General features: G+C 38.6%; 2 protein-coding genes across 9 annotated transcripts in view; one reads left to right on the forward strand and one right to left on the reverse strand.

The window, feature by feature from the left end:
- The first annotated feature begins 685 nt into the window (after positions 1 to 685).
- Positions 686 to 33,119, forward strand: SPATA7 (spermatogenesis associated 7). Of its 4 annotated transcripts, none has more exons than XM_017728975.1 (12): positions 686 to 709; positions 6,841 to 6,921; positions 7,534 to 7,626; positions 8,505 to 8,552; positions 16,677 to 16,810; positions 23,639 to 24,105; positions 25,181 to 25,247; positions 25,697 to 25,767; positions 26,680 to 26,733; positions 28,484 to 28,561; positions 29,926 to 29,983; positions 30,341 to 33,119. In XM_017728975.1, the coding sequence occupies exons 3-12, from the start codon at positions 7,590 to 7,592 to the stop codon at positions 31,031 to 31,033; spliced, it is 1,707 nt and encodes a 568-aa protein (XP_017584464.1). In that variant the 5' UTR covers positions 686 to 709; positions 6,841 to 6,921; positions 7,534 to 7,589; the 3' UTR covers positions 31,034 to 33,119. The 4 variants fall into 4 exon arrangements, with proteins under 4 accessions (XP_017584464.1, XP_017584462.1, XP_017584463.1 ...); XM_017728973.1 differs by lacking the exon at positions 686 to 709 and adding an exon at positions 1,907 to 2,002; XM_017728974.1 differs by lacking the exon at positions 686 to 709 and adding an exon at positions 2,955 to 3,172 and having other exon boundaries at positions 8,508 to 8,552.
- A 7,692-nt stretch (positions 33,120 to 40,811) lies between these two features.
- The window catches only part of PTPN21 (protein tyrosine phosphatase, non-receptor type 21), a 46,273-nt gene continuing 24,788 nt past the window's right edge, over positions 40,812 to 62,296 (reverse strand). For 4 of the 5 annotated variants that reach the window (XM_017728971.1, XM_017728970.1, XM_017728968.1 and 1 more), the window contains 11 exons: positions 61,875 to 61,954; positions 60,611 to 60,712; positions 59,999 to 60,059; positions 59,325 to 59,409; positions 55,669 to 57,134; positions 53,267 to 53,404; positions 50,689 to 50,910; positions 49,375 to 49,503; positions 48,833 to 49,067; positions 48,137 to 48,297; positions 40,812 to 47,322 (listed from right to left, as the gene is read on the reverse strand). In XM_017728971.1, coding sequence (XP_017584460.1) covers positions 47,194 to 47,322; positions 48,137 to 48,297; positions 48,833 to 49,067; positions 49,375 to 49,503; positions 50,689 to 50,910; positions 53,267 to 53,404; positions 55,669 to 57,134; positions 59,325 to 59,409; positions 59,999 to 60,059; positions 60,611 to 60,712; positions 61,875 to 61,954 — 2,808 coding nt within the window. In that variant the 3' untranslated portion in view covers positions 40,812 to 47,193. The remainder of the gene's footprint in view (positions 47,323 to 48,136; positions 48,298 to 48,832; positions 49,068 to 49,374; positions 49,504 to 50,688; positions 50,911 to 53,266; positions 53,405 to 55,668; positions 57,135 to 59,324; positions 59,410 to 59,998; positions 60,060 to 60,610; positions 60,713 to 61,874; positions 61,955 to 62,296) is intronic. The other variant, XM_008629694.2, reaches the window with a different exon arrangement.

The raw sequence follows: 62,296 nt of genomic DNA on the forward strand, positions 1-62,296 counted from the left end.
GGCAGATGCTGATGCAGCTGTAATTTCATGAGAAGTTTGGACAGGGAGAGATGGACCAGATGAGGACTTTTGCTCCAAATGGGAAAGGAGAAAACCTCAGTTCCTAGAGATGCTCCCAGAGATAGTCCTAACGATGAAGATGATGAAGACCCTTTGCTCCCAGGGAAGGAGAAGGGCCTCTGTTTTTGTTTCTGAACGGCTCAACCTTAAAATTGTGTACCCCAGTAATTCAAGAGTGGACCCTCGAAAGCAGTTGTGGGAAAAGCTGCAAGTCAGGGAAAAGACTCACATGCGAGCAGAGAACCAACCCGGGCGGCTGTCTCGTTGTGACAATGTTTTCATAGCAGGGGCAAGAGAGACTCCTCTCCCTAAATGGACTGAACAAGGTTATTATGGAAGTGGTGAACAGACTGAACATCTCAAGGGTTGTCTTTTTACATTGTCACTGGGAGAAGGGAGGAAGGTGGGGGGAGGAGAAGAGTTCTGAAGGTGTGGTATTTTTTTTTCCTTCTTTTAGGTCTGTTAATAAACTTCTTTATATTCTTTCAAGTTTGGTGCCTGCTTTGCATTTCTCCTAATTCTTATCTCACAGAAGGTAAACAGTAATGAGTATTTTGGACCAAACCACTACAAGGCTATTTCCTCTCATCCTGTCACTTGTTACCTGAGAGAAGAGTCTAACACCCACCTAATCACAGCCTCCTTTCAGGTAGTTGTAGCAAACTGACATAAATTCATTTGCTTCTGCCTGCAGTTCATATCACAAAATGTGCTACTGATACACACAGCTGTTTGTTTCTGCTTTTGGAGTATGAATAGAGCAATAGCTTGCATCCAAAACTTCCCTTGCTGAAGCTTGTAGCTAGAAAAATTTTAACAAATATTTTTAAAGAATGATTTCATCAAATATGACTCAAGGCTACTGTTTTATTTCATTAGATTTCTTAAATTTTTCAGAGGAGGGTTTGACTCTTGAAACTGAAATATAATTTTGGTTGCATGGTTTTAATTTATACAGAATACTGTAAGATTATTAATTCTAAATGTCTGAGAGACCTAACTCTTAGGCATTGAGAGTATGTGTAAAGAAGAGCTTTTGTATAATCCAGCATAGTAAGTGTATAAATAGCACCCATCTAATTAATGGCTTAGAAAGTTATGTATAGTGCATGTCAGGGGGTGTATCCTTGTCATCATATTTTGCCTCTGACACAAATGATCCCATGCAAAATTCAGATGGAACATTTGGGACTTTATTTCAAAATTAGGGTAGTGTGATGTCTTGGCTCTATTCATTGAGGTTTGCTTCAGAAACTATAATAATGACTATTCTTTCTGCTGGTGGATTCTGCTGTTTATTAACAAATCAACTGTGATTCTTTTAAAGCTGGCTTCACATGTAAGACTTTATACTTGCAGAATTGATAGGAGTTCTGTTATCAGTGAAACCAGAAAGGGGTCCAAGAGGCTTCTGTTTCACTTTCATGAACAGGAAAGAAAATACAGGTGTGATAGTGACATGCTCGTTTTGCCTCACTGTAACTTTCAAATAAAATGGAATGCTATCTGCATTCAGTAAGTGGCTAAATCTAAAGCCATGTTTGAAGGTCTCTCATGATTGCATAGGTGCTGGAGAAAAGTAGTGGACACTTGCTGTGTTTTAACCTGTTCTCCTCAAGAAGGAGTCTGCTCTCTGCTGGCCTTTTCTTCTATCTGATTCTGCATCTATTTGCCAACTTCACCTGTCTGTGAGTAACAACTAGGAGCATTAGTATTACCTAGTGGCTGGGTAGGAGAAAACCCAACAAATTAATACACATTTTTTAAAGAAACTCATTGTGTTCTGTGTTCATTCCCAGATACATAAGTAGAGGTTAAGAACTAGGCAGCCAAGGATAAGCGACCAAAGAAGCTTAAAGTAGATGGTCAACTGTAGTTCTATAGCACCTCGTCAGCCACAGCTGAGCAAGTAGGGGGTGTTTGAGGGGAGGAATGACCACAGGTAAGGAAAAGGCAGCAAACTGGGGACACTGAAAGGAGTTTAGGGGGATGGTACAAAGATGTAAGCTACAGGACTAGGAAAGCAGACCTCGTTAGTAGTATTACTAATAGAAGAATTTTTTTTGTTTTTATTAAGTATATCATGCTAATATGAAGGGAAAATAGTTAAAAGTAGAAAAATTAGTTTCTTATTTAAATAAATTAAGTTTAAATCCAATATGGACTTTCTTAACCAGGTTAATCTTTTAATGTACTCTGAGATATCAGTCTTTACTCTGTATATTTCTGTGTTATATTCATATATACAACAATTTTTGTAGCATAAAGAATTAATGGATACTCTCATTTAAAAATTCTCATAGTACCAAAAGGAGAGGAACATGTATTTAGGGTCATAATGTAATTCCTTTAAGTATGGTCTTGTCAGACATATTAGATTAGATCCTTAAAGGAGCTTCCATCACTGCTCAAAGTCATTTGGGATTTCACAGAGATTATTTAAACTGCTTTTGTTCTTTCCTCAGCATGTGTACAGCTTTAGTGCTGTAGTGTACTGTTAGTTGTGTAGAGTTAGAAGAGTGAATTCATTGGAGGAAGCCCACTGAAAAGATCATAAAACTGGTTGGTAGAATAAGGGTAGTAGTGGTAGACATCCTTGACTTGTATGAAATTCACAGCACAAACCTTCTGCATGTTGTTGCCTGAATTATCCGCTTGGACAAAGATGTTCCTTTAACTATTTCTGGTTTAGAGCATTGAGATATTAGGGAAGGAAAAAAGAAGACGGGTTAGCAGTGAAAGAAGCAAGAATACCAAGCCTTTATAAATCACTGTATTGGCTAGAGTGTTTGCAAAGGATTTGTCAGCTTAGGTCCTTATCAGGCTCAGAGGGATCAAATCCCATGCAAATGGTGTAGTTCTAGTCTGTTAGAGACAGAGGTGCTTTCTGCATTGCCAGCTGAGAGGAGGCCACTATGGAGCTGGGAATGCAAGAGTTCTGGAGCCACTGCACAAAAAGGGTTAATGTCTTGGCAGAATGATGAGCATATTCCTCTGGAACAGCTGGGGAGACCTGAGGTCTAAATCCATCTGGGGCTGAGGGTTGTTTGAACCCAGGCTAAGGTCTGGGAGCTGCCCTTTGGAAATTACAGTGTTCACATGTCTCTGCACAGTTAAGTGAAGCTTTTATGTCTTGCAGTGCTAGATTTAGATGCCTGTATCCAATATCCCACCTAAGGTCTCTGTATTTTTTATGGATTATCTTTTAAGTAGCAAGTCTTGGTGGGTAAGGGTAGCATGATAGATGTATTTATTTATTTAATTTTTCTTTGCTATGACTGAAGTACATGCTTGTTATAAAAACAGTAAGTCTAATACTTGTGTTTAAAATCTTTTCTGGGAGAGCATGGTAATGAAAGACTGGTACATATTCATGTTCCAAATCTGAAATGGCTTTGTAGAAAAGTCATTTCCATAAATTCTGCCTATCCACTAACAACCAGGAAAAAAGTAAGCCACCAATTTCTTATTATTTTAATACTGTTAAATTAGAAATTAAGATAGGATGTATTTTAAATTAAAAATATAATTTAAACAAAATATCTTTAAATTCTCTTTGGAATAATGTAGTTATTACTGACGTTAGATACCAGCTGGAAAAAATTTTAGAGAAAGCTTTTTATATTTTTTGTCTTCATTGTTGCTTAATGTCACAGAAGGAACTAAAGATCAAATAAATTTTTAGAAGTTTTAATTTTTTTGCTCTCTGTACTTTAGGAGAACACTTAGTGTGACAATCTTGATTTTATATTCAGTATGGACAGTCCGCTTACATCTATAAGGAAATTTATATTTAGATCAGATAGTTACATGTATCATATATCAAAGATATTTTTTTAGTTATCTTCCCATTGTTTGGTTTATATTCGATTAGATGTAAATTACTGAAAATCCCACCTTCTCCTTTAAAATTCTCTTCCCATATCTAAGCCTTCAATTTGTTTGTGCTGTTGTGCAAATAACTTTGAAAACACAGCCTGAATCCAAATAAATACCCATTCAAGTCAAAAGACAACCTGAAATTATAGTTGTGAAACATTTGACCATTAACACTTTCTACCTTACTTCAGTAAGGTAGAAATAGCCTGCACGTATCAAATCCTCCAGTTTCTTCTCTGACATTAGCGACATGCTTCTTCATTATAAATATTTGGCATTTTATAGAGCAGTTTGAGACTGAAGGTACGGGGAGGGTATTTTAAGTTGACCTCAGTGCAGAAGAGGTATATTTGAAGGAACATGTATGTGAAACAACCTGTAATTGGTTATTATTTGTTGCCATCTCTGTTTCAATAGTGCTAAGCATTATTTTAGCCAAATTAGTTTCTTTGACAAATTTTCTACATGTTTTGTGGAAACAGCTGGTTCAAAGAGAGAGCCTCAAATATGCTCAGTGATGAATACGTTACAGAGACATTTGAGTCACATTTTTTTAGCCTGAGATTGAGAGTGTAGGAGCAAGCACCATGGGATACCACAGGAGGACCATAGGAAAAGCTTTCATCACAAGTTCTGCTTTATCTCTTCATCACAAGACTTGCATTTAATTGAAGCTGTAAGAAAATGTAGTTTGCCAGGATAGAGCACACTTAGAATCCAACCAGATACTAAAAAATCTGTTCAGCATAAACTTTTACCCAGCAAGGAAATATTCTAAACAGCAAGAAAATGTTATTTGTTAATGATGTGAAAGTTTTCAAGGAGCCCAGGTACTAGTGGGGCTGTAACCCTGGCATTTCAAGGGTATCCTAAAATCTGATGAGTCTGTTCTATTACAACATGTTTGTATGTGTTATCTTGCGTTTAGCAGGGGTGGGGTTGCAAATCCCTCTGGACTGGGGGCTTGAAAATTTTCCTTGCTGGCACAGAAGTTAGAACATGCAGGAGAAACTGGGATTTGGGAACACAGTGCAGGGAACATAAGTGCTTGATCAAAAGCCGTGGCATCTTGACAAATGGTGTTGTGTTTGTAGTGCCTTTGGAACTTTTGTCAGTTGGGGTTTTCTGTGTGGATTTGGAGTGATTTCTGTGCTGTCTGCATGTCCATAGTCAAAATAGAGGGCAAAGAAATATTTTTAAGTTGTCCCTCCTGGTGCTTTCTGACAGTTTTTCTTGCCTATGAAATACTTGTTTTTTCCTCCCTTCTCCTTTCCCGCAAGCCGGATACAAGTTAAATGTAAAGGACAGAACCAGCAGACAGTAGTTTTTCCGGTAGAATTTCCACTGTGCCATCTGCTGGTGATGCAAAGCAAGTGACCATTTCAAAGTCTGGTCTTCTGCAGTGCTGAACAGTTGTGTCTCCAGCTGAAGACAGTAAAAGCAACAGTTTTCTGAGTGTCCCTGATGGTGTTTAACCCGGGACAAAGTCATTTAGCTTACTTGAAGAGAATCAGTTGTAGTTAGAGCAATGTCTCTCTTTGTTTTAAGGTGATCATGCTTACCTTTCTAGGATTCTGTCAGATAAGGGTGAGTTGGAGGTGGCATTGTAAGCATTTACCTAACAATACCAGAGGTGCTTCCCTCTGGAATTATAGCCTAGCTCTGAAGCACAGAAAACAGTGAAATATTTAGATTATTACAGCAACTGTGACTGAAACACTTCTGATTCTCAGATGTCTGCTGTAATTTAGATTGCAGGTATTTGCATGGGAGGTTTTATCATTAGGAGAAAATTCTATCAACTGAATTTTATACTCTAACATTCGGGTCCTCCCAAGGACTTGCATTCTTCCAACACGTGAATATTGTAAATTCAGGAAGCCACAGGTTTCGGGGTGGATCCAGCTAGACCGTGAATACCACTTGTATGTAACAGTGTATGGTAGAGAATGTAATACTTTAACAGGAAAGAAAGCCTTTATTGGCAAAGGTTTGCAGTCATTGTGGAAACATTCTGAATCTAACAAATCTCTTAAATTCTTACTGTATGTTTGGAATTTTAGTATTTTTTTTAAAAATTGTCACTGTTTTGTCCCTATGTATGTTTAAATCACAAATAGAGATAAGGAAGGATTGTACTGTGAGGGGAATGAGCCATAAAAAAACAGTTGCAGGATAGTGTTGAAAAAATCGGTAGTTTTTTTCTTTTTTTTCCTTGTCCCTTTTCAACTGCTGGTCTGGCAACTTCACAGCAAAAGAAGTGAGAGCACTGTTATTGCAAACACCACTTCTAATACTGTAAATCCACGGAAGCCTGTAATGTATAAAGGCTGGCTTTTCAAAGTACGAAAGTAATTCAAGATTGCCCTGGTATTTATGCTTTGTAAGAAAAGAGATTGAATCTATTGATCCAGATTTAGTGTCATTTCACAACAGGATAATGATTTTCATTTTCTTTTTTTTCTTATGATACTTTTTATGGCTTCCTATACTAGTCCTAGTTATTAAAAATTTAGTACAGTATGGCTTTTTTATAAGGTCTTTGGAGAAATAATGTTAAAACACTGTTAAATGAATGATTCGTTTTGCTGCAATCTCTACTAATTAAAATTTAAAACACCAGATTAACCGTCTTGTGCAACATGCAGTGCATGTTCTGATGCTCTGTTCTGCTGTTTAACTCCGTGAACCACTGAGAGCACTCTCATTGTATCTTGGTGCTTAGATTGTTATTTAACTACACATGTAATTCAGCGATAATAAAATGATTGAATAAGATTTTGAAAAAGATCGACTAGAACCATTCATGAATTCTTTGGAGAAAGACTTTATCTTGTCTGTAAAAATATGTGGGGGTATTTTTTTTCTAACTTTGGGTTTTTGTTTGATGTTTTGTTACAGCAAGTGGATACTCACCTGTTGTCATTCCCAGATGTGGACCAGCAAGTCCATTTAAAGGACACTTAAGTACTAAGAGTAATGGTAAGTAACGTGTACTTTAACCAGAAGGTCGACCTGGTTCCTTTTATGTGAATTCATGATTAAAATGTTTTAATAAAAACTTTTGCATTGAGCTTTTGTTTGGAGAAGTTTAATAGTACCTACATTTAGTATGCATTACTGAAAATACTTTTAAGGAATAAGTTTTGCCTTGACTGTACTGCTGGCTACAAATTGATAGCAAGATAAATATATAAAGGTGTCCCATCTGTATTAGCTGTAACATACATATTCCTTTACAGTCAGTAGTTTACATGGGCTAGTGTATACTTCTGTGCCATACTGACACCTCAGATACCTTTTTTTTTCAGAAGAACATAGAGTGAAGAAATGGGAAGTTTCTATGTTAACATTTTCATAGTCCAATTTCAGCCACTTTTGTAGCTATTTATTGTGTTAATGGCTCATTGGGGAAAAAAAAGGAGGCAGGATGATTTAATGTAATAGTAACTGGTAAAAAAACTGCCTTTGAGCAAAGAAGTTAAGCAAACACTGTTCCAAAGTTTGTGATTTTGAATTGCAGTTAATAACTGTTTAAAATATAGTATTCTTTTATTTGCCTCGCTAATGTTCAGGTATATTTTAATCTTACAGCTTTCTGCATTGACTCCTCTCGAAGTCTAACTGGCCAATACCTGATCAGAGATCACATGGTGTTTCATTATAACAGAATCCTTTCAGCCAAAGGTAAAAATGTGCATGTATGAATGAACTGTGTCCCCCTCGATTTAGCTCAGTCTCTCAGAATAGGCTCATACCAAGAAGGAATGAACTGGATTGTAGGAAGGTTACTGTTGTTACTTTTTCTAACCCAAACTGGTGTCAACAAGGAGATGTGGCTGCTACTTAATAATACTTTTGTATTACTGAGATGGGAAGTTTTGTATGAAAACATTTTCCTTAAGTGTTACCAAAGATCCTCCCTTAATTTTAGAGCACTTTGTGCTGTATTGGCTTCATTCTGCTTTTGATGAAATAATGCGTTATGAAATAATAGGCTGAACTGAAAGTCATCGTGATAGTCATAAGAGAAAACATACAGAAATTATTTTAAGAATGAAGGCAGAACATTTCTAGTTGAACTCAGACCACTATGTCTTTTTTATTTTTTATATTTATTTCAAGAATTTCTTTTTTTTTTTTGATCTTTCAATGAATAGTAGTAGTGAGTTCTAAGGACTTGGAAAATTGCCGTGTGTGTTCACAACTGGGAAAATGTTACTGCCAGAGTCCATACTCAAAAATACAATACTCACAATGTTATCTCTCATGTAACATACTCAGTATCCTCAGGTATGCAGGTAAACCTTTTGAAAGGAGTCTTCATTTAAGTAATGATTCTTCCTTTAAGTATGTATTTTATCCAAACAGCTTTATCTCACAAATCCTGTGACTGTATTAGTATCAACCTAATACTTTAAGTACACAGTAACTAGCATGTTTTAAAATAGAGAAGAATTAAATTAGTCTTTGTTCTGTGTTGGTTTATTACTACATTTTTCTAGATATCACATACACTAAGTAAATTCTTAATCACTGACATTTGGTGTTTTTCTTTTTTTCAGCAGCTGTAGACTGTTCAGTGCCCAAAAGTAGGTTGACCAGCATCAAATGTAAGTCTTTGTTTTATGTTGATTCTGCAAATGCTTCTGTAAAACTAACTTAGCAAAACAAAAAAGCCAGCATAGAAGAGTAACAATAGCACATAACCCGTAATTGAACATTCATGTATCTGCTTGTTTATTCAGCTTTCATATTATTCTTCAGCTACTTGTAGGAATCTGCAGCAAATGGAATGCTGGAGAGATGGATCTGGGCTGTCAGTGATTAGCTGTGCTTAGCATGACAATTCATTTGCTTAGGATCCTTTTCGCCCATGCAGCTGGGTGAATTTTCTCCTATTGTATGAGAGGATGTAAGCTTGAACTCACAAGAAGAGAACAAGTAGTGCCAGGTAAAAGAGGAATTTTAGGAGGGTAGGCACCTGGGGACTGGGGCTGAAGCTTCTTGTTCCATTTTGCAGAAAACAGAGCCAGACACAAGCACACAGCCCCACAGCCTGGATTAAACTGCAGTTACTTTTTCTGCGAGTTGTCTCATTTCTTAACACTGCTAAAAGATATGAGCACTGTAGCCCCACTTCATAGTGTTAAACCAAAGTGCAGTACTTTAAAATAATTGATTTATGAAATACTAAATATATAAGTCAAAGGGGATAAATAGCAGCTGTTTGTTAAAATAACGAAGTGTATTTCTATCTGTCTTCAATGCAGTTAGAAAAAGTTCCTTGTTCTCCCATTTTATATTCAGTTACAACTAGTGAGGTACTGGAGAAAATGGAATTCTTCTTTTAGGATGGAAAGTTAAATCTTTTAAGGACAGAATACTTTGTGGTTAGTATCAAATTCAGTCAAAACAAAGTCATACTACCTTGTAAAATTACCAGAATAACTAGGAAGTCAATCATCCTTTTGACAGAAAGATTTAATTTCATGAGCACTTTTTTCAGTAATTCAGCATAAAGACTTGAGCCTGAGTTAAGCTGCCTCAGGATTTCCTTTATATGCTGTTCCATCTGACTGAGATTCCTTTACAAACAGATAAGAAACTCTGCTGTGCAGGCTGAAATTTTTGCTGTTATCAAAGAGGTAATTCCATGGGAAACACCTGCTTTCAAATTCATCATTATTGGTCTCACTGACTTCATGGTATTTAAAGTTAAGACTACCCAGGCATACCTTGTTCCGTTTCTGCACTATCCTTATAACTTCTAGATTTTTAGAGTGAAATTAAAAATTATTTCAATTTTATTTCATACCTAAAATTACAGTGGTTGCATTTTTTTCCCTGCAGTTCTATGCATTATTCAACAAGAAATACAGATTTCTGTTCTGTAATAGTCATGCAACCAAGTGTTACATGTTCAGGTGTTAAGCTCGCAAGGTACCATTTGTAGAGTCTCTGGTAATTCACTGGAGAATCATTTTTCTTCCTCTGTCTTTTGTGAAACAGATTATGTGGAGATGACAGCCAATAGCTCAGACAGTAAGAACGTTGAAAATGTGCTGAGGGAGAAAAGTAATGGGAAAAGGATTTTAGAATATTTTCAAAACAATTTCTTCTTTCTTGCTGAAGATGAGACACAGGATTTATACAGGCACAGTTTTAACTTCAATATGGTTGAATATCAGCAATATCTGTATAGTGTCACTGAGGATGAGAGGTTTGCGCCTTTATTCTCACCGTAGTTCTCTGTCTCTCATTGCTTCAACTGAAGCATATTATTACTTTTTTCTTTTTGTGTTCTTTGTCTTAATCGTTATTGAATTCCAAATAAGGTTTTTGTTCCCCCTCTATTTTGAGCTTTGGGTAGGGGGGTAAATTTAGTTTAAAATGATAAGATTTATTAATAGCATAGAGTTACAAAACAGAATTCTTGCAGATAGAGTTAAAAACATCCCCTGAAAATGTGCTTCATGTACTGTTAGAATAGCAGGTGAGTATTTCCCATTGGGGTTGTTGCCACGAGTCAGTCATTAGTGTTTAAGAATTAAACATGATACTGTAGTTGGCATTCTCCCTGGCCAACTGACTGTGTTCTGTCCTTAAGTGGATTTAGTTTCCACTGTTCTTTTCCTGGTATCTTAGCTGGCAGCAAAGCAGGCAAGGTGCCATGGCCCTGGGCTAGCAGTGAGCATGTTCCTGTGTATTAGATCAGACTTACTGACTTAAAATAGTTGTTAAAATGTGAAACATCTTGAAATGTGAAACTTCTATGTTCAGAATTAGTCCAAGCATGTTGATTGATACCAGTGGCCATTAGAAGTCTGTGGTTGTGAAACTTGTGCCAGAAAACTTGACAAAGGCTGTGCCAAGTAAGACAGCTGCTGCTACACATGCCTGGTTTCTAACAGTACTGACTTTTCAACCCATATGTTTAGAGGTTTTTCCACAAAGCATATTGATAGTACAGCTTGAACCCAGTGATTAGTGTGCTTGGGAATGCAGGTCTCCTTGATACTGGGGCAGGGGGAGAAGAAGGAAAACAAATATTCTGAGAAGTTTCCCGCCATAGATCTGTTTTAGCCTGATGGAACATGAATTCTTGGAGGGAAGGCAGTGAGAGATAGGGAGAAGCAACAATTCAGAGTGATAGTAGTGTTGGTTTTCTACTCTTTAAAAGGATTAAGGTCAAGCAAAAATATCAAGAAATACATATTGTTACGTAATTCTGTATTTAAATCTTAATTTTTCCTGTAAACACATATCTATGTTTCAGACTATGAAAAAGCAGAGATCAATGAAAAGCTGTCACAAAATTTCCCTATTTTTTTCTGTTACATCTTGTCCTGAAGTATGTATTTCTGAAAATGGAAGTTATAAGCAACTAATATAAGCCCTTTAAATTCAAGCACTCAGGTAATTCTAATGCCTGTGTTTTCAGAGTTGAAGTATGTCTTTGGAAAGGTGTTGGGTTTTTTTATAAGAGGTAATTAATTTTAGATATGCACATCAAAAATACATTTTTCACAGCTTGTAGTTGTGAAAAGACTTTAGAACATATAGTCTAACATCATGAGTTGAGCAGACCAAAAGTTCCATCCAGTTGTGCTAATATGGAATTTAACATCCATACTGAATGTGGCAAATAAAACACATAAACAAGAAAAGCCTGCAGTCTTGACTTGTAAAGGTCAAGAAATAGAGAAAACATAATTTCCTTTTGTAGATGTTTCAGTAGTTATTGATCATTATTATTGGAAATGTGTCCCTGATTTTTAATCTAATTTACCCAGCTTTACTATCTCTCTGCTGATGGGGAGGACTGTTGTTTTTATACAATTGTCCACCATTATTCAGGATTACAAAACAGCCATAGCATACCAGAGAATAAGAATAAAATTACGCATTCCACTTATTTTCAGTATTATCTCAGTACAGTATGTCTAAATTGTCCTTGGGAGCTACCCCAGTGGTACCTTGAAACAAAAATCACTGCCCAAGGCCACCTAGAAGCCCAATGGACCTCTCTCTAGGGTACACAAATGGAGGTTTACCTGGGCAGGCTTAGACATTTCCTTCGGGGTTGGTTCAGCATTCCACAGATTCTGTGCAGTAAGTGCTGGCAGGCTGCTGTGTTCTTCATATGGCTGACAGAAGTATATAGGAGGTGTCTGCTGGATGAGGACCCCATATGAGTATCAGAGGTGGAAGGATTTAGGATATCCAGTGCTTCTAGCCTCTTGTGAAATGCTTTTGAAGGATTCTTGTCTCATTGTTGGGCTTTATTTCCAAGCCTTAGCAATGACCAAATTTTGCCATTAGTAGCTTTGCCAAGTAGTATCACATTTCTGAAGTACATACCCTCATACAGGCATATCTTTCCGTTTGAGACAAGAAAGGCTTTAGTATCAAGCTCTTGGTAAATACTTTGTCATCCTTTTTTTATGGTGGTTCCTCCCTTATTTGATGAAACCGTGCTACTGATACCAGATGTGAAGGACTGCAAAATCATCTCTTGGAATTATGAAAATAAAAATTTCTGTGTTAAGGCATTTAGATTTAGACTTACAGCCAATGGCAAAATTCAGTTTACATTTGATGAAATGTCACCCAAGGTGCTTAAATCATGGTGTACTGGGGATTTGTGTAGAGCTAGAAAACTAGTAATTTTTACTAGAGCTGGTAAAAATTCTTAGAGAAGGAAGAGCTTGCTTGCAGAAGAAGTAATATCACCAGCTGATATACTGGACACTTTAGTTATGGTCACTGCAGGCACTTCAAGCTCAGCTGAGATGATGTTTGTATGATTTATCTAAAAAGAATTCAAAAGGGAATTAATAACTGGAAGTGTGTTTGCAAAAATAGCTTAAATAAAAACACAGTAGGGAAATGCTGAGTGTTAGATAATTCCTTTGAGATACTGTTCTGCACACTGAACTCAGTTTAAATCTAACTTAATATTTCATCGTCTGCATTGATTATTTACATCAGAAATGAAATAACTTGAAGGTTAACTGCCAGTTGTTCCGTGATGTGACACATGATAAATTTAGCAATCGGAAATTCAGAGCAAAGGACAACCACTGGCATTCCAGATCATACTGTCCTTCTAAGTGCAGAGCTTTCAAGCTGACTAGGACTGTGATATGTATGATTAGTTTGTTTCTTCGAGATTTATGACGTGTTTTATAACTCTAAGTATGTCTTGAAATGCTAGTGCAGTCTAGATTTCAGGAAAAAAGAATTATGCCTATAGAGAGAGTGTTCTAAAAGGGGAATAAAGTGATCACTACTTTGAAGTGTGGTGTACTCTGCAAAGGGTATTTGCTTAGGCAAAAGTGTTCCTTCTGTGACAGATAGATCAGTGTTTTATAGGAGTTTCTTTATGAGGAGTGCTACAGTTTAACATCTGAAATTCATGGTCTTTGTGCATCCTTTCACTGACAACAAAATCAAGAAGATGGATTCATGGAGTGGACGCAATAAGTTACGGAATCTATTCACAGACTGAATTTATCTGATCTACAGAATCACTAATTTGCTTATATTCTAGTACATTTTCTCTTACTATACTATAAATCTGTGTGGTTTTGAGCACAGTAGTTAATGAGATAGAATTAATCTCAGTCTATAATAAGGCTTTTAAAGGGACTTATTATTTGGATCTACAGGCTTATTTTATTCCTAAACATTTTGTTTTCCCCTTTTAAGGAGATGAAAAGTAACCCAGAGGTTTTCTTTTTGCATTTATTTGTCACAAGATACTTACTATGATGTACTTTTTTTCCATATTTAACTCTACGTATGTGACATGTTCCTGGAGCCAATGTTCAAGTAAAAGCTACTTGCAGTGAAACTATTATAAGTATTTGTTAACAAATGCATTTTGTGTTTACTTCCCACAAGTCTATGACTGTATGCCAAGGGCACTTTTTTCAAATTTAGTTTATGACCCTCTCTGAAAGCTAAAAAAGCTGTATCTGTAATAGATTTGAAGCAGAAGATACCTTAAACAGTGAGCAATGTTTTCAATTAAAAGCTAAATCTCCTTCTAAAATTGCCTGTCTCTTGAATGCTGGTCTCATTCTTTCTGTGTTTAATATATTGACACTGCAACACAAGCGGTTATGTATGACAGCCTTAAGTTTCTTCAGCTCCTCTCAGTTGTAATATTGTAATTAATGCCTAAAAGTTCCAGGCAAATTTTCTATCTGGCTGAAGTCAAAGGGGAAGACTGGATTCTCCAGTCCTTGCATGGGTAAAGGACATGTGAAGTAAGGAGAGGTAGGTCTGCGTGCCTGTTTCTGCCTTTGTCTGTGTTACTTGCTGACTGCCTCAAGCTCACCTCCAGCTGTCTGTTTACATCCACATTAGCTCTTTTTGAGAAGGATTTCTCTATCTCTTACTTTGCTGGTTTCACAATTCCTAGCTTTTACCACAGATCTAGCCCAAAAATTCATAATTTGGCAGTAAGATGTGTATATTACTGGGGTTTTTCCCCCGGTTACAAACCCAACCCGCTACAAGTACACATCAGCCATCACCATTTTACCTGAGCAGTAGGCCTCCATGCATGTGCACACACAGACACACTGTATTGGCCCGGAATAATTATTTATCTCAAACATATAAAACATCTAACCTGCAGCTAATTTTTGAGTGCTTTTCTGTAACTTTTAAGACAAACACAATTAGAAATAATGGTAATTTAGAACAGACACAGTAACTCAGTATAGAAAGAAAAACATTGTGGTTTAATTATTTAACAGTACAGTATATTCTATCATTCTGTTAGAATGTGTATTTTTAATTCAGAGTTGTATTAGGTAGCATTTGTTAAATTCAGCTAATATTTTCCCAATAATATAAGCAGTTTCATATTGGAAGTAATCTAATAGCATATGATGGATAAATCAGCAACCATAAAAGAAATTACTCTGTGTTTTCCTCATCAGTTGTAAGAATTGAAAGAAAGAGAAAGAGGGATTTTCCTGAGCAATGAGAGCAAAGATTTTGCATCTGAAAGATGAATTTTTATCTTAAAAGGGAACTAAAATGTTTAAAGTAATGAATACACTTACTTATTTTGTGGAGATTAACATGTATATAGAGTACATGTACACAGACGAGTGCATTTTAAAGGTTGATTAAATGTTCTCAGATTGCTGTAGGTCTCAGCTGTGTAGAAGAATGAACCACACCAATCCCTGAAGTTTTTAACATTTCCATGCATTAAATATAGTAGTGCATATGCAGATTGGGGTCTACCAGAGTATGATATAAATATATCATGAAACCAGAGAAGAAATCCTCAAAGACCTTTGTCTCTATGAAACAGATGATTCATACACTTGGATCTGTGTTAAGTGAATGAGAAAATTTTCATTAAGTATACAGACTTCAAAAGTGTGCTTGCTTGTTTTTCCCCATTTGGAAATGAAATTATTAATGTTTTTCATCAGCCTCATTTGGATTTTTCAACTTTGTGAACTTCGGGTACTGTGTCCAGTTCTGGGCCTGTCACTTCAAGGAAGACATTGAGGCGCTGGAGTGGATCCAGAGAAGGGCAATAAGGCTGGTGAGGGGTCTGAAGCACAAGTCCTGTGAGGAGTGGCTGAGGGAGCTTGGGTTGTTTAGCCTGGAGAAAAGGAGGCTCAGGGGGGACTTTATCACTCTCTACAACTGCCTGAAAGGAGGCTGTAGACAGGTGATGGTCAGCCTCTTCTGCCAGGCAACCAGCGACAGGACAAGAGGACACACTCTTAAGCTGTGCCAGGGGAGATTTAGGTTGGACATCAGGAAGAATTTCTCCATGGAAAGGGTTGTCAAGCATAGGAATGGCCTGCCCAGGAAGGTGGTGGAGCCACCATCTCTGGAAGTGCTCAAGATGCCACTCGATGTGGCACTTAGTGCTGTGGTTTAGTCGGCGAGGTGGTGATTGGTCAAAGGTTGGACTCGATCTTGAAGGCTTTTTCCAACCTAAATGATTCTGTGTTTCATCTGTTGAACCTGGCTGTTTACAGTATCCAAAAACTTTGGACTGTACTATGTAAGATTTAGGTGACTGATGGCAAACTCATACACAGAAAATTTACCCATCTTTTGGGCTTCTTTATCTCATGACATAAATACCTGACTCATCTTTTTGCACTGCAGATGAGGTCTTGGACTGCAGGCCAGTGTGGACTGATAAAAATCCCCCACTCCTGATCTGACAGTAGCCCTCTCAGAGTTGACCTTCATTTTTTTGTGTTCTTGATGTAAACTTGCTTGTTTTGCTCTGGATTTCTGTATTTGGGAGGCTCCATACTGTTAGCATGGATTTTTTTACACGTCAAATTTGTTAACAATAAACACAGGGTTTTCTCTGAAATACTGGATGAAAGTACAGTCAAAAGAATTCTACCTGTAAAAAATTGATAAAGCTTGTAAGTTTTTGAGCAAAATGCTGTGTTAGCAATACTGATCTTGTGTTCTTGTACAGGAAGTCCTGTATGCTGGTGTTTGTCATGAGGTAAGAAAATTTCAGGAAAGTTAAGGCTCAGCTTCAGCTATTAATAATTTCTCTTGTAAGAGTAGGCATAAATTTTGTAACTGCTGTGTGTTGGAAGTAGGATGTATCTCAATGGTCTGACTTTACTGAGCAATTGAAAACCACAACAGTGTTTTCAAATCACTCAGGGAAAAAAAGAATATTTCAGTTTGGATCTGACCAATTTTGTCTCTTCCCTAAGTTGCTGACCAGCAAAGAAGAGAGAAACTGAAAAAGAAGATAGCCAGGTGTGAAGAGAAAATGAGTATCTGTGAAACTGTCTCCCGATCCTGTTCAAGAGACAGCGGAAGGCTGCTGCCATCCTCTTTTAGAAAGGTATGTATTTTAATTTTGTTTAGTAGATACTATCATATACTTGCCTCCCATAGTAACAGCTGATCACTGCTGTGAAGCAGTGAGGCATCTTTCAAGCAGCAGAAAGTAGACAAGGGTCTTTCTGGCATGTCCCCAACACCGAATGCATGTCTTGACCTTCTGACAAAGATGTCAGGTATCTGGATGAAGAGTGCTTGCAGTAAATACAAGCTCTAATTACCCTTGAGTTCTCTTGCTTTCACTTCAGCTGAAATTCCTGTCCTGTCACTCCAGAGCTTTGCACAACTTCCTAAGGCAGAACTCTGTTACCTCTACCCTTCTGAGCAGAAGAATCAGGAATCTTCCATTTTTTCCTTAATGAAAAGTTCTATTTGGTAATACATTTCGTATCTAACAGTGTGCTACACCCTTCAGTTGCATTTCGTGAAAGCAAAAATAGTGCTTAGACCAAAATATACCATTCTGTATATATATATTCTGCTTATATGCATAGGCTGACTTAGTTTGGCTGGCTATTCATCAAGATATGTGGTGTGTATTTCTAACTAATAAATAAATATGTAAATAGCCCAATAAATTACATTCTTGTTCATCGCTGTAAATGAGCAATTGCAGCTTAAAACAGAATAATGATTTAACTCTGTGATTCTAACAGCCTAAGTTTCATACATTGTTGAAATATATGTAAAGCTGGAGGACATTTCCAAGTAGTACAGCAAACACCATCAGTTTCTTTCCCTGTGACTGATTTTTGCAGCAGGCAGCCTGAGTGTGACCTTATTGCAGTGCAGAGAAATAATGCCTTGAAATTCAATACATGACTCTTAGTTATGCATGAAAGCACAGGCATGAATAAGAAAAGGGAGTAAATGTGATATTTAAAATCTAAATTTTATTTTTTATTATTACCATTTTTGTCCTTCCGTATTACTTTTTGAAAACTTGGGGCAGGCAAAGTTCCTTGAATTGTTTCATTGCAAAACAATTTTGCAATGAAAAAGTAACATGTGTCTCTAACTACTGCATGAACTCCCAGCTTTAAAATGGAAGGATGCATTATAACAGACTGTGGCTTTTTTCCTTCGTTTTTCAAAATAAGATTTTCTGAAATTCTACCTGAATTGAGCTGGCCATGACTAAGATCTCTGATTTGAACAGCACTTGGTATTTCATATCTCATGTTCAAGTAATCCTATTATAGGCATTTCTGGCTGCTAATGAATTTTTAAAATAAATTAATGCATGCCAAAAGTCTGGAAGGCTGCTTCATAGGAGGTTAAATTTCTCTTCTAGTAATTTGAAGTATGCTGTTGCCTTGACATTTCAAGATCCCTTTCAGCCTGTTTTTTGAGATACTTTTTTTCTGAAGAATGAAAGTTATGGCCATCTGCTTGTGCATATGAAATATAGATTGGGAAACACCATTAACTGGTTCTAGTCTCTTGTTAATTTTGTGTGCAACACACGTGTGGCTGTTTGAAATGCCTACTCAAATGGTTTATATTTAAAGATTTATTATACTCTTACAATACCACCAGTCTGAACATGTATTGTGCTTAAATTAGTTCTGTCATAATGGGAGATGTCAGTGACTAAACAAAGCAGAAGAATCTTCTGAGCGTCAAAGAAAGTTGTTTTCATTAGGAATGTTATGATTTCCTTTCAGGCTTCATAGTGACAATCACCTGCTGTGCTGGTTGTTTGATGTAGGGTATGCCCAGCCTCTACCCTTGAGGGAGGCCTGCTTAAATAGGGAGATTGCACAACTTCCCAGCAGAATCCCTCTGGAAAAGGCAGCCACCTTTCAGTTACGGCGAGAGAGGACACAGACCCATGATCCTCTTGGAGACCTCTACAGATCCTTTGTAACCTACTGGCTTTTACCCCCTCACACCCACCCCTGTATCCCTCTAAGATCTAGCCCTCTGCCCCTGTGGGATCAGAGAGCTCGTCCCTGGCCTCCCCTTCGCGGGGTGCAGGCTAATAAAGCTGCCCCATGCGGAACTGCTGTACGGGCCTCTCATCTGTCTCCTCCTGCTCCGGCCTGGGGGTTGCCTTGCAGCACAAGAGCTGAAATCACTCTTGCTGAATCACTGAAGAGCTGACAGCCTGCTGAGACAGGCACCCCCTGCAAAGGCACCCCGGCGGCCGAGGGATCGCCGCAGACCTCTGGGGCACTGTTCCTTGTGGGACGCTCTCTCTGGAGCTGTGCCGGCGTTTTGGGTCTGAGCCACAGACCCCATCCCGGCTGCTTCAGTTTGAATTAATGCACATTCAGTAATACCCCTTATTAATAACATCACAGTATTCAAGGAAACTTGGAAAAAGAGTGTAACAGGAACATAATTTTGAAAAATAGTGATGTATAGAAACTTAATATATTCATAGAGGGTCCAATTTGTTCACATATTTGTATGAATTTTCTCTAATGGCAGCTTGTCACTTCCTATAGAAGACCTTTGGTCTGTCCAGACAGAGAGGGCAGGTGCTCAGCTGACTTAGAGCAATATTTAAGTGGCCGTCTCAAGTTAAAAGAATCATATGCATTTATTGCAAAATGGCAGCTCCTGTATCCTGACAGTGCAGTTCATAAAGCATCTCTTTGATCTCATTTTCTGATGGTAGATGAACTATTCTATTGGAAGACCTTTTCATACAAGAACAAGTTAATTTCAAGATTAAATTAATCTTACTGTAACTTCAGTGACCCCAGTGAGAGCTGCCTTGGACCTTTTATGTGAAAAGGTATTTAGCAACCTTTCTTTTCAAAGTTTGGTTTTTATAGGGCAGCTGATACTTTCGTGGCTTTCGAGCTGGGAAACTAAACTTCTCGTAGAAAGTAGCTTACAGAGAAATCTGGATTCTTTCTCTGTGTTACTACTTTTGCCCGTCAGATGACAGCAGTATGCTTTGATGTGTTTTTACTGAATTTTCTTTTCCACAGAGTCCATGAAAATTCAGAGGTCCTCTTTCTACAAGCTTGCTGCAAAGTACTATTCAGTTTACCCCAGTTTTGTGACTAATAAAATTGAAGCATAAATACATACTTTATGAAACTTTTTAAGGGGGTTGCTGAAATCTATCATTGAGTAGATTTGTATCTTTCAAAACAGATTATACTTGGTTGAATCAACAGAATAGGAACATATATTGGTAAGCAAGATACAAGTCCAGATTTTTTACTTCAAATTACATTATAGTTCTTGATAGTTGTAATATCTAAAGCTGAGATACTACCATGGAATTTTTAAAATTTTATTTGAAGAATAGAAATAAATACATTTTAAATCTATTTTAATGTGTACTGTTGTATATTTGTAGGCATGTTTTTGTCTGGTTTTTTGTGTGTTTCCTACTTAAACATCTGATGATTTTACAGATAACAGACTAGAGAAGAATGTGAGCATACTTGCTTACAGTTTCCTTGCAATGCAGGTGTACAGATAATTTTCTGGAAGTTCACAAGTGACAAATTGCAGACAAACTGCATTCTCTGACACTCCTTAAAATCTTTTTGAAGTGTCCAACATAGTTCCTTGTTCATGATACTGTTTCTTCATCTACTTGGTGGCTGTAATTCTTTCCTGTTTGAGTAGTAAAGTTTTGCCTCAGGATAAGGGCTTTGAAAGACATTCTTTTCTCAGCACTTGAATGAGTACATCTCACAGCTGACACAGATGCAGCTTAGGGTTGCAGTTCTCTCTAGTCACCAGAGAGCTACTTGGTCTGTTCTACTTACGAAATACTTGAGAAGGAGAAGAGAAGAACTGCCCTAAGCTTCCTCATATATAAAGAGTGCTTGAACTTAGGATATTGCCATATCAACCTTGTGCCTTTGTCTTGTTTTAGGATCAACTCAACTGCTTCTGAGGAGCAGAACATGTCACTTTCATGAGGTGTAGATAAATAATTGGCTAATGTAACTTCATATCTTTTCTTAATTATTTTGCATAATGCAGGGAACCAGTCATGATATGCTCACAAATGCTTCTACAATCTGATTTATATTGCAGTTCAATGAACTGATTTAGTCACTGAGAGTAAAGTGTTTACAAGAATTAAGCTGCTTATAATATAGACTGAAGGGTATGGAATTAGCTTTTCAAAACATCTGTATAGGTGGATTCTGAAACTTTCTAGTCTTATCAGTTTTCTGTAGTGCTGAGCTACCACTGCAACTACTTTATATGCAAACAATCACACTGGTAAGCCTCATTATACTGCTTGCTAACACAGGCATTTTTTTGGCTTTGTGACTGCATGTTATCAGTTCAGCAGTTAATTATGCTGTAGTAGTAAAATAAAGTTGACTCATGTGAGACACCATCAAGAAGAGCTTATTTTGCCTCAGCTAACTGAAAAATACCTCTTTGTATTAGGCACCAGCAACTCTGGTTATTTTGGGGTACCAGAATAGTGTAGATAGGTCTTACTGATGTGAGAGAAAATTGTTGTTGAAGGAAATACATGGTATGACAGCAGTGTGATCTGTGACTTAATTTTCATGGTAAAATAGCTGCGTTTTTAATATTCCTCTAAATAGCATTTACTGCATACTACAAAATGTATATTCATCATAATTGAGCTTTAATTTAAAATACTGTGTTTGAAAGGAAAAAAATGAAATTGTATCGATTCTAAGCAATAACAGTAGCAGTGTTACGAGAAAACGCAGCATTTATACGCTAAGAGTCTATTGCTCAGAATTTTTAAAAACACCTTTATTAGGGTTGAGTGGTATAATAGAAAATCTGTGTATAATTACAAGGTATACTATCTATTAGTAGGTTACAATGTCATGAATTTTCAATAAATGTATAAAGATTTCCGATTTTGGTCATTGTTTTTTTTTTTTTCTCTCTTTACACCCCCCAGTAGGAAATCTCAGAAGCCTCAGGACAAATATTGGTTATCTTGCAAAATCCCCACAGGCACTTTATTTTACAGTTGTTTTTGTGACTTCTGTTGGCATTCAGTCCATTGTCACTTCGTGGTGGGGAAAATCACACATCCAGCCTTCAATCCATATCTTAATCAGCTGATTATTTTCAGAAAGTGAGATATTCTTGAGGATTTTCTCCAGGTTTATATTGTGCTCAGGCAATGAAGCACCATTGGAAATGCACTGGATCTGTGTTTCAGAGTTAGTCTCTCAAAGTAGTTTGCACATAGATTAATGGTGAGATCAGGATAAGCTACTTGGTGAATCTGTGAATCTTCTCAACTGGCATTATGGTTGTATGTTATAAATAAATGCATGTCACAGCATATGTATGAAGTCATACTATACTGGATCCACTCTTTCTCAGGCTTCCCATAGGGCAGATGTTCCTTCAGTAACTTCAGTAATGTAATGCTTCTGCTCACATTTTTACTTGTGTGATAGAAGCATAATAGAGATGAATGAAACATATGGAAATCACCTTCCTTTTCTTCCTTTTGTCACTGCAGAGCTTGTGGTCTGTACTGGTGTCTCCTTATCTTCCTGTTCTTTGTTCAGGTGGTGGAGGTACATGAACAAGTTAATTTCTGTGTTAGCCTATCTGAACTAAACTTCGAGTTTGTTAAAAACTGAAGATAGCCTTAGAAATTGAATTTTCTTCTTAGGAAACACCTCTACTTGTATACATTTTCTTAAATCCTACAGCACTTTGTTGCTGATGATGTGGACCTATATGAACTGCCCCAGTGTTAGGAAAGTATGATAATAATTTTAGAAAGTTAGCTGTTGGTTTTGAATTGGGTTTTCTCACTTGTTATATTTTAGCTGTTATTTTGCCCTGTTGATTGTGTGGTACAGCAGTGAGACTTTCCAGAATAACACTATCCTCAGCTTGTCTCCCTCACTGTTGCACTGTAAGCATTGTCTCTGAGTGTTGTGGTGCTAGATAGTTTGAGTACACACAATGGGAGTCGTGTCTTCTCCATCATGCAGTTGTGTGTAAGAGAACTTGAATTTCACAGTTATATGTGTGGATGAAATAAGTTGGTTTATACAAAATTTTGTTTGCTGATAGGCTTTTGGTTTAATCTTCCAGTTCTGCATTATTCCTGCCCTTGGAGATGGTAAAATGTCATACATAATTTTCACTGACTGACAGAATATTTGGTAGGTGGCTGTATCCTAGGTAGGAAAAGCACATAAAACAACTGTTTTCGTAAGGTGTTTAAAACACATTGTAAAGCACATTTACTAGTGTGCATACCCTGTCCAGGTATTAATGCTTTGAAATTGCAAATTTTTCAAGGCTCTCTCTATGACGGAAATAAAATTTCTATTTAATTGTTCTTTCAAATTTAACAAAACAAACAAACAAATGGCCAAACCAACCAAAAACCCCACCTTAAGATGTCACTTAGATTTAGTTGTGTTTTTGTCTTACATGCCTTTGCCACAGTGTCATAATACAATTCAGGAATAATGTTGAACTTTTAAGCATGGGATAATTATGGCTAATCCTTCGCTTGCCCAGGTGGTATGAACAGAGCATATCCAGGTAAAATAATTTGCCTCAGTGCAATGATTCCTTGACTTCTAAAAATGTATTGATTAAACTCTTGGTTTGATGTAGCCATCAAAATTCTGTAACAGAGTACCAATGTTTTGCTACCGAAGCAAACCATTTGCTTATTACTCTCTTATTTCCTGTGACTAGATTTTAAAATCTGTTAGCACTGAGGCTGCTGTGAAACCAGTTTGATCTTATAAAAATTGAAAGTTTTTACATAGAAAATACCTCCAAGTTGGTAACAGTAGTAGCTGGGAGTACCATCATGAGCAAAGTAGGTAATTTGCAAAGCAATCAAATTTGTTTTATTTTTTTCTAGAGTTTCTTGGAAGTAGAAGACAATCTCTTCCCCTGTGCTGGGCAAGCACAGTACCTATCAAGAGCACCGTCTCCTTTTGGCCAGCATGGCTCGGTTCGCTCCAGTCCAGTTAAACATGCCAGAAAATGTTCTCGGAATACATCCAGGGCATCTCACTCATGTGTCTGTACGTCAAGGCCACCAAGTAAACACTCTGGACTTTCATGCAGTCACTCCATTGATAATTTTGTGAGCATTGGTTGTTCCCAGAGGTGTCAAGGAAACAACCCCAAAGTGAGCAGCGGGGATCTTCTAGAGAGGCACTCTGAATACTTTACCAAGAGCCGAAAACCTTTTACTCCACGCACCTTAATATCAAATGCTAAATCTCTCCTGACAGAATACAGGTATTACGCTCCTGCTCGAAGGAAGAAGAAAAATCGCCGCAAGCAGCGTGTGGAAGCTCAAACACAGACTGATATGATCAGGTACAGAGATTGAAACTTTATTTTGTAACTCTGGAATTTAGTTATCCTAACAGTATCTTCATAAAAGCAACATGTTTTGCTCTCATTACAGTTGTATAAAACCAGAGTAATTATTCTGAAGTTATTCTAGATAGGCCTTAGCAAAAGCTAGAACAGAATGTGATTTTCCTTTTTTTCACTGGAGTATTTTACTGTCCTCTTTCTGGAACAACTAGTTTACTCTATACAGATTGAAGTGCCGCTAAATTCAAACTGTGGAATCTCACATCTGCTGGTGATAATCATTCCCTCTGTCTTCTGTATGCTATCTCTGGTGTATAGTTCCATCTCTTAAAGAATTAACCAGTAAGAGCATGCAAGTAGTTCCCCACTGTTGCCCCTGGAGTCTGATACTTTCCAGTTTGTTAATGAATACATCATGCAAAGATCCGTTTTTAACTCTTAAATGCAGCTTTTCCTTGGTTTTTTATCACTTGAATTTAAATACCTTCAGATATACCCCGTATAAAATATTTTAAACAAAATTAGGGTCCTTCTCTTGCATAGAACTTCTCAGCAAATTGAACAATTCTGATTTAGTTTTGTTTTTAGTGATACTACCTTGTAAAGAGAAATCTTTTCCCTTTTGTGTCCTCCATGCCTGCATGTCCAACTCCAGTTTTTTCATAGGACAAATTGGGAATTTCCTAAGACTAGAATTATGATAGCTTTGGCTCTGTATTGCAACTGTTGACTTTCTGGCTGTGGGTCATCTGTTTTCCTGGTGCACTTTTAATTTTAGGATCATCTCTGTTCTTAATTCTGAACAATTATTTTGGATAATTTAGTTATCCCCTGTTAATGTGCAGCTAAGTAATTAATTTGGATCACCTGTATATGACTAGGGTCATCCTTCAAAACAAACTATAACTTAGTGATATTATATGAACCTAACTCTGGCAGAAATTTTCTGAACTGTTCGGTACTATGTTCTGTTCAGACCGATGAGAAATTTCCACAGTGGAACTGGTTTTCTCATCCTGCATATATTGAAAGTAGTCTACTTGGAAAACTAATACTTCTCTAAATTTTGTAGCTTTCCATCTGCAGACAAAGTGTATGTGAGAAAAGTTATGTGTGAACACCAGAAGATCCCATCAAAGGTAATAATATTATCTACCAGTGGGTACTCTTCCCACACCCATTGCCATCATGGTGGGGTAATACATTTCATCACTGCCACAGCAGTGAACAGCTGATTTAGGTTTTCTTTTCTCTATTGCCATGACATGAATTCATTCCAAAGAGGAGAGAGTTTCAGAACACGAGTGAAAACAATAAATAAAAAATTCTGAGGTACATAAAGAGATCTCTTTAATTTTTTTTTTGTTTTTTTCTGTAAGTGCACTATCAAATATCTTCTGAGGCCACAGATAACTGGTACATGACTTTTCAGCAGAAGAAGGTGTCCCTTTTGTCTGTTTACCCAGAGTTCTCAGAAAAGACATAAAATTTCTAGGGCTTAATCACAGAGAGTTAATAGATTAATTTTAATGGAAAAATTTTATGTGTATTTGCACTGATAATAAAGATTTTTATCTCTGTATTGTAGGCTGAAGCTAAAAGATATACTCTGGATGAGCCTGAGAGAGGAATAGATGGTTGTCAATACTCCATCCTAAGGTGACTGATTTACAGCAGGAGGAAATATTTGAAATGCCCATTCTTTCTATACAGCTGGTCCTTAGGCCATAAGTCTTCCCTGCCATTTCTCTTTTTAAGTCTCTTCTCACAGGACTTACGTTAGGTTGGGTTTTTCACATCAATGGCCTTTCCCAACTTCAAAATTCATTATTTGCTTGTGATAAGTTCCACTGGGAAGCCAATTAAGAAAAGAGAGCTCTGAAATATATCAGTATTTTTGTCAGAAATGAGAGCGATGATGCATTATTACCATTGTTAGTTCTGTACATCGGGGCTCACAGACTATATAGTACTCTAACTAAACAGTGCATTGGTATTCCAATCAGTACTTCCCCTTAGTGTCTCCAGGCATCCAGCCTTTCGAATCTGTGGTATGTGAGAATTGTAAACCAGGAGTATTTCCCACATCTTTTTCTGAAAACTTAATACTGAGATTGCTACAATACAAGAGCAGTGTTGGAAATCAGGCCAGAACCCACAGGCTCCGAGCTGATTCTCCTCATTGCTGACCTAAGTGTCATGCATGAGTCGCTGATTTGCTCTCTGGCCTTTTCATACAAAGGCATTTTTATCTGAGGAGAAAAACGTACTCCGAGTTGAAAAAGCACTCTAATGGATAGCAGAGATTGAATAGCACCTAAGTAGCACCAAGGTCTTCTGAGCACTGTGTCAAGTGAGGTGGTGTAATGTTCTTGAACCATAGTCTTTCAGGTTTCAGTGCAAGCAGGGGATTTTGCTGCTGGAGCAGGGTTCAGGGGTGTTATGATGGCCTTTTTCGCAAAAGGAATGGTATAATGGCACACTGTGGCTCCAGAAGAAAATTACATGTCAGGTAGTATAAAAGAGGTTTAGAATGTTGTTCTTTTTCTTGCCCTCTGATTTTCTGATTAGAGAGACATCACGGCATCCTCAGAAGTGTTCACCAAGGAGGACTGCTGAGGCCGAGTAAGTATGCTTAAACCATTTTTCTACTCATTTACAACATCAAATTAGAAAGCTTTCCTCAAAACTGATGAACGTGAAACATACAATACTTAAAAAGTTTTATGTGAATCTAAAAATGAAGAAAATTCATTATAACTTCAGAAGATTGTACAGTGCCTATAGTTTGTTTCCATTTCTTTTTAGGTCTGTAATCTCTGAATCAAATATTGGCAAATGAAACACCAAACTGAAGGGCATTCTTACCACATTTCTGCACTGAAATTTGATGATAATTAGAAGAGTTTTGAGTTACAATCAGAAACATTACTAACGCTTCATCAAGTGGCCTTGGGAAAGTCATTCCATTCTTTGTGCTTTAGGACAGGCTTGTCTTTCCCCAGCTTAGGGCTTATAATAGAGGTCTCAAATACCAGCTGTAGATAACTTCCTTGACTATAGAAGAAACCAAAATTACAATCTTTACGCACGGTAACAAATTTCATGTAATGAAAGTCATGCAAGTTGTATTCCATTTTTTATTTTCTGTTTATTAAGACTGGAGAATGACTCAATAGAATTTGAATGGATGCTTTGGAAGACTTAAAAAGATGCTATTGATGCCATGAAGATTTTTTTGCCTTTTATACCCCTGTTATACCTTTTTTACAACTTCTGTATTCTCTGTGCTTTTTGCCTACATTCCTGGATTTGTTTGTCAAGCTGAGAGACTAAACATTTTAGAAGCTTCGTAGCTAGGGATCAGTGTGCCCCAGACCCCAAGGTCCTCTCCAGAACACATTCTGTAAACTAAGATAGAACTATCCAGGGGAAGGCTCCTTGGGGAGGGGGGCTCACTTGAGCCTCTCATTGGGGAATCTTTGATAGATATGCTAATTAGTAAAACCTATAATGTTATACCCGATCTTTTGGGGTGGGCATTTCGGCGGGGTGCATTTCAATGCGCATGACCTGGACATGTGCACCAAAGGATCCTTAAAATAAATACCAAGGTAAAATTCCTTTTCCCCTTCTAACCGTGTTTGACTCTTGATTTTAAGACCAGGAAAAGGCATCACTATGAAAGAAAAACAGGACTGAAATATTTTGGGGTTTTCTCTATTGTTGTCTTTCAAGGAGAACTCCAGACTTTTGGAGAGTGTCCAATTTAGAGTATTTAGCATCAACAACTCTTTTAGAGGTATTAAAGTAGAGATAAGAGGTGAAAGTGACGTCTCACACTAACAGGATTTTGTACATCAAGGAGATAGATGTGTTGAAATGAGTGGATGCTGCCAAATAAGCAGTTAAACTCTTCTCAGCTTCCATTTAGGACTAGCAATTTTCAGCTGCAGTCAGATTCTCTAGAAGCTCCTTTGGAAGCCTCTACCCAGAGCATCAAACTGCAATTGTACACTTTCTTCCCAGTTAACTCCCCTTTCTCCTTTGAGTGCAAAGCAGGTTCTGAACATGCTCCAAGATTCATTTGGGATCTCTGTGCTAATTTATACCACAACAGAAAGTTAACATAAAGACAAAGTACCATGACCACCTTTATAACAGTCTCACATTTTGCCGTCTTTTATTATTATCTAGATTGAATGAAAGTCTTAGTTTGTCCTGCTAGACTTACCGGTTATGAAAAATAACCACTGATACAAGAACTATAAAATCTTAATGGCTGTTCCCATGAAGGTGATTAGACCTACTACAGTGTGTCATATATGTTTCTATGGTAAAGCATTTAACATTGGGGTTTCTGTTCTCCCTGCAGAGAAGAGGAGCTTTTATATTTAACTTTCATTGAAGATGTAACAAATGAAATTCTTCGACTTGGGTTATTTTCTAACAGGTAGGTTACAGTTGTTTTCAATTTTATAGTGCTATGTCAGAAACCCCTGGACTCCATAAGAAAGGGAAGCAGTGATTAGTAATAATTTCTTTATATACACATATACACAGTTAGCCCTTGCTTTTGTTTTGTTTCCTCCTCTTTTTTGCTTTATGGAAGAAAGGGGAACTAGGACATTCCTGTGGGTCATTTACTTTGATCTGCTGCTGTGTACCATGAGATAAAAGCTTCTGTTAGAAACTGACCTGGAACCCTAGATGGAATAATGCTAAAGAAGAACTCATTTTAGTCTGCCACATCTGTTTTGCTAAATAAACCGAGTTACTAATCTTTCACACAACAGGTCCTTCATCTCCTTTCTGTCCTTCTTCCAGTATGAATTCAGTCTTCAGCATAGGTTGCCAGGATTACATCCTCTTTCAGATAAAGGTTCACCAGCTGCTAAATCAGGTTTCTTTTTTCCAACACCACACTGGTTCTTTCTAATAAAGAACTCTCAATTTATGCAAAAAAACTTGCAGTATTTCTATATATATACAGACTCTTTACCCATTTTTGTAATTTCCCATTCCAGACAGTCTAATTTCTTAATATTCTGATCTTGCTTGTGTTGATAATATTTCTAGCTGTTTTTCCAATTCTGTGCCCTCTTATTTTTTTCTTCTTATGTCAAGGCTGTCAATGAGAATACTAAGTACACCAAGTAAAAAAAACTTTAAAAATTTTGAGAGCGGTCTCCTTCTGGCTCTTTTTTACAGTAATGTTGTCTTCCATTAGAACCCTTCTTGCACTTTTTTTTAATAATTTTTCATGTAAGATAGGTTAAAGTCACTTGACTTTTCACTGTTCCAGTGGCTGTGTACTTCAGTTGTCACAGAACATATTCTCTGCAGAGTTTTTTTTCTCATTCTGCCTAAGCAATGGAAGAGAGCTCTTAGGACTGAGGACTTTTCCCTGGATTTTTTTTTTACTGAAGCTGGATTTTATTCCTTCTCTTTATTCTTGTGTATAGCAGCCACTATGGTGCATCCAAGAGATTTTGCATACTTCAGCATGCCAGTAGAATCACCTCTGAATTGTTGATTTCTCCCAGCATATAGGCCCAACAGAACAAACACACGCATAGTTGTGCTACAAGTCACCCCATGGTTGCCATGTGCTGCCCAAAGCCAGGTCTGCCTGCTGAGCACGTGTCCAGTGGGTTGCTGACTACAGGTAGCCCTCTTTGTTACAGTGTAGCTGAAACAGTCTTAGAGGTGCCATTCAGCTAAGAAATTAAAATTAAAAACTACAGTCATTGCTTTATGTAGCTCTGGTAAAAGTTGGGTTTTCTCCTGTGAAATAATTTGGTTTTTTATTTGTAGGGTTCTGGATCAACTGTTTGAGTGCTGTATAGAAGAAAATAAGAACCGCTTGGATGAGGTGTGTGCTGCCCTTATAATCATCTCTCTCTCTGCATATGATTTAGGTGATGTTTCCAAAGAGCAGGGCAAATGCACTGAATATTTGAGGGTAAAGGTAACCAGAATACTTAGTGGGGAGCCTCTCTCTCCATAAATGAGATTTGCAGTCTCATGGATTGTGGCAGATCAGGAGTCACCGGTACAGTGACAGCAAATGGACAACAGTCAATTCAGTTTGGTGATACTCAGTGTTTAATTTAGTCACTTGATTGCAAGCAGCGTCCTTTTCCTACTGTCAGTCAAGCCCTGAGTCTGAGCAATGCTCAGGTGCCATGGGGCTGGAGAAGTGTCACCCCTTTCTTCCTTCACCCCTTAGGGCAAAATGCGCCAGATGTTGGATGTGCTGAAATCAGACCTCGGCTGCAGCCAGGACAGTGACACAGAGCTAATCCATGAAGACCGGGACAGTGACACAGAGCTGATCCGTGAAGGCCGGGACAGTGACACAGAGCTAATCCATGAAGACCGGGACAGTGACACAGAGCTGATCCATGAAGGCCAGGACAGCGAGACAGAGCTGATCCATGAAGACCAGGACAGTGACACAGAGCTGATCCATGCAGGCCTGGACAGCGAGACAGAGCTGATCCAGGCAAGCCGGGAAGCCTCAGAGTCACTGGATCTGCAGGAGTCTGATACGATAGAAGAGCTCGAGTTTACCAGTAAAGGTCACAGGCTGAGGAAAGCTACAAAAAGTGAAGAATTCCTTGAGAGCATCAACTTGTCATTACAGGAACCAAACAAATGTGAATCACTGTCATTCAGTGAAAGGTCAAGGGAGACACAGAGCAGGGAGGACTTTTCAGAAGATACCACAGAAATGATGGATGCTGGGACAGAGTCTGATTTCTGTGGTGTGGAATTTGAAGAACACCCAGACACTTTACCCACATGTGAGGCAGCTTCAAACTTGATTGCTTGTGACAGTGATTTGGAAGTCAATAAGGAACTTGATGAACTGAAAGAAAACTTTGCAGACACCCTTCACATTTCACGTAACTATTCATAATAGTAACCAAAACTTACCTGTTACACAGGGATAGAGCTCCTTCTGTGGTGAACTGCCATTTGTCAACTAGTAGTAAATGGTTCGGTTTATTTTCAATTATTTCTGTTTAAACACTGCTAAGATCTCTCTAGCAGGATACTATTAATTGGGCATTAATTAATCTCTGTGTAAATTAGACCTTAAAGGATAATGGGTCCGTTATCAGAAGAATTTTGTATATTTTGCCTATAATTGTATAACTTGAAACAAACTTGAGAATATTAAAATTAGTTTTATATTTTTAAAAGATGTCATAATAAATTATGCAATATTTATTGTTTTAAATAAATTAATTGATGGTGCAGTTGTGGTCCTGCTATAAAGATCTGAGATTTTGTAGTCTGCAAGAATTAAACAACTTAACATCAATTTAACATCAAAAAATGTCCTCTTCCGGAACGGACAAACAGTTCCACTGTGTTGCCACTCACAGAAGCCCACAAATGAAAAATCAAATTATTTCACAAGAACAAAACTAACATTTAAGAGTTCTACATTGATTAATGACTGCAGTACTTTATTTTCAGTTCTTAACTGAGTGAGACCACTAAGTTCAATTTCTTGTACTGATGACAACCACAGCATAGCATTCTGCATCAGGCTTTGGTTTTGGAAAAGGATTGAGTTGCTCACTGTTTGATGGCTAGGACTATCTAGTAGAAGACACATCAGGCACCTTGTACAGCAAATGGAGAAGAGGTGATGTATTTTCTGGTTAAAGTTTAAACTGAAGTTAGGACATGCATTGCACAAAATCAACCCCAATTTCATTGTTTAATCGGAGTACAGCTATTGCCTGACATTCCAGTTACTGCAGAATGAGCTCAGCAGGTTCTGAGGAAAGACTGGCAAGTCATACTGTTCTGCTGTAGGTGAGGAACTAGGAGAAGTCTTAGGAACTGGATAAAGCCTGTCCCCTAATATCTCCTAGGATCAGTTTTTAACCTTCTTCCTCCAAGGACAAGCCCAAGTTGTACCAGTTCATACATAACAGCTGCCACCACCCACCTCCCCTGTGCCTCGTGAGCATTGACCAAAGACTGTGACTCTGTCGGCCAGGTGACCCATTGCAGCTTCAAGTAGCTCCTACAGATACAGACCACTGCTTCACTTGTGAAGCATAAACTTTTGGACAAAAGAAATGTCAAAAAACATCTAGAGGAAGCCAGTCAGAGAAAAACAACATATCTGGCACAGTCACAGCACTGCAGTGCAGAACATAATTCTCAAAGAAAGGAAAAGGCACCTTCCTGGGTGCCTTTTCCACAATAATAAATTGCACTTGTTGACAATGACAGCACCGGAGTTCATGTTAGGCATGTACATGTGGCTGTGCAGGTGGGCACCAGCCTTTCATCTGCCACACTCAGCTGGCTGCCTTGTACATCTGGCCTGCAGCATGAGTGCTCTGTCTCACTGCAAAGCAGGTGAGATAATGTGAGGACTTTTGCATCCCCTCATCAGAGCCTGTCTTGTTGAAAAGATCTGGCCACAGGGCTGAGTCAGTACAGTGCAGAGGGTTTGTCCTCAATCACAAGTGATCACAGGTCTTCTCCCATCCCCAAGGAAACTCCCTCTTCTATTCCTTACCTCGGAGAGCTGAACAGAAGGGGATGCCCTAGGAAACTGTTGTTTGTACTTTATGAAGAATTCTGACACAGAGGGACTGGTTAGAAAGCTGAAGAGCACGGTTAGATGTATCCAAGTATAAAGCCTTTTTGCTCCTCAGACAGGACTTCACCCACTCTTGGGGCCCTCCAATTTCTCCATTCTTGGTCAATAATGGGAATTTAGGGGGTTTTTTCCCTACCTGTCTCTACACTTGTGACTTGTACATCAGCAAACATCACTCAGCAAACTTCGGCTTCTTGTCAACATGAGTCTGATCAAAGATTAATAAGAATTCCACATTCAAATTCTGTAAATGAAAAAATACTGTAAGAAAATACCACAGCAGTGAACCTCACAGAAAGGCACAAGTAATGACATACTCATTTCCTGTAATACGAGTAACACAAAAATAAATAAAAATAGCTCCTTGACCATATTTCCTGTTGATGAACTGTCTCAACATCAGTGACATTTTTTTCTGGGTAGATGCAACTTAAAAGAGGAAGTAAATTCATTAAAACAGACCTTTCACAAAGAAAGTACCTGTCTGCCTAAACCGTAAGTGTGAACATTTATTGGATCCACAGTGAAATGTGTGGTAAAGAACCAGAGAATCACACACCCCAGTATCCAGCAACTGGAGCAGTCAGTCTAGTCCACAGAACTGATTTCTCTCATTGTACAGCCACTCCTATCAGATAGTGGGGAAAAAACATTCTAGATAAATGTTATCTGTATAAGATCAGTTTATCTGCAGATCCAAAAGCAAATTCAGGGTGCCCTGGGCTTAAGACTTTCTCTCTTCTATTCACATTTAAGGTGGTGCTTAAAACATAAGTTGTTTAAAGACCTTGATATGCAAGCCTGACGCACATCACTGATAAGATTAATCAACACTGCAAGTTTTGGCGTTTTGTTTCTGAGGGTTTTGGTTGGGTTTGGATTTTTTTATCTCACCACGTTTTACTTTGTGTTAGACTTGAGTCTTGGCACAAGCAGTAGCAGAAGGCGGCAGTCACACAGCGTTACTGTTCTGAGTCCTTCTGATGTAACAAACTTAGGAGCAGCCAGCGGCTGTGATCTGCAACATAAAGACTTTTTTTCTGCCCAGATTCATGTGGGCAATGAGAATACATCATAACATCAATGTTTTCTTCAAATGGGCAAAAGCCTGCTAGTGTTACTTTGTAACAAAACAGCCTCTTATCTTTAAAGCTACAGTTTTGGCATCATTGCTCTTTTTTCCAAAGGTAGGATTCTGTTTATTTACAAAGCGAAGTGGGACTTTCAGTCATTTGAAGTAAAGATTAATGGGATGAAAGAAAAAGGTGCTTATAGCTCTTAGGGCTGACCAGAAAACAACAACCATCAAGCCATTTTATCTTTGATCCACCCAGTGTCTACAGAGCCCCTACAGAGTTTTCACTTAGGCTTAGCTGCAGAATGACTTCAAGATCTTGTTTCTCTGCATTTCTGTACACTTTCATGTCCTTTATAGCTATGCAACAGAAGTTTTAAGAATGATGCAGCTCAACTGACAGCATTTCATGATTCAAGTAGAAATGGCTCCATCAGACAGTGGGGAAAAAAGGGCTACTTTTTTCCTCAGCAATGATTTGTGCAAGGATTATGAGTAAGAGATCTAGAACATCAGCATAAATAAAAATTAAGCCCAGGAGTTTAATTTATAGCCTGTAATGCAGGCTGTTCCATTGTGGTGACAGCACAGTGCCTAGCCAACAAGACATTCTAATAATGCCCTTTAGTGCACAGCTACTGTTCCTGTGTCTGAGCACCTGGGAGAGGCAGCAGCTCTGGGCCACAGCCTGGGGTAAGGAGAAATAGCAATGGAAAATGAATGTTAAAGAGAATATAGGAAGAAAGGACTGGCAAAAAAGAAATTGTTACTGATACCATCTTCTCCATAGGTGAGACCTATTGTTGGGTAGAACACAGGTGCAGAGTAGAGATTTAGGTGCCACTTACTAACATTGGCCTTCAAACATATTTTGGAGCTCCCTCAATTTTTCCAGCTTTGTATCATAGCGCTTGTATTTGAGACCTAAAAGTTTATGCAAAAGGAAAAAAATCCACAAAATTGGAACTCAAGGTCTACTTCAGAAAGCTATGGGAAAGTCCAGTATCCCACTATAATCTGTGACCACCCAAGACAGGAGCATACATGGATAAGCAAGTGCGGAGCACTGCAGCTGTGTGATGTCTCTAAAGCCATCAGCCTTTTTCCTCTGGCACTTCCCAGGCACTTACCCTGCTGTTCTCAAGAGCTGACACCTGGTATGGAAACAGATTACAAGGAACAGAACAGCATCCAGTGGTTTTAACAAAAATCATTTCTCACTCTCCAAAACAACCATGCCACATATGAGCAGTCCAATCTTACTGTTTCCTTTAGTGAAATCTGCTTCATTCAGAAACAACCACATTCAGTTTCTATTCCAAGTCGTAAAGCAAGTGATACGCAAACAGGTGAGCGGTAAATTAATCTGCCCCAGCCATTGCCCCAGCACGGGTCACAGCCAGTCAAGGGATCCAGTTTCAAAACCTGTAGCAGGTCGTGGGCCAGCGGAAGCTGAGCATGTCACAGGGATAAAGCATCACTGGGAAGGGAAAAGAAGAATCAGCAGCTACCACTGGCATGACGAATCATCAGCTGAGCTGTGGAGCACCCAAAGCTCATTTCCATTTCAGCCACCTCAGAGAAAGCCTAGGAGGACCCCAGGGTGTCAGGCAGTTGATGAGTAGCAACAAGAATTGTTAATTCAAGTGAAGGGTACCAAAATTAAGGATGAAGTGGCTGCTGTGCATGGGACTTCTTGTTCTCTGTAGAAAGTCTCCAGAGCAGCTGGGCTCCTAATGGTACCTTTGAGCTCACCCACTAAGCTAATTCTAGTAAAGGGTGGCAGGTGTGCCTGACAGCCAGGTGACAACACACAAAACTTCACTTGCATTCATCTTTGAAACCATGACACTGGCCTGCAAAAAGTGTGGGCCCTCAACCCAACACCACGTTTTGAGCTGGAGGAATGCCAGACATGCCCACAGGGCACCAACACAGGCGGCTGCTGCTGCTGTGCCCTTGCTGCTCTTGTAGATCACAGGCTTCAGCACACACAGGTTCCCCTGAAGTCCTTCCAGCCGTACCACATTGGGGGAATGAAATCAGACCTTGGGAAGGGCAAGGAAAGGCTACATAAATGGAGTAGGGAGGCCTCTGAAACTTGAGAAACTTGAACACAGCCTCAGCCTGTCAGGCAGCAGAGCTGTGCTTTCCCATTCTTGTAGAGGACAGGCAGTGTGATCTGTAGCACGAGGTGCAGAGCTCTCTGCAGTTACCCCAAAAATTCAGCGAGCCTGTAGGACTCCCCTTACAGTATCTGTGTGAGGGCTGCAGCATACCTTACATCTCACAGCAGCCAGAGCCTGGTTCCAGATGAGTAACACAACTATGAGATGACCCCAGCTCCTCCCAGTATCCATTTCTCTCACTCATAAGCATGCTCACATGCCAAAGAAGTGAAGCAACATATCAAAGGCCATCAGCTCTCCTGTCAGCCTGAGAATTCCTTGCAGGACCTGAGAGGTATAGCCTCTCCAATCAGAAATTCAGCTCAGAGGCATTTAGCACCGTGCTTTTTCCCAACGTTTGACACAAGTAAGACCAGAGATGACACAGATAGCACAGGTTTGAAATCTGGCTATGAGGCTTCCCAAAAGCTGGGCACAACTGTCTAAAGTAACAGTGGATTGTAACAGAAAGAGGAGGTAGTGAAGCTTTCATCTTGGTTTTCCCCTCCCCAGACACAAGCTTGCATAATGGCTACTCCCCTCCCACCCTGAGAGTTTTTAGCCTTACACAGGGAGTTCCAGCCTAAACATCAGTCTTTAAAGGCCCTTGCTGTGGCTTTCCATAGGATGTGTTTTCTCCATGGCTCTTCCTCACTATTTGAACATCTCAGAGTCTCTGTTCAGTTCACTTTATGGTGCTATGAGATCTCCCCAAAGCATTCTTGGGCACATTTCCCCAGCCAGCTCCTTGTTCATCCCTTCACCTGAGGAAGCAGCTGGCAGGTGAGAGCACAGCCCTGCCATAAAACACCCATGGTGCAGCCTCAGGCACGCTCCAGTAACAAAGCTGAGGGGCAGGTGAGTGGTAGGACAGGCCAGCTGGTGGCCAACGTTACCTTCCCAGGTATCAGGAAATTCAACCTGTAGTATTTGTGCAGCATTTCCAGAATGTCCATTGCCCTTAGTTCTGCTTATTTTCATTATTTAAATATCAGCACTGTGCAGAGGGATAAGGCTGATCTTTTGACCTGAAAACAGGCTCAAATGGAGCATCTTACTTCCAGCTTGATGGCGTGAATGCACTAAAAGTGCATGGCAGCCCTCCTAACACCATGACACTAAATTTACTCTGTCTGCAGGGAGTGCATACACTCAGCAGTGCTCCCTAGTTGAGTAGATTGGGTTTTTTTGCAGTGCATCAAAGCTACTGCATCTGATAGCTGTCATTTGGATTCCTGTTGCTGTTCTGGTTGAGATGGCTATGGAACAATTCCTTCTGCCCTTTAAAACGTAAGAGGAACTTGGGAAGAAGACAAATCCTTCATCAACCATCTATATTTCTTTCTGGTTTTGGTGGACAATTGCACTTTCCTCCTCTTTCCTAATTACATTTTGATCATGACTACAAACATACTGCAATGTTTCCCCTCTCCTTATGAAGCAGACAACAGATTTTCTAATTCAGACAGAAACCCATGAGCTCCAGCAAGGGTCACAGTCTGTCTACAGAAGGTGGTAGGGAACATTTCCAGGTAAGGCTGAAAGAGCCATCCAGCAGGACAGAGGAAGCAAAAGCTACCTATGGGCACTCTGGAAGGAACAAGTCCTTGGCCCCAGTATTGCAGGGGGATATCGAGTGGGATCAGCAGGCCAGCTGTCTCAGACCGGCTGAGCCACTGCGCTGCATGTGATCTTCTCCTTAATCCTTCTGGAGCTGCTGTCAGGAACTGTATCGAATCCCCACTCTTGATAGACTTGATTCTTCTCTATAGAAAAATTCTTTTTTCAAGCCAAAAGTCATGCCAAAGAAAATCTAATCAGTTCTGCTGATTATCAGACCTGGCCTACCTCTGCAAGAGACCTTGCAAGAGAGCTTGCAGGACCACAGGATTAGAAAAATAAAAACAATATTGTATTTTTAGTGCATCAGTGAAAGCATGACTTAAACAGGAAAACTGAGGCAGAACTATTTCTAAGATTTCTAAGATTATATATAATTCTAACAATTTCTAAGATTATAGTTGCAACTTAAATTGCTTCTCCTAATTTAGGGAAGAAGTAAACATTCGGCAAACAATGGAATTGAAAGTGTTGGAAACCTACAGTTCCTGGTCTTCAGGAGACAACTCAAATTTTTCAAATATGGGTGAGCACTTGCTGTTTCTGGAGGTTGAGAGACAGTCACTTCAGAACAATTTATTTCTTTACTGCTATGATGCAGGAAATTCAATAAACCCTGATAAATCTGCTAGAATACTTATCTTCCACATTATCAAACTAAAACCAATTTTCTAATTTTCTCAAGTCTTTTGCTAAAGACTTTGTCAATGAAAAGACATTCTCAGCATCAATCAGTTGTGAATAGCACAGATGCAGACAGAAGAAATCAGATCTACACATGCACACAAAAAGTATGCAGTTCCTTCAAATCAGTGATTATCAGTATTAGCCAGGCTTGACAAACTCTTTCTTCATAGGTACTTAACATCAGTGAAAAACTCTTCATTTGCCTCGGGTATGATAATCTGGGGACTGCTTGTGGAAGGATTTCATGTCCTTCTAAACTTACGTAAGGCACATGATTGTCATCCTAGAAATGGCTAATAATAACAGCCTGAAACTCATCTGCAAGCTCTCCAAGTCTTTTCTGGTTGTTTTGTTTATTATAGCTGAAATTTTAAATCCACAGAATAAGCAGAGCAGCAAAACATTTGCTAGGTTGGGAATGACAGATGTATGGTTTCAGCTTAGGTGTCCATCTGAAAGACTGTCATGCAAATCAGTTTGGGAGCTGTGATTGATCAGAAAAGGGATAGCATTCTTGTAAGCTCTACCCCTTCCAGCTCCCACATCTGTGTTGTGTCATTATGCAAGTGGAGAGGCCAAAACCAGGCATGCGCCCTGAAATCCATACTTTAGAAAAGCTCCCAAAGTATGCCAGGAAGTCAAATGTTACAAAACGTCTTCAACCCTGCGCACCTCTGAAAGATAAAGAAGTTTTGTGACAAAATAGTCCCAGGCTCATTTGTATCCTACTTACACTTGGCTTTAATTAATTAGGCTAATTTAAATTGTAATAACATCTGAACTAGATTTGAAGTAGCAGAACCACCATTTTCCTAAGCATTATGTTCCACTGGAGCCACAGAACTGCCATCCCTCAAACACAAGCCAGGAGCAGAAGTTTAAACTTGCAAGAGCCAGAGTGAGACAATGGGATACACAGTGATACGACATAACCTCCTTAGAGCTCACAAGCATCCACCCAGCCCCCAGTTCTCACTCACCTCCACCTCTCCTGCAGTACCATTCTCCTGCCAGGACCTGCGTGACATTCCCAACATACTCACAAATTGTCTGATCCTTCACAGGCAGTCCTCAGCTGCAGGAGGCAAACTGGCAGTGCTTCTGTGGCACTGGGCAGCTTGTTTTCATACAGAGTCCAGCATCCAGGGGATGCTCATAAAAATGGTGGAGAGGAAGAACACACATTCATATGCTGTCATTTATCCCTCAGGGAAAAGGAACGGGTGTAAGAAAATCACCATCTGTTCCTAAACAGAGCAGCTGTGTACATGTAAAACTTCCAGCTAGGTACCAAGCATTGCTGAGTTTCATGTAACCTTCATCTATCCATAGCCATTCCACATTTAAACAGCCCTAACAGCTGAGCAAGACCTACTTTAGGGGCTGGTCAAGCTAGAAACTTCTCTCATCAGCTCCCGTAAGTTTCTTGTGTACCAAGTCCTGGAGCTCTTGCCCAAGAAAGCTTCTGGCCAGATGTGCCAAATCCAAGCATCAAGTTGCTACCCTGTCAGCCAACTCTAGCCACCAGAATTCTCTAAAGTGGATTTTAGAGGGGCTGGAAAATAGCAGCTACAGTTTAAAATCATTTGGATTTAGAGGAAATTTGGGTTTCTGAAGATACCTTTGCCTGAGGTCTAAAACCAGTATAAATACTAAGTCTGATCAAAACTGCTGAATGCTTTACCACGAGCGTCGGGTCCCTGGCAGTCCCCTTTTCCTCTTCTTATTTTGAAGCCATATCTAATAAAAGAGCTTTGCTTACACTGAACATCGCACAGGACATTCCCCAGGACTTGGGAACAGATCAGACAAGTACAGCTGTATCTATGGTATGTAACTGTCTTACCTTAAGCTGATTAATGCCTTCAAACTGAGTACACCTAGAAGACAAAATTTTAGTTAAAAGCCTGATTGTTTCAGATGTAGTTAGGTGGACAGTGTTCTAGATGTTTAGCAGAGACAAGGGAAATGCAATTGCCCAGTGTGAAACTATAATGTCCAGTGTGCAATTCTTGTATTCACCTCACAAAACCTCATGCTGTATCAGGTGTGTAGAGCAAGTGGTTGCATCACCTCCCTTTTTAACTCAATGCCAATTCTAAAATGAAAATAGCTTCAGTGCTAGTTGTTGGCAGCAGCTCCAGTGATAGTAAGCATACGATCAACTGTTTCCTCTCTCTTACGCTTTTGGAAAGGGTTGTCCAACTTTCAAAAGTTTTTAATCCCTCCTACACTTAAATATTAGAGGGAAACTGAAAGTTCAGTACCAAAAATGCCTTTAGAAAATGCAAAACATTGTGAAAAATTATGACAAGGCAGCAGGCACAAGATTTTCCTGCCACAAAGATGACACCTGGTGTGTATTTGACAGCGTAAGTTTTATATCCAGTACTTGCAGCACGTTAGAAGAGGGATCGCACCTGTGTGTACTGAAGGCAAAGTCCCAGCCTAGCACTACACATGAACAGTAAGTTCTCAGGTTTTTCCTTTGATAACGGAACAATAAAACCTCACAATTGCTTCAAATATTTATTTCCATGGCAAAAATAGACTATAATATATTCATTTCACATATATTACATTCAGTAATACAAGCTTTTCTGTCTATGAAACACAATTTATACATTGTTTTACAAACCGATTTCAGTTTTACAAGAATTAAAGCTGGTTTGATTATACATTTTTACAGTATTGGTGGCAAGACAGCAAGAAACAGACATGTTAACCACTAGCTTAGTACTAGAAAATAATACTTCACGTTTGCTACTGTTTAAACAAAGTCCCATTTAAATCCTTGCATACTGGCTCAAGTGAAAGTTGAAGAAAATGGAGCCAGATCCTGTATTCCTCTGACACTAAGGACTCAGTCCTACAAAACTGCTGATAGGATTTCAAACGCCCATTTGCTTAAGTGAATGAAGAGATTTCAGCAGTGTGCAGGAGTGTACATACTTGCTGATTTGCCACATAAAGCCTCAGGATTTCCATCCAAGTCCCCCCAGAAAAGCCACGAAGAGGACAGGGAAGTTGGGTATTTCAAAGCAATTTAAGCAAGTATCTTTGTAAAGAGCATACACACCTTGTCAGTCAGAATTATCCAGGATTAGCAAGGTGACAGACTGGAGGGTTTTACAGGGGTTTTCCCCATCAAACCCCTACCATTCTAAAAATTAATGGCATTTGCAATGTCTTTAAAGTATGTTAAAAGTCTCCTAATTTTACCTAAATATTTCCAAATGGAAAAACAGCATTTAATTCCCTTTATAAAAGTTAGGCACCTTTTGAAACTGTGCTCCTAAAATCAATAATTTGGTAGTTTTGATTGCTGCATATCTAAACCAAAAGAACATTACAATATCTACAGACTCACTCTTTGACTTGCCACAGGCTGGATCTGTTGTAAACTCTGTTCATTAGATTCTTGACATTTGATTTCTATCTTCTTTCTCTAAATAGAGCTGAAGAATAGACTTCAACAAAACAAACACTCTGGAGGTTATTCTTCACCACTGAATGCAGCATCATGTGGCAAACAGCAAAGAACAGAACCAAAGGCTACTTAGCAACAGCTTTTTGAAATGCTCATTGAAATTAACAAATCCTTTTTTTTGCAGACCAGTTAGACCTTAAAGTAACATGTGATGCCGACAGAGTGCACCAAGTTAGCTGGTCCCCAGCAAGATCATACTAAGAATTCTTTTTCTTTAACTTCTCTTTTTACAGACATGTTTGCAACAGCAGTTAAAAGTTTTAAGATCTTTTTCCCTTACCTTAGCACAGTATTACACTGTTTTAATGTCACTGTATTGCAAATGCTGCACTGCAACAGAACTTCTGAGTACATGATAAATTCCACATTTCAAGAGTCTCATTGTTAGCCCAGCCTTAACTTGGTGCAACTCACACCAACTGTAAATACCTGGCTTCATTCAAAACATAGTTAGACTTCTGCTTCATCTCACGTGCATCCATTAGAAATTATCACTGCAAAATTGCAAGTATGCCTATTCCCCCTGCATTTTGTATCTGTAAAACCAGAGACTGGTTTGAAAAATCTGACCTTTAATAAGTAAACAGAAATTGAGCTGACAGATTGCATCCAATACATTTGGAAAGGAAGATACGTAAAAATAACAGAGCCTCTGAAAAAATATTTGGAGTTTAAAAAACCACATTTTAAAAAGCCAGTAAAAATAACACCTATGACTACATATTCACTTACCCTACCATGCCATGAAAAACATACCATATGACTCAAACCCTACTAGCAGCTCTACTGTGGATACAAAACATTCCAAATCCTCCTCCAAATGCCTTCTGCCACTCCTCAAATCCTCACTCTCTATGTCCAAAATTTTGTACTTGCACAAGAGAATTTCTTTTGAACGCTCATCTACTTTTCCTTTGAATGCTGTACCTTCCTGTATGCACATTACCTGCTGCATTCTTTCGGTTAGTTCTTGTAATCTGTATTTAAATTTAAAGCAGACGTGAGTATTCGTGCTTCAAGGGCTCAAGCTTTCATTGGCAGTAAGCCCATTTTAATTCCTTCAGTATCATGAAGAACTGCAGGAATTTTGCATCTTGCAGGACTGGACTCCGGCTTTGCACAACTTTGCAGTATCGGAAAAAACCCCAACCCTAAACTCTAAAGTGCTGAGTTCTTAGTAACTGAAGCATTGATTCTTTTAAATTTGAACTATTGAAATATAGTAATGGGTTCACTATTTTTAAGTCCAGGGATTTAGTAATGCTATTGATATTAAAACTGAGGTCTCATTACACAGCTATGATAAACAACCCTGCAGTTCCCAAGTTTGGTCCAGAAGCCATTGAAATCTATGAGCCATTCAACTTTAACAGCTGCTCCAACACAAAATATGCAGCAGCAGCTTCAGATAGTCTTACTTATTAAATTTAAAGGAGCCATTTTGGAGAAAATTTCTCCAAGTGTTGGCTGCTTCAAAAAGAAATACACAGGATTACAAGAGGAGCCAAAAGTAAAATGCCAAGAATCTTTTCCATTTTGGTAAAAATTTATTTTACTTTTATTTGTTATTACTGCCTTTTACTTTTTTTTCTAAATGTTGATGATAACTTAGAGCAGCTTTTCATCTGCAGAAATACAGGAACGCTGCCTTGGTCACCTGTTTTGAATTAAATGTATTTCTACGTATAAACCGTAGCACCCTGCACTTGTAGAGGTTGTTGTTCACTTGTGTGAAAGGTACTGCAATGAGAGAAATACTAAGGCATAAAACTTTTCCTGCTCTTCCTGGGGGACAGCAGAAAAGGAGAGCACTGCTGTGCAGGCTGCAGAGGTTATGCAAAACTCCCCTGTGCACCTCAGAGCTTCTCCCTCACCGAACAGGGCCAGGAGGGACCTGCAGCCTAAAGCTAACCCAGCTAGGGCAGTGACATCTTTGTAAGGGACAGGGCTCTGACTTTGCTTCTTAGAGAAGAGGTTTTAGCCTGAGACTACAAAGCTTCACTGGCCAAAAAAACCTCTCATCAGAACAACTAAGAAAGAAATCAAATATGCAGAAGTTCTTCCTACAGTTTGCATGTTCTTCTCCTGTCTCTCCATTTGATCCTAGAAAGCATCTTCTACCTAGTCCACAAAAGTCCACCACATCTGTCTCTTGACAGTATATAGCACCTTTATTTGTCCCTGAGAGCTCTGACATCCCTAGAGATCAGCATCATCTTTGCCATTTGCTGCAAGAATTCTTCATACAACTTTTCTTACTAAACAAACTCTGTTCAAATCTTGCATAATCATCTGATTTCATCCCCATAAAAACAGAAGCACATTTGGCAAAATTGGACAGGCTTTTAGAGAAATTTTGAGTTTTTGACAAATAGATCCACCTCTGACTCACACTGTGACTGGATTTGGACAGTGGATATTCTTATAACATCCAACACTTCATGAAGCACCCAGCACAACTACATGTAAAAATGCATCCCTTTTCAAGGCTCAGAACAAAAGTGCTAAAAACTGAATTGTCTTTTATAAGTTAACTGAAAATCTAAACAATGGTTTAAAAAATAATTTTGTTACAGAAGGTTGTGAAGTTTAATTTCATTTGGTATCTTTAGAAGAGAAACTGCTCATTTTCAATGCTCACTCGGAGCCATATGCTTACATATAAAAGCAATCCTACAATTTTCAGTAGAAAAACTCACATAAAGTCAAGTCTAATAAGGTCAAGTTATTACTGCAAAAACAGACTGCTGATGGACAGAACTGGAAGCTGAAGGGGAGGAGGTAGCAGTGTTACGCTACAAAAACCAAGACTGACTACCAGATTTGAGCACAACCACCTCTAAAGGTGAACACAACTTCTTTTAGTAAAACAGAAAAATAAGCCAAAAGACACACATTTCCTCACCCACCTCATGTAATCCCACAAAGACTGGATTAAATTGCTTGTTATAACTGCTCCTTTTAATGCCTTGCAGCTGGTGTTCTGTCCCAGAAGCTGCTGAACAGCTAAAAAACTGTTGCTTGAAGTTCTGGTTGCCCATCGTGTCATAAAAACTGCATCTATCAGGTTATGAAGATCACAGCACAAAGTTTAGAAATGGAAAAGGTACAAGCTACATTTTAGAGCCTGCCCTCCCATTCAAAAAGATTTCTGCAGATAGAAGTGAACTGTGGCAAAAATTAACAATGTAGCATGATACAAATAGCTAAGTATGTTTTTTTCTTTCAATACTTCTGTCAACACAGATTAGTCAGATTGGTTTGTTTGCAAGATTTATATATTAAGAATCAGTCTTCCGTAACTGGTTTCCTCTGGACTTCCAGTTTTATATTTGGCAGTTAGTAATTCATGGGCATTTTATATAAGAACAACATTTATTTTCCCTAGTCTGAAATATTCAATCTAACTTACACTGAGAGTACAACAAATCGGACTGCTTCCAAGCAGACCTGAAAGCACCAGATCAATACCGTGTACCTAAAAGTAACATATTTTGTATAAAATTACATATTAGCACAATGTCATTTGGACCATGTGTTTAACTTCATGGAAGTAGCTTATTACAGAGGAAACTGAGGCAACCTATTTATAATTCTTAATTAATGTTTTGGAGAACACAAGTATTGATTTGAAGGGCGTTTAATAGTTTCCAAACCCTTGCTAGGGCTCAGAAAAATAACAATTTCAGCACTAATAAACCTGACTTTTAGTTTCATTTCATTTCACTAAGCAGGTATCAAGGGAAATGGACACTTAACCATGCCTGCAGACTGGTCTACTATAGGGGGTTTTTTAAATTAAACCAGATATCTAAAAACTATAGCTCAATTTGGAACAGGGATTTTCAACTCAGCATCTCAAAACGCTTGGAAAGGCAGCTAAAACCACACTGTCCCCATCTGAAAACCACAGAGGATTATTTAGGGATACTGTCATTTGATCAGCCCCATGGGACAAAATAGGAACTACAGTAGGCTGTACCTGCCTACTTCAGGTCCATGCCACAGCCATTGACTCAGCCACCTACACAGCTACTAAATTACCCACATCTCCAGTGTTTCCTCTAAAAGCTCTTCTTCTGCAAGCGTTCTCAAACACTCTTCATTGCAACGCTGCACAGCATTAGCAAAATCTGCCCTAGCACTAACAAAATAATCTGGAGGATTCTACAGAAACTTCCAATGCTTTAACGGCATTAACATTATGCCATTAACATTAACATTTTTTAAGGTCATCTTTGCACTGTGTAAACCAGCAATCATAGCTGCCACACCTCCTCCATTATGCTTCATACGATCATTTCCACTTCACCACTCTGCACCTTCCTACTCCCATTTTGGTTCTCTCACTTCATCAACTTAAAAAGCTCTTCCTAAAATAACAGGTTAGTAATGGTATATTATGAAATTAAACAATGCATGATTATAGTCTCTATATTTAGCTACATAAATAACAGAGCAAAAAAAAAAGTGCTTAAAACATTTGCATCCACTTTGATTTCAGCCAGTAAAATCAAACTGTCCTCTAAATATATGAATAATACTGAATATGTACTTTCTCTCATCCATTTGTTTCCAGCAACCCTGTAAATACTTAAAATATTTTCCCCCTGCCTGTTGCAGGTAAACTTGCCTCCTCTCAAATGAAAGTTATCAACAATTACCGTTATCTTGCACTTGTCTGTTCTATTACATGGCACTACAACTAACTACCAATAGCTTCCCTAGGACTTTCTGCTTGATTTTTCAAAAGTTGGTTCAAACATTGTCAGTCTTCTCCTCTGAAAATATTGTTCTGTTTAAAAAGTTTTCTGTTGTGGTGGTTCATTTTTTTTCAATTTAAACATCCCCAATATAAAAATAACTGTCCTTAAAGCAACAGCTTAAAATATCTAGGAGCTGCTAATTTTGCTAAGTAAACCAGAGGAAACCAAAAGTTCATTTTAAAAAATATAGATGTATTGTTCTAAATATAAAATTGAAAGCAGAATGAAACTGCATAAGACCTTGACATTCCCAAGGGGCAGGTTTCTCACCCCATGTGCACCTACAGATTTTAGATTTTGCACAGTCAACAATTATGTTTTAAAACACAATGTTAGTAAAATTGTGCTATATACCTCCATTCCATAAGACACTTAATTTGCTCAGAGTAACAGCACTCTAAAGAATGTGTGCAAGTACTACAGACCAGTACAAGCAAAATCATTCCTTAATGTGACTGTGGCTGAACATGGTAAGAATTTAGTCCATCAGCAGGGGCTGTTACACTGACTCGCATTTAACAGTCTCATGGCAGCCCTAAAAGGTAACTCTGTGATTCATCACACAAAGAATGAGAGCAGTCTGGACAACTCTGATTTTCTTTCTGTAAACTCTTGCAGAGTCCTTTAGGAAGTGGCAGGGGTTAGATAAGTCTAGAACTTTTGAGAAACTGAATGAGAACTCCATAGACGAAAGTGTACTGTGAAAGAGTCTGCACCATCATCATTCTCTGCTGCCTCAACATATCCAGCACTCGTGGGATGTCCAGCATCTGGAAGAAGAGAACAAAACATTACAAGTGACTGGGGCAAGGAAACTGGCTTGCACTTTCCCAGCAGGAGGTTCGGAGCAGTGCCTTGTGAGCTAAGGGCAGAATCAGCTGTTCTGATTTCAGCTCTGACAATTCATTGCCCATGCCTGCAGTATGGACTGCACTACACCACTGATCATCTGGGAAATATGCATAATGGTAAAGTCACCTATGTCTTCACAAACCTAATGGCTGAAAAAGTCTGTCACAGTGTTAGGAGAGGGATGCATAATGAAACAGTAAGTTTGTCGGGTTTCAGTTGACACATTATATTATTAATGAACATTTTACAGCTGTTCACTTCTGGATAAAGGTTGATAGGACTGGTTTTATTCTATTAAAATACCACTCTGTCCTCTACTGAGGCTGATACTGCAAATACACTACACTTAGGAACAAAATAATAACAAGTACAGAGACTGGCTACAAAGCAGCCAGTTCTTGAATATTATCAATTCTAACTAACGCAAGAAGCAGTAAAGTCAGGATGAAATCCTGAAATATGCTCAGTGGCCTAGGGCATACCTTGCTCCACTCAATGACTCAACATCTTAGGGAGTCAAGAATCCAAATGAGCATTCCAGTGCCTGGTGTGCACGTGGGCAGCTCTAGAAGATTATTAACTTCTGTTGAATTCCCAAGAGCTATTTCAAGCATAGTGGTAAGACCTCTCCCAAAGGCTGCTCAGATGAACAGCCGTAACATATTTTAGGCAGGTTATTTACTCTTCCACTACCTAGCATTACTTAAAGCACAAGAAAGAAAAAGAGCTCACCTCATTGTGTTCCAAGCACGCAATCATGATCTCTGCCAGTATGACCACTCCTGTCCGTCCCACACCTGCACTGCAGTGCACCAGCACAGGAGGATTAGAGCTTTTAGGGTCTGCTGTGCTGTTCGTGTGGCGCCGCACTGACTGTATCTCCTCCAAGTATGCTATTAAGTTCAACAAGATAAGAGTAATTAATTTAGGAGATGAAGCCCCCATAAGCTATGCTATTATACTGTATGACCACCAGAAAAGCAGTGATTTAACAATCCACATGCCACAGAAAAATGATACATTGTACAAATCACAAGTCATACCCCAACCATAGCAATACAGATCTGTAAGGATCATCTAACTTTAGTAAGGATTTCCTTTGCTTCTTCCCCTATTCCTACTGAAGGCAGCTTGTGGCCATCTTGCTACTGCTGCAACATACACAAATGTGTAGTATGTGATACAATTATGTTTTATTCTATATGGACTTCTGGTAAATTATTTGCTTTAGACAGAAGGAGTCACTTTAATAAACTGTCAGCTATATTCCTGCAAAAAATATAGTTCAGTATCTCTTGCTGGTGTGAAGAAACCTTTTCCAATGGAATGCTTGGCATTGTGTCAAAAGCTACTTCATATATAGCAGCCATTTTAGAAGTCATTAAAAAAACACCACACCCCAAAACAAAGCTATTAAATACAACTTACATAAAAATCCCTTTAAATCTTCTGGGCAGCCATGCTCTGGCCAGTCAGTATACTGCAAATGCCAAACCGTTCTCTCCTGTCCTGTGAGAAGATGTTTAATCTTCAAACCTGTAGTTGCATAGCAGCCTGAGTCAGTACGGAATCGCGTGGTAATCTTAAATCTTCCATATGTCACAGTGTTGTGTCTTGAACCAAGACGTGGCCAGTATCTGAAGCTTTTTTCTCTCCCACTTTCCTTAAAAGTAAAACACTTGCTTAACAAGAAACCTAAGAACATCCATACAGCTAAAGCTCCTGTAGTAACAACTGTATCTCTCCTCTGTTAAGTAGTACTAGAGTGTTACGGCCTCTTACTGAGAAAACCAACTTTCCAGCAGAAAGAGTTTGCAAATTTATTTCTCTGCCAAAGAAATCAAGACAGAAAGGGGTCATTAGAAACTTATCTTTGATCGGTCTATTTGTTGGAGCAAAGATCCTCTAACAGATTATAAAAAAAATCATTGTGGAATTTCTGGGAGAAACCTGACTCAATTTCTACTCACTTCCTCTGCCGTCACCATAGCTATGATCGCAATCCCTTGTTCCCAGATCATCTGCCAGAAATCCTGACATGTATTCTGCAAAGGGCCCTGCGTGGCAATGTAATCCCACTCTATGCCTCCAACAGAGATCTGTAAAAAGAAAGACATTAGATGAGTAATTATTAAAACCCTTTCCCCAATTCTAAAGTCAGCCATTTGAAGACACACAAAATGAAAAAAGGCAGCAACACCACAGAAGTAAGCGCCCATTGTGAGTTTTATCTGCCCCATTTTTTAGCTGCATCTTGTCACATTAGATGCAGAAGAGACAAAATTGTATAGGCTCATAGCTAAATAAATGTATTTTATATCATAAGCACCATGTAAAACTGAGAAAATGTAATTGTATTTCTCTTTTGTGAATTTAAGGTATTGTAGCAAATTCAGGTTTAGAGAAGCTTTCATACTCTGGTGCTGTAACTATTATTACAGTACTAGTTCTTATTTCCTGAAAAAATATTATCTTGTTTGAGAAGGGTCAGAAGATTCAGTCAACATTCGTGAATGAAGCAGAGAAACTACGATGCCATGTCGGTGTACAAACAGCTTTATTAAAAAAAGACAGCAACACAACTACGAGTGCTGCGTTGACAATCTCAACTCTTTTCAGAGAAAGCATGAAGCCAACTGTAGTTGCACTTAAGGCAGGTCAATGTATTGAAAAATGAATTAACTGCCTTGAAAGTTCTTGAGGTCACCCTTCAAATTCTTCACTTTTAAACAGAACTTAAAGAGTTAAGGATGGGGAAAGAAGGCAACTGGTGGTTTTGAAAAAGCCAGTTTTCAACTGCCTGGCTCTGGCAGTTCCTCTAACCATCAAAAAAAGATTAAGCTGGGAGATTGCTCACTGCCCATTGTTGACACAGTCTGAGAGTACAGAAAAAGAAGAAGCAATTGACTGTCACTGCAGCTCAAAAATATCACAGCCATTGCAAAGGATCCCAGTTTGTTTTAAACCTATTTGCCTCCTTAGCTCTGGGAAGAATGGGCGTGCCTTCTGTTAGCAGCAATCCCCAGAGAGACAACACAGAAAGGACACAGATCAACACAGAAGCAAACTGCAGAAGATCCCTCCAATAATTAACCCTCCATTATTCTACATGATTAGGAAAACAGGTTCCTGCTTTCCCTGAAGAAACTTCTGGAGAAGAAGGGAAAGTGAGAGAGAAAGATTGAGGGATTATCACTCATCTTACCAAACCAAAATTGATAGCCAAACGCACTTTTAGTTACCACACAAACTGGGAAATATCTCTCCAAGAGTATTGCTCTCACCTTGATATGAGATGCATTGATGTAACCCGTGTTATTTTCTTTGGTTGGGACCAGCTCTACTCTGGTATCATCATAAGGAAGGACGTCCTGGAACCGGTTTCTCTCGGCGTTTTCAGGCAGCCGAGCTACTGAGCACTCACCATCCATCAGCCTTTTCTTATGAATGCGCTCGTACTCCGTGAACACCATCCCCTGCTCCAACCGCTGTTCCAGAATCTTGCACTGAAAGAACACAGATAACCATACAAGGTCACATCCTAAGGTGAGTCTATTTTAACAGAGAATTCATGAAGGATAAAATGTATGTATTTTCTTCTCCTACATACTTCTTCAATGCTTTTCCAGCTATTAATGTTTCCACAAACATACCAGAATAAATTAGAGGCAAACCTAACCAGGAGGAATTTTGTTCAAGTGAAAACTAAGCAGCCTGTTAGACTTCATTAGGTCACAAAGACCTATGTGGATACTGCTTGTAAAGGAAAAATTACTTCATAGTTTCTGTAAAGACAGCCCAGCTGAGGGGAAAAAAACTGGCCAAGCAGACAGCTGTGCCATACTGCATACTGCATACTGCCTCAAATACCTTTGATCCACCTGCTCCATACAGCATGCTAGGTGACATCATTTGAAAGGTCTCCTTTAACCTTACAATAATATAAGCCCCTCAAAATAGTAATAAAAAACCCCACAAACTTAATTGTTTGGATGGAGAAAAACTAAACTTTGCTTACAGCAGGAAAGCTGCCTTAGAATCTGTTGCTGCAGTTCAGGTATAAACCTGAGTATTAGAATTTTTCTAATAGTATAATTCAATCTTTTTCATTTAATAAACTGCTCCCCCCTCCCCTTTACCCTTTTGAAACCAAGTTGTTTCTAAATCATAAGACGCTTCTGGAATTTCTGCATCTCTTTGCCAACAATAATTAGAGGAATAATATGTAGGATGTCAGCCAGAAAATTTCATCTATGTCACATGCCCCCAGATTCTTACAGCAACTGTGCTGTGGTATCAGGTCATAGAAGTGTCTTTTATCAAGTAAGTATGCCAAATGTTGCAGAGGAAGGTGTAAACTTCCATCATATGCAATTTGCACACCAATACATCAACTGTACAAACTCCTTTATTATCTTTAGGCTAAATTCATATTTTTAAACTGATAACATAAGCTGAGCAATGAAACAGGCACTGAATCAACACTAAATTAATCTTCTAAAGTGTCTGCACTCTGGACTTCCTTTTATGTCACAGTTGTACTTTGCATTGCGTCTTCTCACCTGTTTTAGGAACTACTCCCATTTCATGGTATTTATTCTACCTCTATGTGACTGCCTGAAGAGAAAGTGTAGTGACTCTGAAAAGTATGACTTTTTCATAACTTGACTTATGGTTTCCTCTTTGCCACAATGCTTTGGGCAGAGCTAGCTGGATACAAACACAGCTGAATCCAGTAAAGGTCAAGCCAGAAAGAGATGATGGCTCTACGTAAGAGGAAATAACTGACACAGGTACTAAACCTGTATTTCAGTAATACAATTTTAATTTTTGTCCCTTAGCATCTTAAGCAATGTACATGTAGTTCAACCCAATTTTTACTGAGTGACTTGCAATTAATTTTCTTGGCCTGTGCATTTAAACTGCAGCAGGTGAGAGCAGGACTATTCCTTCAGGTTCGAATCCCTAGATTAGATCTCTAGTGACTAGCAACAAAATCGAGCTAGAGAGGGTCTGCAGCTGAGGATGCCCAGCCACGCTCAGAATCGGATTCTAAAGAGACCACTGGTTGCAGAATGGGCAATAATCACTGTAGAATTTGGTTTATCTAGTTGTTCTGGTCAGATGTGTGATGGCAGCACTGTTCTTCGTAGCCCATCACAGCCTGAATATTGACTGTATTTCACTTTCCTGCACTTCTTTAATGATATATGCAACAGGCTGAAGCAGATTTACTGATGTTTTTTATCCTGACACAAGCCAACGGAGTCTTACATTTCTCAAAGAATGATCCCCAAATTCTACAACCTGATGTCCTCTCATTGATCTGACATCTTTTACTGAGATTAAAATTTCAGCAGACCAAACAAGTTCCATCTACATTTTATAGGCTCCACCTGAAGAAAACAGATAAATACAATCTGCACAAGTTTTACTCTGGGGATGCAATTTAACTGCAAAACCTACTCTAAAACACCATATAAATTACTAATAATTATGACTAAAATCAATCTCACACTCAGAATTGTAGGTTTCACACCTTTTCACTCTGGAAAACCCCAAATTAAGAAAGAAAATAGGAAGATGCATAAAAATGTATCAGCACATACTAGTTAATTAGCTTCCTGTATGTTCAAAGGATAAACTATAGTTGAATCACTGTCACCCTAAAGAAAAATCTGAGTTACGCACAATATTTCTAGCAATGACTTGTCAGTCAGAAATATTTTTCTTTGTTTCTATTCTCAGCATTTGAGTTGCCTTAATATGAAGCATTTTAAAGTCAATAAAAGATATCATTCATAATAATGTAATTTTGAAAAATTGCTAGTGTAAATCAAACATTAAAAAACTTCAACATACTCGTTCATCATTTGTTGCTCTTGTTGACTCTTCCTTCCCCTCATCTGGCAGAGGCATTCTAGTCAATGCCAGTCCATTTAGGGCAGCTAGCTTCAGAGGCCCCATTTTTTTTGCATCATTTTTATTCTTTTTCATGCCCTGCAAAAGAAAAGCTAAAACTTGTAAATAATCTTAAATAGCTGATTATGTTACAAAGCAGAAACCAAATGAGTTCAGCTAAGTAAAGGATACTTCTCTGGCCCCTTCTTCGAACAGCTCTGACCTTTTCCTTTGAGAAGCACTGCAGTGACAGATTAGGGTGGTGGGACTACATTCCTCCAAGAACACAACACAAGTCTGTCTTCATTCCAGACTGGTTAATGAAACTGCATGAGAATGACAAATATTGTTCTCTACAAAGCTCATGACTGAGGGCGTGAGGTGGCCACTCTGGATAATTAACATTCTTGAACAGACCTGGGATCACTTCCCAAAACCAATAATACATAAAAATGATTCCTTACTAGACTATTCAGTTTTCAGGCACTTTTCTTCCCTACAATCAAGCAATGATCATATACCTTTAAGATATTTGAATATAGTTAAATATTTTACTAAGGTTGCAACGAACTTGACATACAAAACATGAACACAGAACTGCAGACAGATTTGACTCCTGCACCAGGCCATGAGTCTAAATTACGGAATTACCATTCATTATTTGAGAAAAATATCAAAGGGGGATTTCTATGAAAGAATTAATTCAAATTATTCTTTTAAAAAGGGTAAGAGAAAATTTCATCATTCCTGCAGTCACTAAGTTTAGTTGTTAACAAAAATACACTGAAAATATGAGCGCATATGCTGCTTGAATGATAATCAATGCTTTCAAAAGTTAAATGGTGGTAAGATATAGGAAGACAAAGCTAAGAAGATGAGACTGCATTTAAAAGTGAAGTGAACACAAATACAACAATAAAAGTTCGCTGAAAAGCAAAATGTGCAAGCATTGGTAGGGGCCAGCTTTGTAACTAGGATATTCATCTCAGTTATGAATACAGAAAGGTAATATGCAACAACACTCAAATGTTTCTGAACTACAAACTGTGTTACTGGACGCTCTCAATGAAAAAGTTCTAATATTAATTTAATTTAAAGGTTGACAAGAATATCTACATAATTGTCAAAAGGAAAAGCAGGGTATGATTTTGGTAGACACATTATTGTCTGAAAATGTATCTTTTGGAGAACAAATACTAAGTAACTATCTAAATGTGAACACAAGGAGAATGGTATCACATTTTTTTCCTATATCCACATTAAAAAAACAGAAGGAAGAAGACATAGAAAAACATACACAATTATAAATTGAATTTAAGCTGATGGAGGTTTGTTTCATAGTGTTCAGCTCCATGTATAGCATATCTGACAGACAAAAACTTGTGAGAGCAGGAACTATTTCAACACATAGTTTTGCATAGGTTAGCTTTTGCAGCATCAGCTGTACATTACCACAGCAGTACAAGTTATATAGTACTACCTCTGCAGTCCAATTTGTGCAGAAAATTATTTGACACTCAGGTATCAATCAATTTTAAAAGGCAAAATAATAATAAAAAATGGTCTTCCTGTATTAGCACCTGAGATCTGCCACAAACTACTAAAACTGAACAAAAGTCTAAAACAAAGTGGGCACTTAGGAGTGCCAGTAAAATTGTACAGTCCACATAGACCTTGATGTTTCTATGAGGTGGGAATTACAGGAAAGGTGAAACTTGCAGTTTTTCACTATTTATGGCATCATAAGATTGGAGTAGGAGAAAGAGACATGATAAGCAAGAAATACCTTTAGTGGGATAAAACCAGCTTGAAGAGAAAGCAAAAGGGAAAGGATATGAAAAAGGAAAGGCATGGAGTAAAGAAGAGAATGCAAGGAAAGAATTTGTTCCTTAAGGTGTCAGGTTCCCTCTTAGATCAGAAGAAGCGGGCAAACAAATTTTTTAAAAAGTGAACATTCTGGCTACCTATGATTTTTCAGTGAGAAGATGAGAAAGTTGAATGGAAAGAGTTGCTTCTGCTCCAGATAAGAAATACGGCCGAATAGGGATCTAGAACTGACTTTAAATTAGCTCATTCTAAAGCTCCTAGCCAGGTTAGGTTTTCAGATGGATAAAGACTGCACAGCTGGATTTGCGTGGGAGGACAATACAAACAGAACTCAAACATGGCAGAGAAGGGGATAAAAGATAGCTAAGCACAGTTAATCAGGGAAACACAGAAAAATAAAGGTCAAGTTTAAGGTAGCTTTTAATTAATATATTTTAAAAGCATCTCAGGTTGATTAAAAGAACCCCAAATCTCAAACAAAAATCCCAATCAACTGCTACAGACAACCCGAAACAAGAGAAATAGTATCCACTTACACCTAGAGGGGGAAGGCCTTCCACAATATTCTTCTTCCCAGACAAAAGATCGGACACAGGTCTCTTCTTTACTGAATCTTTCCTTACTCTGTATCTCCCTGATGTTGTAAGATCAGATTCTGACATAGATGGAGTAAGCAGTCCTTCCCCTCTTCTCTGTACCTGGCTTTCTACTAGTAAATGAACAGGGCTCATATCTTTCATTCTCTTTTCTGCCTCTGTAATATGTAATTTAGGCTCAAGAATATGCAAAGGGCCAGCAGATGAAGCAACAGAGCTATAAGGGTAGTTTAGTACTGAATCATGAGAATAACCTCCCATAACAGATGAAAGTTGGGTTTGATCTTCAGGAAGAGGAGAAAGACTTGTACTGGCCTTGTTCTCTTCTTCAAATTCTTCTTCTTCCTCACTACTGTGAATCAGCATAGTGGCATCTGAAAGGGTTTTCTTGTGATCACAGTTCACGCATTCTTCTTGCTCACCTTCTTTTTGCTTCGTTCTCTCCAGCAGAATGTTGGGCTGTGACCCTTCTGAGATAACTCTTGGAAGAGCCACATCTGCTGCAGAAGCTGACATGGTCCTCTCTTTAATTCTTATTCCTTCAAAGCTGGGAGTCAAGCCTGCTATTTCAATACTGTTCCTTTTCTGCAGCTGAGCATGGCGTGCTGATGTTAGAGGTTCACTGACCTCCTGAAGAGAATGTGCCACAGGCAGGCTGTCTTCCTGAAATGTCTGGACAGAATGGTGCACTCTCCTTGTGATGAGATCTGGATTGCTGCTGCTGATGTAGATATGTCGTGAAAGGTCTGGAGTACTATTTGCAGGTCTTGGGTATGGGTATGGGGGAGGTGGTCGATAGACTTGAGTCTTCATTATATTTGGTGCTGGATAATCCTGAGCCTGGAGCTGCACATTTGTCAACTCAGGCACACTGACTGCCCCAACAACTGGGCGCTTTTCAGCGGGATAGGGATAGGGGGATTGGCTATGAAAGCTGTAGTTCAGGTTAAATGGATAATGGTTAGACTGTGGGGCAGCAAAGTGGGCATGTTCTCGAATTTCAGGCTGACTGTAAACTAAGGCATCAGGCCTGCTGTAAGCATATGAGTTGCTGATGTTAAGATTTCTCATTGAATGACTCTGCCTATCTGTATGCACCATCCCCCTGTTGAGCTGTCTCATCACAGTCTCATAGTCCGGCGTGGGACGATAAGAAGGTGGTATTAGTGCACTGTGTCTGTGTGATGGGACATAATCAGTTCTGAGGACATCACTTCCAGTAATGCTTGGATTAGAGGACATGGGGGACGGCTGCAAATAATGCTGTGGATTGTTCAAGGAGTTTGTGCTGTGTGCACTATAGACACTCCCATTGCGGATCCGACCACTGTAGTCATGAGGGGTTCTATCCAAGCTAGTCTGAGAGTGACAGTAGTATCCATTCTGATTGCTGACAAAGAGGTTATCTGAAAGTAAAGTTTAAGAACAATCTTTATGTCCAGGACATCAAACAAAGTTATCCTCTATTAAGATGTAGCTAAGGCAATGTTTGAGATTTTCAAAACCTCAATTATTCTAAGCTATGTATTGAAATGGGAAGGGGAAAAATCCCAAACCAAAACTCCAGCTTTTCTGTTTTTGTTGATACCCAAGGTATATATACCAGAAAAACCTACTATATTTATTTCAATGATGCAAACCCCCATGGGAAAACACTGTCTGTTTAAGAATTATTTTCTTCTCTTTAGGAGAGGTTTCCTAAGTTTCAGTCCAAGATTCAAAAAGGACATATCAATCTTAAACCACACCACTGAAAAAATGAATGTCCACACCAGGTTTTGCACTAATGTAAACAGCTTGAACAGCAAAGAAAGAAAAAAAAAAACCTCCACAAAAAACAGAACAAAACAAAGCAACCCCACCAAAACCATAAAAACAGTCCCATAACAACCAAACAGAAACCCTTGCTCTTCTCTCTTCTACTCCTTCAGGGCACATGTAGATCTAGTACCACAAGACCTCAAAAAAAAAACCAAATTAACTTTTCTCCAGAAATTTTGGAGACAGTTTAAACTACCACCATATATTTTTCACACATTAACATATACCTACTCTGATGGGTGAGAAAATGATCTAACAGTTCATACATCCAAGACACATTTAATAATTTCATTACTACTTCATTGGATGTACAATTTGCCAGTCCCCAGAAGAGAACAATTCAGCCATTGCTGTAGATGCCTTCCATGATTTAACTTCTTGGATTCACCAAAATAATTGCCACACTTATGTTAGTGAATTTGCTGACAATCAAAAATCATTTCATGAAAAAGATGTTCAAAAATTGCACTTGTGCTTGTAGTAGCAAGTACCCAACAATACTTCCAACACTAAACCGGAAAGAATTCAGCTACATTCTGAATGTAGCTGAATACCTGAATTTCATGAAGACCTGTGTAACTCTGCTTAGATAGAAAATGTGCATATTCCCTTCCCAGTGAGCTGGCTTCTTAGAGTACTATTTATCCAGCAGATTTGTAGGTCTGGAAAGTTCCTATCAAACTTCAGGAGACTTTGCAAAAGATTAGATTCAGCCCTTCAGGGCAGCAACTTAAGACACAATGTGTAACAATCAAAATGATGAGGGAAAGCAGCCATGACTCAGCTGTAGACCACTAAGATAAGGAGTCTACATTGCTTGAGAATATTAGCTAGGGTTTGCTTGGGTTTTTTTCTTTCTTTGTTTCAATATAATAGATACCAAGTCCATAACCTGCCTTAGCCTTTGAATTCCTCAACACCTTGCGGTCTAGCAAACTTAGACAAATGTCTCTCTTCCTGAATTCTGGATTTACTTTTTTAAAAAAAAATTTTAGCTGTGTGAATTGTCTGGGGGCAATCTCTTCGCGCCTATTAAGACCAATATTGACAAGGATCTCACAATGCCATACCAGCTTGATACATGAACCAAAAAAAGCAATAGTCAGCTTAAACTCACAGAAGACACCTCAATCTACAGTTGCTGCATATGCTATCCTAACTGGCATTGCTCATCTCCCATAGGAGAGGATATGGAGGAGGAACAGTGGAAGAAACTGCAGTTGTTTAGCCCAGAGAAAAAGAGGCTCAGGGAGGACCTTATTGCTCTCTACAACTACCTGAAAGAAGGTTGTAGTGAGGTGTGTTTGCGTCCTCCCAGGTAACAAGCAGCAGGACAAGAGGGAATGGCCTCAAGTTGCAACAGGGGAGGTTTAGATAGGATATTAGGAAATTTCTTCTTGGAAAGGCTGGTCAAGCATTGGAACCGGCTTGTCCAGAGAAGTGGAGTCACCATCCCTGGAGGTATTTAACAGACATGTAGATGTGGCACCTGGGGACATGGTTTAGTGGTGGATTTGACAGTGCTGTGCTGATGCTTGGACTTGATGATCTTAAAGGTCTTTTCCAACCTAAACAATTCTGTGATTCCATGACTGTATTTCACATTAGCCTATGTGTCTAGAGTAGCAGCAAGCACTTCAATGACTGTTCTAGTACAAACCTATCCCATGTTCACCTATTAATTTATTCAGCTCTAGCTGAAGTAGCTACAAATACAAATTATAGCTTTAACCTTCTAAAGCTGTGTAGTGTGGCCAGGGATTTAATGAACTTACCTTGGGAAGATGCATATGGTTCAGTATAATGACCATTGTAATGCAGTTGAGGTGGTGGAGGCATCATATAAGGCTGAGGCTTAGGCTAAGAAAGCAAACATCTTACTGTTACTTAAAAACTGATTATTCTTTTTAAAAATAATTCTTGAAGTTTTTTTTAATATATAACATATACCATTATATATACATGTAACAATGTATGTATTATATATAGCATTACACACATTATAGTAATATGTATTATGTATTATATGTGTATAATATTACAAATAAACACAAACAAAGCCTTAGTCTTAAACCATGTCTCTAAATCTGCAATATAAGTTTCTCCTTTGAGATCATACAAAAAATAATTTAAAAAACAGGAAGAAAACCTGGAAATCATACACCACTAACCCAAGACTGTATCTTGCCATCTGACATCTAGGAGAGTGTCCCAGAGACAGTATTCAAACTGAAAATGGAAGTGTTTAAAATATTTTTCACTGCAATTATTTTAATTCCACAATTTAGATATTACACAGCAGCTCTTCCTACAAGTCACAAACAGTTCCTCACATACTACACTCATCTTTTTCACTACTAATTTTATTTCACTGAAAGGGACCAATGTTTGGTTCAAAGTCAACTGAAATCCATAAAAAAGCAAACATAAAGCTATTTGCTTTCCTTACCATGGACATCCTGGATGAAGATCGTCTTCTAACAGGATTCACTGTAACGGGCTGAGTTTGTCTATAGAAGAAATTTTATGGTAAAAAATTATTCTTAACAATAGCAAGACCTATTTCAAACATCAGAAAACACTCCCAAGTTCAATTAAAAATTGAACATTTTGAACTCTACATTTCTTGGAGCCAAGCCTGTGTTAGTCTTTACAGCAGTCTCAAAAGAGCTGTGTGCATTAGCCACCATCACAAAGCAAAAATCAAAAATCCAAGATGAAAATACTGTAGTTAGTTCTTTGAACCCCACATAAAATCGCCTGTTCTACAAGTCAGACATAAAATTGTTTAGGGACTGTAACGTTACAGATGTTACAGGAACTGGAAAGCATGACTATACTGCATTAGCATTTGTATGATCTAACAGTCATGCTAGTGGTAACGAATTTTCATAATTTGTTGGGTTGGCTCCAGGACATAAGGTTCAGAAGTCTTAAGCTCCTTTTCCCCCCACCCTACACTGCACCTGTGCTCTGTATCTTGTAGCAAGACAGAGGTCAAAAAACAGCATGATACAAATGAACTGCTATTTTTCAGCGAGAAAGATGTTTTTAAGCTCACCCTTTGGGAAGTGAAGGACGAGAAAGGATTGGAAAGCGTGGAAGGGAAAGAATGAGGGAAGATTTCTGAGAGCCCTCCTCAGGTGGAGAGTCCAAGGAGTCTCTAAAGACAAGGTATGTATAGATTTAGAAAAAAAACCCCTGAAGTTGATACAGGCATGCATAAGACAGTTTTCAGCTGCAGGACCAGATGACAGGAAATCTTAAAAGTAGAGATAATCAGATTTTTTTTTGAGGATTTAACCTCATGTAAAACCATGTTGCAGTGAAACAATTACAATAAGTAATCCTAGAGACCGACATTCAATACAGGAACTACAGAACTACAAACTGACATTGTTCAGACAGAAATGCACAAGTGCCACAAATGCACTACTTCGACCAATGCTTCTTATCACTCTCAAAAGACAGACAGGTTTACAGGCTTTGAGGTGTGAGGTTTACTCTATTTCAAATTGATCTTACTTCTCAAATAAATTAGCATTAAACACATTAATGAGTCACCTGTGGCACAAAATACTTGATTATCTTTCTACTGTTCTCAGTAGATTTCAAACATCTATTTTCCTGTGTATGAAGAGGAATGAAACGTGGGAATTATGCTTTTTCAACAGCGGACTAGTCATTGTGTCTAATTCTCTATTCTTTGACTGAAGAAACTTAACTGAAGGAAAGCTGTACCAAGAAAGTAACTCAAATTCCAGCCATTGATTTATAAGTTGGGGACCAGCCCATTTAAATTTAATATGATGAATTGTATTAAATTTACTTTGCACTGGTGCTACTTGAGCTATACAGATTCCAGGGATATCTGAAGAACCACATACCTCTCAGCTGTCAATCCAGCACATTTCAGGAGTGCTTCACATACACTGCCCACCCTTTTAAAGCCTCTAGTGTCCTTTCAGAGCAGTTCACCCAAACACAGGCCAAAACCCTCGTGGTTCCAGTTGCTCACAAACACTAGCAATATTAGACCCCAAAGCAACTGAAGTATCTCACAGCATTGAGATCCGAAGCAAAGGCCAAACATTATTACTTATGGTAAGATTTCAGTATTTAATATTGTCCTCTGTTATAAAGCAGGATGTATTTCAAAAACTGGTGGTAATATTTTCTCAAAAAATATTAAGAAAATGAACCCAAGTAATTAATAACTATCATCTAAAAAAGGACAGTAAAGACTTTACAGAGGAAGTAGGAGATTTCACTTCCCAGTGGAAGCTGCAAGGGCACCAAGACTTCTGCTAATGTATACTACTTACAGGCTGCATTTATTTAGTCTGTAAAATTTGTGTCTAGCCACACACATCCTCCACACATATTTTGCTGTTTCCATATCTTCCTGCCAAAAAAACAAAACCCAACATTTGCATTAAGTCAAATATTCATACCCTTCACTTGCTTTCAGAAAAGCCACTGAATTTTTTAAGATTAAATTACCATTGACCAATTTCATTTTAATGTAACTTCATTAATGTCACCAGGTTTTCCCTAAAAGTCTACTTTGCAGGCCCAAACATGCACTCTAGCCTAACAATTTTCTTAGACTTATGAAATTTGAAAGTAGAAGCTGTTTGCTCAAGACACTCCTATCAGCTGTAATACTAACACAATTTATAGTTAAGATTGCCATAAGATTGTCAACGGCTGCCATTTGACAAAGCCACTGGTAGATGCTGCATAA

The sequence above is a fragment of the Corvus brachyrhynchos genome, unplaced genomic scaffold (assembly GCF_000691975.1).
Source record: "Corvus brachyrhynchos isolate BGI_N302 unplaced genomic scaffold, ASM69197v1 scaffold1, whole genome shotgun sequence".
NCBI classification, from domain to species: domain Eukaryota; kingdom Metazoa; phylum Chordata; class Aves; order Passeriformes; family Corvidae; genus Corvus; species Corvus brachyrhynchos.

What these genes read in the sequence shown, in the direction of transcription:
- SPATA7 (XM_017728972.1), top strand. An exon ending in ACACAGACTGATATGATCAG is followed by an intron (nt 24,106 to 25,180) that starts GTACAGAGATTG and finishes TAAATTTTGTAG; the next exon opens with CTTTCCATCTGCAGACAAAG. An exon ending in ATAAGAACCGCTTGGATGAG is followed by an intron (nt 29,984 to 30,340) that starts GTGTGTGCTGCC and finishes TTCACCCCTTAG; the next exon opens with GGCAAAATGCGCCAGATGTT.